Consider the following 72,089-nt stretch of genomic DNA (forward strand, 5'->3'; position numbering starts at 1 on the left):
GAGCGGAAGGACATACGGTCGACTGTGTATAAAAACTGGGCGTGGCTTCAACCGATTTCGGCCTTTTTCACAGAAAACAGTTACCGTCCTAGAATCTAAGCCGCTACTAAATTTCACAAGGATTGGTAAATTTTTGTTCGACTTATGGCATTAAATGTATCCTAGACAAATCAAATGAAAAAGGGCGGAGCCACGCCGGTTTTGAAATTTTCTTTTATTTTTGTATTTTGTTGTACCATATCATTACTGGAGTTATATGTTGACATAATTTACTTATATACTGTAAAGATATTAAATTTTTTGTAAAAATTTCACTTAAAAAAAAATTTTTTTAAAAGTGAGCGTGGTCGTTCTCCGATTTTGCCAATATTTATTAAGCATACATATAGTAATAGGAGTAACGTTCCTGCCAAATCTCATCATGATATCCTCAACGACTGCCAAATTACAGCTGGCAAAACTTCTAAATTACCTTCTTTTAAAACTGGGAAGTGCCACGCCCATTGGCCAAAATTTTACTTATTTTCTATTCTGCGTCATAAGCTCAAATCACCTACCAAGTTACATCGCTTTATCCCTTTTTGGTAATGAATTATCGCAATTTTCGATTTTTCGAAATTTTCGATATCGAAAAAGTGGGCGTGGTTATAGTCCGATATCGTTCATTTTAAATAGCGATTTGAGAAGAGCGCTCAGGAATCTACATACCAAATTTCGTCCAGATATCTCAAAATTTACTCAAGTTATCGTGTTAACGGACAGACGGACGGACGGACATGGCTTAATCAAATTTTTTTCGATACTGATGATTTTGATATATGGAAGTCTGTATCTATCTCGATTCCTTTATACCTGTACAACCAACCGTTATCCAATCAAAGTTAATATACTCTGTGAGCTCTGCTCAACTGAGTATAAATATAACATTAAATTTTTTATATTGCCTTTTATTCTAATTTATTTTACTTCTTATTTTATTTTATTATATATTTTCTTATTTCAAATTGGTTTATTATTATTTAACTGCAACTTGACTGAATCGGAAAATTTCACATTATATATTAAACGAAACAAAAAAACGTCCCAAAAACGTTTTTGATTTTAGGTCAAAACAGCAACCAGCATCATAGCGTGCATAGTCAGTATATTACCCACTATCTATATATTAATACGCTAACAAAATTTCCATACAATCAATTGACAGGCTGTTTCGCATACTTAGCATACGTAATATCATATAAAAGTTATATGAATCGATTCGTTTTGATCAGCCGCAGTTCATAGGCCCATTTTTGGTAACAAATATTACTCTATTTGTTTATAATTAATAGAAAAAGTTTTTTGTAAATTCGAACAAGTCATACAAATATCGTAAGTCATTTTCGTGCACAAGCGCGCCATCTTTGGGAACAAATATCTAAGTGTTCTAATGCGAATTTCAAAGACCTAAACCTTTATGCACAAGCGCAAGTTACAAAAATATAACATTACATTTTTTATATTGCCTTTTATGCTAATTTATTTTAGTTCTTATTTTATTTTATTATATATACTCTTATTTCAAATTGGTTTGTTATTATTTAAATACAACTTGACTGAATCGGAAAATTTCTCGTTGTATATTAAACGAAACAAAAAAACGTCCCAAAAACGTTTTTGATTTTAGGTCAAAACGGCAACCTGCATCATAGCGGCCTTATTGCATAGGCGGTATATTACCCACTATCTATATATTAATTCGCTAACAAAATTTCCACACAAACAATTGACAGTCGGTTTCGTATAGTTAGCATACGTAAAATCATATAAAAGTGAATTCATACCACATATAGATCAGCCGCAGTGCATAGGCCTGTTTTTGTTAACAAATATTACTCTATTTGTTTATAATTAATAGAAAAAGTTTTTTGTCAATCCAACAATCTCTCCAAATATGGATATTTACTTTCTTGCACAAAAGCGCGCCATCTTTGGACAAATTATGTAAGTGCTCTAAGAGACAAACCTACATAAGCGTTCGCGCTACACGGTGAAATATTAAAACATGGTTTCCCATTGTTGCCACTTACCTATAATAGCCTCTACCGAAATCCTAAAAAATTTTTCCAAAATAATTTGTAGCGTACCAAAAAGCTTAAATATAATTTATTTTTGACCGGCCCATTTTTTGTGGCAAATTTCACTTACACGTAAATACATAAGTCTTTATTTAACAGATTCTTTGTTTTTTATTTTAGTTGTTTTCAAAAAAACATGAAATCGCAAATAATGAGTTAACTCTTGTTGAAACTAACTAATTTATTTATAAAAATTAATGGCAAATTTGCCCTAAAATGTTTTTGAATTTGCAGATTTAATCCTCATTGCAGATAAAGTACGTCTTATACTGAACAAAAAAAAAGTTACAAAAATATAACATAAACTTTTTTATATTGCCTTTTATGCTTATTTATTTTAGTTCTTATTTTATTTTATTATATATTATCTTATTTCAAATTGTTTTGTTATTATTTAAATGCAACTTAACTGAATCGGAAAATTTCACGTTGTATATTAAACGAAACAAAAAAACATCCCAAAAACGTTTTTGATTTTAGGTCAAAGCGGTTACAGGCATCATAGAGGCCGTATTGCATAGGCAGTATATTACCCACTATCTATATATTAATACGCTAATCTATATATTAATACGCTAACAAAATTTCCATACAAACAATTGACAGGCGGTTTCGCATAATTGGCATACGTAAAATCATATAAAAGTGTATGAATCGATTCGAATAGATCAGCCGCAGTGCATAGGCCTATTTTTGTTAACAAATATTACTCTATTTGTTTATAATTAATAGAAAAACTTTTTCGTAAATCCAACAATCTCTCCAAATATGGATATTTACTTCCTTGCACAAAAGCGCGCCATCTTTGGACAAATTATGTAAGTGTTCTAAGACATAAACCTACATAAGCGTACGCGCTACACGGTGAAAGATTAAAACATGGTTTCCCCTTGTTGCCACTTACCTATAATAGCTACCAAAATCCTAAAAAATTGTTCCAAAATAATTTGTAGCGTACCAAAAAGCTTAAATAGAATTTATTTTTGACCGGCCCATTTTTGTGGCAAATTTCACTTACACGTAAATACATAAGTCTTTATTTAACAGATTCTTTGTTTTTATTTTAGTTGTTTTCAAAAAAACATGAAATCGCAGTTAATGAGTTAACTTTTGTTGAAACTAACTAATTTATTTATAACAATTAATGGCAATTTTTTTTTTTTAACTCGGACGTTGTGGCAGCGCACTGGCCCTCAAGTGGCCCGATGAAACCAGGCTAATCCTGTTTTTTTTTTTAAGTCATACATACTTTTTTTTGTTTTTATTTTTTTTTTGGTTTTTTTTATTTTTTTTTTATTTCTATTTTTTTTTTTTGTATCCTAATTATTATTTATGTGTTACTTATAATTTTTTTGTTTCCGAGTCTTTGAGAGGCAGTGGCTTCTTAAGCGCCGAGATCTAAAACCGCTCAGCTACAGAGAAACTCATCAGCTGAGAAATATAGATTCACAAAATACAATAGACTAAAAGTATAAATATAATTTTTTAATTATTAAGAGAAGATAGAACCGTCTTTTTTATGGCAAAGAGCGTGTCCGAAACATCAATTATTCTCGAGTGAGAGTTATAACCTTCACACAAACATCGAAAAGGTTCGTGTAGTTGGAAATTGCTTCTGCATTGTTTAAGAATATATGTTTATAATGCCTTGAAACTCGGCATGGAACATTCAAGTTTACTTCGTTCAATAGAAATGGGCTTGAAATCGATCCATTTAAAAGTCTAACCATAAATAGTACACCTAGCATTTCTCTACGACTTGCAAGGGTAGGAAGATTTATTAGTTTTAATCGATTAGTGTAAGGAGGAAGATTATACGGAGAGTCCCATTGAATATTTCTAAAAGCGAAAAGTAAAAACTGTTTTTGAATTGATTCTAGTCTATCCACATGAACTTGATAACGCGGATTCCAAATAATCGATCCATATTCTAATATAGGCCTCACCAATGATTTAAAAAGGGTTTTTGTAACGTAAGGATCACAAAACTCCTTTGCCCAAATGCTAAAACTCCACTCGCTTTATTTACTGTGGCATTAATATGAGGGTTGAAACTAAGTTTGCAATTCATTGTAACTCCCAAGACGACAAAAACATCAACGCTTTCCAGAGTTTGGCCATTAATTGTGTAGGAAGCTGGCTGTATGTTCCCACGTGGAAAACACATGGATTTACATTTTTCTATGTTGAGAGGCATAAAATTCGCATTCTTCCAGTAACTAAACGATTTAAATTCGCCTGGAATACAGAACGTTCTTCAACCGACGCGTATGACTTAAAAAGTTTTACGTCGTCGGCATACATTAAAATTTTAGAATATTTTATAGTTGTGGAAACATCGTTTATAAAGATCAAAAACAGAATAGGACCGAGATGGCTGCCCTGAGGCACACCGGAGGGAACATCGATGACATTCGAACAAATTTTTTTAAAAATGACTCTTTGAGTTCTACCGCAAAGATAGGAGGAGATCCAGCGAGTTAGGCCAGGTTGAAAACCAAGCAATTCGAGTTTATAAACAAGTAATGAGTGGCGTACTTTGTCGAATGCTTCGCTGAAATCAGTGTATATAACGTCGGTATGATGATTGTTTCTAAACCCATTAAAGACGTGAGTTGTAAATTCAAGCAAATTGGTTGTGGTTGATTTGGCTCTACAAAAGCCTTGCTGAGAACTATCTATCAATGTAGAAATCGAAAATGTAAGGTGATTAGTAACGATTGCTTCGAAAAGCTTAGGGATAGCGGAGAGCTTTGCTATTCCACGATAGCTTTCAATAGACGACTTGCTTCCTTTTTTATGGAGTGGGATAAGAAAACATTTCTTCCAAGCCGTCGGGAAAATGCCATTTTTTAAAGAGAGGTTAAACAGATCAGTAATGGTCTGGTAAATGTATTCCGCACATTTTTTAAGAAAACATGTTGGGATCAATTCGGGACCGTATTTGAAGGATTCTTTTAGGGTCTTTAAATGTAGTAGAACATCTTCAGGAAGCAAATGTGGGGCATATATTGAGTTACTAGAATGGAGCTCATACGGATAATTTGTAGGTGATGAATCAACCACAGCAGAGTAATTAGAGTGAAAGAATTGAGCGAAGAAGTTTGCAATCTCTTGATCGTCGCTGGAAATGCAGAAGGAAATCCGTTAGTTCTGCGTTTAGAATTTACGAAATCATAAAAAGACTTCGGGTGGCAAATAATGTTTCTTTTAATTTTACATATGTAAGCTTTATAAAACTTTTTATTAAGTTCAAAATACTTGTTGGATATTAATACCAAATTGCATACAATATGAACACCGTGTAATATACTATCCGAACACTTCCTATTGATTGACATTTGCTAATATGTGTGTAATATGTATATGTGAAGAAGAATAATAAAAATCTCCCCATTTTGTATACAACCAAACCAACGTGTACATTGCAGTGGCGACGAGGAAAAAACGAAAAAAGAAATAAAGCTAAAATTGGACTTAAAATGTTATTTAAACTAAGAAAACGGGAGAAAAACCAATTCAAGTGTTTGAAATATGACTGGAGGTGCAGCAATGACGGCAACCACCACCAAAATGATTTATACTCCGAATATCGTGGAGTTTTTGGTAGCAGACAATTGGCGAATATGGCGGGAAAGGTTGGAGTTGCACTTGTTAGAAATTGAGTGCACGAAAGAAGCGGGGAAGATTTCGACCCTACTGAGAAATATTAGCGGGGAAGTATACGGAATTTTGCATAGCGTTTGCAGCCCGAAGCTTCCCAGCGAACAAACGTACGAGGAGTTGTGCACAATTTTGGAGCGCCATTTTACTCCTCCCGTCATTTTATTTCATGAAAGACGTAAATTTTACGCCGCAAGAAGAGCCGACACCGAAACGGTAGCAGCATGGTACGCACAAGTTAAAAAATTGGCGTTGCAATGCAAATTCGGGGCTGCCCTAGAAAAAATCATTCTAGATAAATTTTTCGTTGAGCTGCCAGAAAAAATTTTCGAGAAATTTTCGAAGAGGACGAAGAGATAACGATAGAAAAGGCGCTAAGGAAGGCGTTGGTTATGGAGTCGAAGGTTACTCAGCAATTAGCTGTAAAAAATGAGGTTAATTTTGGAAGTCACAAGTGCAAAATTCCCGTAACTACAACAACAACAACGACAGCAGCAGCAACAGTCCAGGCAGGCGTAGCGGAAAAAGAACCGGTGCGAATTCCAGCAGCAAAAACAACAAAGTTGGAAGTATGAAGAAGACACCATGTGCGCATTGTGGTTGGAAAAATCACCAATCAAGCAAATGCAGGTATCATAATAGCGTGTGCCACTCCTGCAACAAGGTGGGCCATTTGGCGAATATATGCCAGGTTAATAAAAATAACGTACAATTTGTAAATTTAAAAGAAGATTATGATACTTTCGACTCTGTTTTTAATATTTCACATATAGATCGGAGAGAAGGTGGTAACCAGTACGAAGTTGCAATCGAAGTAGGTGGTTATCGGCTTGTCGTCCTGTGCGATACGGGTGCGCTGTGTTCCTTGATGTCAATCAAAATTTTTGATAAATTTTTCGATCGCAAATGGCTGCGGAAATGTTCAACCTCATACGCGGGATACGGTGGTGAATTGGTCGATATTATCGGTGAGTTTCTTACTACAGTTCGTTATAGAGAGCGTAGTGTAAACGGAAAATTTATAGTGACCAACACAAATCGACTGCGTAGTTTTGGTTTTGAGTTGAAAGTGCGTAGTTCGGTTACCGAGCCTAATAACGTTAATTATGTAGAGCTGTATAATAGAGTTTTGGACTAGTTGAAAAGCGAATATGCTGAAGTTTTCAGTCGCGACTTGGGCATGTGTAATTTAACCGTAGTCAAGTTACAAGTGGAAAGAGGGTGCAACCCGGTATTTGGCAAGGCTAGAACAGTTCCACTGGCTTGGCGTGAGTCCATTGAAAAGCAATTAGCAGATTTAGTCGGAAAGGGTGTTTTGATACCACTTGATAGTGCCGATTGGGGTACGCCGTTGGTCCCCATATTAAAGCAGAACGGTCAAATAAGAATTTGTGGGGATTACAAAACTACCGTAAACCGTTTCCTTAAAGATTTCAAGTACCCATTACCCCGGATAGACCAAATTTTTGCGTCAATGCAGGGTGGGAAACTTTTTACTAAGCTAGATATGTCTAATGCGTACAATCAGCTAGTCCTGGATGAAGAGTCACAAAAGATTTGTACTTGGAGCACGCATAAAGGTATTTTTAAGATGACGCGGTTGCCGTTTGGCATAAAAACCGCGGCGGCCATTTTTCAGAAAACTATAGAGGGTCTGTTAAGAGGTATTCCGAATGTGCTTTGTTACCTCGACGATATTACCGTTACCGGTAAAGACTTCGCAGAACATGTTCTGACTCTTAAACGCGTATTGGGGAAACTTCAGGCGGCAGGATTGCGAATAAATGTTGACAAATGCGAGTTTTTTTAAAGTAAAATTTCATATTTAGGTTTCGATATTGACGCGGACGGTTTAAAAGAACATAAAGAACGCGTGCAATGCGTTCTCGACGCCCCGAAACCTAATTCGGTGCCTCAATTACGCGCTTTTATTGGTTTAGTGAACTACCATTCAAGGTTTATACCCAATTTCACACAGAAGATGGTTCCGCTATATAAGCTTTTACAGAAAAACGTTCCCTTTACTTGGAACAAGAAGTGTCAAGAAGCGTACGATACGCTAAAGACAGAGATCGGGTCAGATAAAGTGCTGGTACATTTTAATCCTAAGTTGCCAATTATTTTGACCACAGATGCCTGTTACACCGCGGTAGCAGGCGTGTTATCGCACGTATATGACAGCGGAGTGAGGAGACCCATAGCTTTTATTTCACGGGCTTTAAACAGGGCTAAACTACAGTGCTATGGAAAAGGAAGCCCTAGCTATTGTTTTTAGTGTGACCAAGTTAAGACAATACTTGTTGGGAGTATCATTTACGTTGGAAACAGACCATAGACCGTTGCTTACATTGTTTGGCGAGAATAAGGGTATTCAGTCCATAGCTGCGGCCAGAATACAGCGCTGGGCGTTGATATTATCAGGATTTGACTATCAAATTAAATACGTCAAGGGGTCTATTAATTACTCAGATAATTTATCGCGAATTTCGCAAACGAGTGTTTCAGCGGTGTCATCAAGGTCGACTTTTATTAATTATTGTAGTTCAGCGGAGTTAAATTACAAACAGGTAGCAATTGAAACACGGCGAGACCCGGTGCTGTCAAAAGTGATGCAAAGTGTTCAAGAGGGTACGGTTTCAGGTTTAAAAGGCAAAGAGTTTGAGGCATTTCGGACAAAAGGGATATAGCTAAGTGTTGAGGCAGGGTTCGTTTTATGGGGTTGCAGGACGGTAATACCAAAAAAGTTGCAGAAGCAAATTCTGGAATCCTTTCATCAATCACACCTTGGCATCGTAAAGACGAAAGCGTTGGTTCGCTCGTATATATGGTGGCCGCGTATAGATAATGACGTGGAGGCTCTTATAAAGTCTTGCCAATCGTGTCAATCAGTCCTGTCCAGTCCTGAAAAAAGTAGTTTGATGCCCTGGGCGGCAGCGGAGTCGGCATGGCAGCGTATACACGTGGATTTTGCGGGACTAATGCGAGGCTTTCAGCTGTTAATAATAGTAGATTCCTTTTCGAAATGGGTGGAGGTTTTTAAAACAAAAGAAATGACTAGTGCTTTCACAATCAGTAAATTGCGCGAAGTGTTTTGTAGGTTTGGTTTGGTGGACACGCTAGTTAGCGATAACGGAACGCAGTTTACGTCATTGGAGTTTAAAACCTTCATGAGTAAAAACTACATTAAACATGTGCTAACGGCACCTGGCCACCCAGCCACTAATGGGCAAGCGGAGAACTTCGTAAAAACGTTAAAAAAATCTTTAGTAGCAAGTTTTGCAGGCAAAGCTAACTTTAGCCTTGATGATGTATTGAACAGGTTTCTGTTCGACTATAGGATTTCTAAACATTGTAAAACAAATGAGTCCCCCGCAAAATTGATGTTAGGAAGGGAGCTAAAATCGAGATTTAGCGCTCTCAAACCACCATTGGTAAGAGACGTCATAAAAACGAACCAACAAACCGCTGTTAACAACTGTAGAGGTAAACGCGATACCACGTTCACCGTAGGCCAGAAAGTAATAGTGAGAAATTACTCGAATCCTAACAAGGATGGTTGGTCACCAGGCACCGTACAGAAAAAGTTAGGTCCGCGTAATTACATAGTAATGCTAGCGAATGGAAACCGCTCAATAAAACGACACCTCGACCAGATCCGCAATGCCGACCTCGTGTGTGGGGAAGAGGCTTCTCGCAACGAACCGGGTGTTGAATTACCGGCTAGCCCTGCTCAAGTTAAGTCGGGCAGCATGGAGGACCATGGCGAACCCGTATCAAGTGACCTCAAGAGGAGGTGGAAAATGAAGCTAGGCAAATGCCTATAAGAAGTAGCAAGCAGAAAGCCATAGAGGCAATGCGAAAAAAATAACAAAATTATATTCTTTATTGTATTCATTAACGTAACATTCAATCTGGTATAGTTGAAATGGATATCTAATACTTTTATTTTTCATTCACTTAAAATACTAAGTATATAAAGATATACATAAGTATATATATACAATTTTAAAAATTTCATGAATTCCAAAATGTAATGTATAATAAGTAGGTATACAAAGCTTAAGAAAGGGGTTGTTGGATATTAATACCAAATTGCATACAATATGAACACCGTGTAATATACTATCCGAACACTTCCTATTGATTGACATTTGCTAATATGTGTGTAATATGTATATGTGAAGAAGAATAATAAAAATCTCCCCATTTTGTCTACAACCAAAACAACGTGTACATTGCAATACTTATGACAGAAAATAGCGTATTGTGCATAAAGAGAATGTAAACCGGCTCTCTTATATAATTTGGATAAACGTGATTTCTTATTTTTTAAAGCTTTTAAATCTTTGGTAAACCAGGCTTGCACTGGTTCAATGTACGAGCATTTGCGTTTGGGCACATGTTTTTCAAATAAAGTATAAATGGTTTTATTAAAATGTAAAAGCTTTTCCTCTACATCCTCTTTATATCGAGGCCAAGTTATCTCAGAAAGCTCTTTATTTAAATTGTTGAAATTAGTTTTGGAAAAATCAAAGCATCTGGTAGAGACACATGTTTTGTTAGTGCAGCCGACTTCGTTGCTTATGATTTCGTAAGTTATCTCAAGAGAAGGATGGTAAGCGTCTTCTGGCAAAACAAGAGATTCACACCGATTTATAGAGAATTTAGATATGTCGTCAACAAATGCTAAGTCTAAGAATTTTCCATACTTATTTGAAAAGAAGTTGATCTGATTAAGGCAAAGATCAGTAATTCCATCCAAAAAGTCATTGTTATGCAACTTGGATGATACGGGGACAATATTGTGATCAACGGTATTCCAAGATATATGTGGCAGGTTAAAGTCGCCTAAAACAATCATTGAGTCCGTGGACTTTATCATCGAATTGACTGATTGTAACAGTGAAATATGGAGCATATACACTGATAGATCAGAATACGGTGGAATATAGCAAACGGCTAAGTAAATATGACCCCGGTCTATAATCGCGCACTCGATGGAATCAACTTCGGCTAAATTAACATCTTCAGATGGAATTGAAGAATGTAAAGCTAGCAAGACACCACCTCCGGTCCTATTTAAGCGATCATTTCTATAGGTCTGATACTCACCACAAAAAATTTCGGAATTTAAAACATTGGGTTTCAGTCATGTTTCGGTAAAAGCAATAATATTATAGTTACAGTGAATGGTTTTCAAATATAAGTCAGTTAATTTAGTACTTAAGCCTCTAACGTTTTGATAGTAAATGCTTAAGCAATATATTAAATTAAGTTTTTTGGATCGGAACTTTGAGGAGGAATTTTTGCTACATTTTGAGTAATCTCAATAGTCTTATGCATAAATTCGCGAACAAAAGCCCCTGGCGGCCAAAATGCGCTATCCAAAAGTTTATCAAAATCTTCTGAGTAGACATCAATTCTAAATGAAGAAATGTTCCTTTCGTAATTAAATTTAAATTTTCTTAAAGTCATGCCGTCAGCCTTAATTTTCGAAGTGACATAAGACTTGAAATCCTCAACGGAAGTGTCTTTGTCAAAGCGAGATACAAAAATCGATTTTTTGAGCGGGACTACAACCAGCTTCTTAGTCGGTGCTACTGAATAAGAAGTCACAGATTGAGAAGTTACAGTTTCAGAAGTTACAGTTTGAGGCTCTAAGGTTTTTTCCGCGGCCTTAGAAGTGGATTGCGGATTAGGGGAAGCCAAGTCTATGAGCTCCACTTGCGGAAGATTAATGTTCTGAGCAGGATTAAGATTCAAAGCATTAGGTGAGTCTTCAGAATGTTTTTGATTATTATCGCGGTTGTCTTTATTTCTATTTAAACAATGCGGTAACTCATCCAAACACTTGAATGATTTGAACAAGCTATCGTATTGATTGAACTTTTCCGTGATTATGGAAAACTCTTTAGAAATATCAGAAAACGCATTTCGTGTTTGTCTAAACAGTTTAAATAGGTCAACCTCAGTTGATCTGCATTTAATGCATGACCAACGTACTCCCTACTCCCCATCATTGAAAGTGTCAACAACTCTAGCCGTCAGTCCCGCGCACTTTCCATGGGCGAGCCCATCGCAAAGCCAGCAAGAGACAAAACGTTCGGATTCGCTTTTTACCTGACAGTTTTTAAAAATGCAAGTCATTTTTTATAGAAAGGTGAAAAGAAACTAGTATAAGAATATAGAAATGGTAGAGATATGTTTGTAAATTACAAAGAAAAAACAGTTTAAATAGCACTGAGAATGAGAAAGGTTATATATAAAGCAACTCTGAAAGTTTGGGAGCTTAGCGGTATCTAGCAGTTTTAGAGTCACGGCATTAATGAGGTGACTTGGAGCTAGATCATACTTTTTACATTAAAGTAAAAACTTAAGTTGATTTGTTTGTTTTGCCAACTTTTGTTTCTGTTTACTGTAGTACTTAAGAGTTGTGCAAGTGTGTTCCCCGCATTTATATTTCATGTGATTATAGTAGTGCTTCATTTTGTATCCGGTTTCGTTGTTATTATGATTGAAATATAAACAAAATTTTTTGTGTATGCTGTGTTCTATCAGCAGGCCTTCCGAAAAAAATGTTAAACTTTTTGTAGCCGGTCAATGTAGTGCAAGTCAAAAGACTACACTAGTACAACCCGACGTTTCGCTAATCATCTTAGCATCCTCAGGGGTGAACTGCATTTATTTCAATTATTTTTCCAATTTCAATCAACAACAACATTATAACATGTAAAAGAAAAAATCATAATTTGGAATTAAATATATATAAACCTTACTAATTAATATCACAATTATATATCGAGCACTTACAATTTTTGTATATGTTAATATATCTATCTTTCATATTGCATTAAACGTCGTCCTCAATCAATTTTAATTAATTTATTTAAAAAATTATAAAAATTATGTTGATACCCGTTTGTTTGGGTACACTTGTCAAATATGGTTGTTTAGTTGGAATTTGATCCATGTATGTTTGTTTGTATGTAAGTTGTTTCATATGCATAACAGATAAGCAGAAGAAATGTCATATGTGTCTTATTTTGTGTTTGCTGTTCTGTTTCTGTTTTGTAGTATCCCTAAACTCTCTATTGTGAATCTAACCCTTTCGCGTTTCTCTTTGTCTAAAATTTTCGCGTTGTGGAGATCAGCTGTATGACCGGTTGCTGTGGTATATTGCGATAATGCCGTGCTATTTTTGCTTTCCCTCATATCCGTGTCGTGTTCTTTTAGACGAGCGCCTACTGCACGTTTTGTTTACCTATTTATATTTTATTGCATGTTTGGTTATCATCTCCTTTACATGCTATATCGTACACAATGTTATTTTGTTTTGTAGTTGGAATTGGGCCTACTGCACGTTTTGTGTACCTATTTATATTTTATTGCATGTTTGGTTATCATCTCCTTTACATGCTATATCGTACACAATGTTATTTTGTTTTGTAGTTGGAATTGGGCTTTTTGTTTTCGTGAAAATAGTAGACAAAGTTTGGTTAGATTTGTAGGCGAAGCATATATTGTTGTTGGTTTTTGGTATACTTTTTTCTATGTTGTTTGTTAACATAGGAATGTAGGTTACGCTGCAATACTGTTTTGGTTGGACATTGATTAATTTCGTATTTTATTTGCGTTTTCTTTTGTTCAATTAAATTTTGTATGAGACCTTATGGGTAATTATTTTTTCTCATATAATTACTATTCAAATATAGGGTTAACACAAAAAAGGTCAATACAAAAAGTTTAAATTAAATTATTTTAGTTCTTTTATAAATTGTACTACGCCCCGAAGAACACCACAATAAACGATCGAAATGTCGGCAATTAAATAATAAAGGCGGTTTTCTAATTATTTCGACTGAAAACCCGAATATAGAAATTTATCAAGAAATTTACGTTTTCTTTTCATCATCAACAAAAAGGTGGTCGATAATTTGCAAATCTTTGCCAGATTTAAAATTAAAAGCTTTCAGTGTCACGAGAAGGGCTATCCGAATCGATGCAGTTAAGCCCTTAAGGTACCAAACTCAGAGAAAAAATCGTTCTGAAACGAACGAAAAAACTTCAAAATTAAGAAAATTCGTTGACAAAAGTCTGTTAAGTACGTTGTTTCTTAACTCGTGACCGACGGGCTTGTTTTAAGAACAGTTTTTCCAAGCACACCGTTCGCATTTTGTGACCACTTTGGCATTGATGTGTGAACCTTCTGTGCTCATTTCAAGCACTACTTGGGCTTGATTTAAGATTTTTCGTTCCCACGCTTCGAGAACGACTTGTGGTCGATTTAACATTTTTCGGTCTCAATTCAAGAATGGTTTGTGCTTGATATTTGTGGGGAGTGGGGAAGGTAATTCTTTTAAGTAGTACCCATTTATATATTTTTTTATTAATAAATAATTTTTTTGTCATTAATAAAAAATATTAATAACAAAAAAAATTATTATTAAAATTCCAAACTATTAGAAAAAATGCATAATATGCATTTCCTCATATATTATTGTTCTTATATAATGATGCAATCTGAATATATATTTAAAACATTGGATAACAAGATTTAGAATTACCTGTGCATATGTGAATGGAACTCAGCGAAAAATAAGAGTTAAAAAAATAGAATTTAAAACAATTGTTTTGAAAAACTTCAGTGTTTGGCGGTGATCGAACTCCAGCCACACGATTATAACCGCAACATCGTAGCCACTCGGCCACTTCAACTGCTTGGAAGCTTGTGCCAAATGTTGTATTTAACATTGTAGTGCACACGAATTATACCGTTTCTTTTTTCTTGAACTTAATTTAAGAACATTGTTCTTAATTTAGGAACACTGTTCTCATTCACAGAACATTTGGTCATATTTTAAGACCAGCCGTTCAGTTTTCAAGAAAATGGTTGTCAGTTCAAAAACAAGGTTGTTGTTTTGAGAACAGGCCGTTCGTTTATAAAGAACAAAAAAGTAAGAACATGAAAAGCTTGAATTGAGTCCAGTGGTGCTGGATTTTAGAACGGCGTTTTTCTCTGAGTGCACCTCGAACAAATATTTGGCGCCTTGCTGGAAATATCTGGTAATTCTTCGGAATGGGATTGCAAAATTTCTCATAAAGCTCATTCGCTTGCTCTTAATATTCAAAAGAAAAAAGATAGATTTATTTGCTCGGAAGTAATTTGGTTCCAAATTTTAAACGAAGTTAATGCTTTGAGTAAAATGACGCAGAATCCCACAATGAATAATCAAATCTGCTCAAATCTTATAATTAAATTGATTGCTAAGTTCACAGAATATCGCACGGATGAACACTTTCAAATTGTTCTAGCAAAAGAAAGAACTCAATATTGAAACAGATTTTCCACCATTCGCCCAAGAAAAAAACCAACTCAATTTTAATATGAGCAGAAGGATGAAGTAATCATGGACCACAAAATTAAATATAAAGTAGGGGTGTTTTTTAGAATCTTAAATCAAGCATTAACTTCTGTAAAGAAAAGATTCGAGTAGTTACAAACGTTTACTGACGTATTTGGCTTTTTTAACGATAATTTATTTAATTACTCCAATGATGAGCTAATGAAACACTGTAAAGATTTAAATCTCAAGATAAAGGATGACTCAATTGGTGATTCAGACATTGACGGTGTTGATATCTTTAAGGAAATTATTGCATTAAAGATACATTTTGTACAAAATCAGTCTAGTGATCCACAAATCATATTGCAATATCTTTTTTCGAATAACTTAATTTCAACATTTCCGAACACAGCAATAGCGCTAAGAATATTACTTACATTGCCGGTTTCAGTTGCATCTGGTGAAAGATCCTTTCCAAAATTAAAAATTATAAAAAATTATTTAAGATCAACAGTGCTCCAACAGAGACTTAATAATTAGCCATAGTTTCAATTGAACACGAAATTTTAGACAGCTTGGATACAAGAAAGTATATAGAAGATTTTGCAATTATAAAGGCAAGAAGAGTTAAGTTTTTGTAATATGTATACATATATATGTATATATTGCTTTAAGTTTTACATTTTAGTAAACAAATATTATTAAACGCCGTTTTCACCATCTCCGGTTAGCGCTGACTAACAGTTTATTTACCAGAAATCGTCCGGTTATCTGTCAAATAAACTGCCAGTTAGCGTTAACCGGAGATGGTGAAAACGGCCCTAAGACCCCAATCAAAATAATTGTTTTAAATCTATTTATTAAGATTTATTTTCTTTTATATTCTATGATTGTATCTTAAAAAACCATCCTGTGCTCTTCACATTCCAAATTCCCATGTCGCTCCTAAAAATTTAAAGTGTGATTTCTATTCAAACTCTTTTCTGAATAATAAACAAAACTTTAAAACAGTACTGAAAGTTTTACTTTTCAGAAAAAAAAAATTTAATTGGGTACACTTTTTTAGTTTTGATAGTTTCTTTTGATAACATTCATGATAAATTGAATAATTTTGATGTAAGTTTTTGGGTAAAGTACAAATAAAAACGCAATTTTGTAACAATTCGGATTAATTGAGTTTTGTATTTAATTGCAGATGCCACAAATAAGCGCAAATCCTGGTTGCTGTGGTGCCCTAAGCTAAAGACCGGCAAGTAGAGAACGAGGTACTCTTTTGGTGGTTTTCCTTTCTGCTGGTCAACATTTTTCAACTTTCTGATCTCGTTAACGGAGCACTAAGCAACTTCCGGAAGTTTCGGCTGTGTGTAACTGCCAATAGTTTAAAGCCTAGCGTGTGTTGAAGCTGGGCATAGCTAAAGGTAGTGTGACTGTTTCTTTGCAGCTCTCCTCGCCGCAGCTAACGCCAATGCTGTAAAAAGGGATCTCCTTTCTTTTTCATGCAGTTCAGCGGCCAGTGATTGTGGCAATGATTCTAAAGATTTATTTTCTTAAATGGTGCATCCCAACCACCTATGCTGCATTCAGCAGTGCCTGTTTGCCTAGTTAGCTACGGCCTGAAACGACCTCTTGCAGCTGCTGATGGTCTTAGACGAATTAATGTGGGAGTTAAGTGTCATAAGCGCTGGTAGAGTAAATGCCCAGATGTCCTATTATGTAACTCTGTTTATTATTTGATTTGAAAGCTTTCGAAACGCAGTTTTCTTCCAATAGAATTACAGGATAAGACCGCAGGAATTATGCATGGAAGATACTAGCCGAATTTGAAAGAAGGGCTGACAGCGAGAGCTGAAGTTGATGAGAAGACTTTAGCTCCAACACCGCGGTCCATATATCCATCTTAGGTTTTATTTCAGACGCGTTATGCCCACCATCGGAAAATGATGATAGCAACTCAGTATCAAATGTGAATAACAAGTAATTTACTACGGCCAAATTCTCTAAAAAAGCCCTTTGCTAAGGCTTTATCAATCATCTTGTCTCAAAAGGGAATGACAAGATTAAAAGTTGCAAGTAAAATCTTGTAGTTTTAGATTTCCTAAACGTGATTTGATGCTTCGCCGTGGTGTGATGGCAGCGTGCTCCGCCTACCACACCGATTGCCCACGGTTTACACCCCGGGCAAAGCAACATCAAATTTTAAGAAACAAGGTTTTTCAATTAGAAGAAAATTTTTCTAAGCGGGGTTGCCCCTCGGCAGTGTTTGGCAAGCACTCCGAGTGTATTTCTGCCATGAAAAGCTCTCAGTGAAAACTCATCTGCCTTGCAAATGCCGTTCGGAGTCGGCATAAAAAACAAGTAGCTCCCATCCAGCCAATTTGTAGGTAAAAATAAGAGGAGCACGACGCAAATTGGAAGAGTAGCCCGGCCTTAAATCTCTTCAGAGGTTATCGCGCCTTACATATATTTTCTTTATATTTATTTGATGCTTCACTGTATTCCATTAATAGCTCTATTTGTTACTCTCTCCATCCGAGTTAAAAATATTATTTGCCGTTATGCAAGTGTGCCTAAGCTTACTAGTTCACTGTTTAAAACTTAAAATTTGTACTTTATTTTAAGGTAATCCTTCACACTACTTTGCAATGTTTCAATTCCAAAGACGGATAAAGCGATTAAACTTGGTAAGTGGGTTGACCTTATGACGTACAATAGCAAATTAGTAAAATTTTGGACAATGGGGGTGGAACCGCCCACTTTTGAAAGAAGGTAATTTGAAAGTTTTGCAATTTTAAAAAACAAAATTTTTAAGTCAAATTATAACAAAAAATTGAATATATTTACAGTATATAAGTAAATTATGTCAACATTCAACTCCAGTAATGATATGGTGCAGCAAAATACAAAAATAAAGGAAAATTTCAAAATGGGCGTGGCTCCGCCCTTTTTCATTTAATTTTTCTAGAATACTTTTAATGCCATAAGTCGAACAAAAATGAACCAATCCTTGTGAAATTTGGTAGGGGCATAGATTCTATGACGATAACTGTTTTCTGTGAAAATGGGTGAAATCGCTTGAAGCCAAGCCTAGCTTTTATACTCGACCGTCTGTCCTTCCGCTCGGCCCTTAACACGATAACTTGAGCAAAAATCGATATATCTTTACTAAACTTAGTTCACGTACTTATCTGAACTTACTTTATCTTGGTATAAAAAGTGGCCGAAATCCGACTATGACCACGCCCACTTTTTCGATATCGAAAATTATGAAAAATGAAAAAAATGCCATAATTCTATACCAAATATGAAAAAAGGGATGAAATATTGTAGTTGGATTGGTTTATTGACGCAAAATACAACTTTAGAAAAAACTTTGTAAAATTGGTGTGACACCTTTCATATTAAGTAGAATAAAATGAAAAATTCTGCAGGGCGAAATCAAAGGCCCTTGGAATCCTATAGTACTAAGGCCCACTCCCTTTCAAAATACTCATTAACAGCTTTCGTTTGATTCCCATATCGTACAAACACATTCTAGAGTCACCCCTGGATCACCTTTATGGCGATATCTCGAAAAGGCGTCCACCTATAGAACTAAGTCCCACTCCCAGTAAAAATACTCATTAACACCTTTCATTTGATTCCCATATCGTACAAACACATTCTAGAGTCACCCCTGGTCCACATTTATGGCGATATCTCGAAAAGGCGTCCACCTATAGAACTAAGGCCCACTCTCTTTTAAAATACTTATTAACACCTTTCATTTGATACCCATATCGTACAAACACATTCTAGAGTCACCCCTGGTCCACCTTTATGATGATATCTCGAAAAGGCGTCCACCTATAGAACTAAGGCCCACTCTCTTTTAAAATACTCATTAACACCTTTCATTTGATACCCATATCGTACAAACACATTCTAGAGTCACCCCTGGTCCACCTTTATGACGATATCTCGAAAAGGCGTCCACCTATAGAACTAAGTCCCACTCCCAGTAAAAATACTCATTAACACCTTTCATTTGATTCCCATATCGTACAAACACATTCTAGAGTCACCCCTGGTCCACATTTATGGCGATATCTCGAAAAGGCGTCAACTTATAGAACTAAGGCCCACTCTCTTTTAAAATACTTATTAACACCTTTCATTTGATACCCATATCGTACAAACACATTCTAGAGTCACCCCTGGTCCACCTTTATGACGATATCTCGAAAAGGCGTCCACCTATAGAACAAGTCCCACTCCCAGTAAAAATACTCATTACCATCTTTCATTTGATTCCCATATCGTACAAACACATTCTAGAGTCACCCCTGGTCCACCTTTATGACGATATCTCGAAAAGGCGTCCACCTATAGAACTAAGGCCCACTCTCTTTTAAAATACTCATTAACACCTTTCATTTGATATACATATCGTACAAACACATTCTAGAGTCACCCCTGGTCCAACTTTATGACGATATCTCGAAAAGGCGTCCACTTATAGAACTAAGTCCCACTCCCAGTAAAAATACTCATTAACACCTTTCATTTGATTCCCATATCGTACAAACACATTCTAGAGTCACCCCTGGTCCACTTTTATGGCGATAACTCGATAAGGCGTCCACTTAGAGAACTAAGGCCCATTACCTTTTAAAATACTCATTAACGCCTTTCATTTGATTCCCATATCGTACAAGCACATTCTAGAGTCACCCCTGGCCCACCTTTATGGCGATATCCCGAAATGGCGTCCACCTATAGAACTAAGGCTCACTACCTTTTAAAATACTCATTAACGCCTTTCATTTGATTCCCATATCGTACAAGCACATTCTAGAGTCACCCCTGGTCCACCTTTATGGCGATATCCCGAAATGGCGTCCACCTAAAGAACTATGGCCCACTCCCCCCAGGGTTAACCTAGGTTAACTTTCCAACATGGTGATTTTCCCTTATTTTGTCTCCAAAGCACTCAGCTGAGTATGTAATGTTCGGTTACACCCGCACTTAGCCTTCCATACTTGTTTTATTTCGTTAGAATTTTCGGGTGAAGATTCAGTAAGTCCTTTAACCACATTTTCAGCATCTCGCAGTCCATAAGCATTTAAGCTCATTCTGTTAAAAAGCAAGCTCTGCGCAAGTATAAGTACTTACCAAATGTGTTACCCTCTTTCGTTTCGCTTTTCATGGCAGAAATACACCCAGAGCGCTTTCCAAACACTGCCGAGGGGCGACCCCCTTTGAAAAATTTTCTTCTAATTGAAAAACCTTATTTCTAAAATTTTGATGTTGCTTTGCCCGGGGTGTCAACCCTGGGAATACGGTGTCGTAGGCGGAGCACGCTACCATCACACCAAGGTGGTCGCCTCATTTGAGTTATATGCCATAATATTGATTTATTGTAGAAATTCAAATAATATTGTGGTTCGGCGTAGTCCAAACTTTGGCAGTGTATAAGAATGCACTAGCACAGGACTTTATTAAGTAAAGGGGCGAATTTAAACATAAATATATATATTTATTGTTTAACTTCACTCGTTTAATTAAATTGTTTTACGAAATAAAGATGTATAAAAATAAAATGAATTAATTGCGCGATGCTGGGCGGAAAAATGCTGATTAATTATGGCTGAGAGTGCGGTGAGTATTGCAGACACAGCTGAGCTGCACTTCTTGCGCTTGACCGCACTGGCCGGGTGTTGCCAGAAGGAGGGGGAGGACTTTGTCCGAAAATTGGATAATGTCTTCAACATGCTCCCCCCCCCCGCCCGACGCGTTGATGGGTTAAGGGCGGCATGAACCCTGTCCAAGGCCGCTCGTGCTTCGGCTACTAATTGCCGTATTTTTTCGTCTTTTTGCAGAGCTGATCGGCTTTGTTCCGCTCTCTGTCGGTTTTGCGCGGGCTCGTGTGATTGCCCTGTCTCGGCGTCGACTGTTATGGTCATGACGTCCCACATTGGTGGTCTGGCGTCTAGCCCTGTGTAATAATGTATGTTGGCCGAGGGAGCATTTTCGGCAGCTAGATTTTGAGGCATATACCCCGGTGCTATGCGACACTGCCAGACAGAGCTGGTAAAATGAAGCATTTTTTCAAACATATGAAATTTAAGTACGATGAGACCACTAACTATACCATCAATCAATACAGCAAAAACAACAAAAAACTTACGAAACAACGACAAAGATTAAAATTTCTACTCCGATATAAAGATTTCGGAATTACGCCTGCACACTTTAAGGGTAAGACAAACAAAATTGTTAATGGGTTTAAATTAGACCAAACAAGGAAAGAAATGGAGAAAATACAAAAACAATGTATATGGAAAATTTTAATCTGGAAATAAAGGAAGCAAATATTGAAATAAAAATTGCAAGTACAGATATTTGGCATATTAAGGGGCCTCAAAAAGAAATTAGAAGAACAAGATTTTAGTTCGGTTTTAGCTCAGTACAAAATTACAAAATCATGTAAAGAAAATGTTTGAAATGTTCGGCTTACGGACCAACGAGGACTGACTGGTAAACAAAACCAACATAATAGTACCCCCGAGATACTTTGGTTATTGTCAATGGGGAAAAAATTCGCACTGCCACTTTCTAGAAAAACGTTTTCACCCATACACCTGATCGCTGATATTGAACAAGGCATTCAAAAGATGGAAGATGAGAGAAAAAGACGCACTGAGATGCACTGTGGCTAGAAATAAATACGTACAAGAACAAACTCCATAACGCTCCGAAAGATAAACTTATATTAAAGTTTTTTGAGGATACTAAGAACTTTGTGAAACAACATAGAGACAATATAATAATCACAACCCCAGACAATGGAAACAAAACAGTATTAATGTACAAGGTAGACTATAAACACAAAATGGAACAACTACTAAACGACAAAAACACATAAAAAACAACAAGAATTGATCCTACGCAACAATTAGTACGAAAAAACAACAACAACATATATGAAATATACAAACAGAGAAACATATCTTTCAAATTTAAGAAGCAACTAACTTGCACTGCGGCTACAGCGCCAAGATTGTATGGAATATCTAAGATCCATAAAGAACAAACTCCACTTAGACCGATTTCATCTTCTGTAGGTGTATCATGCTACAAACTTTGAAAACACATTGGACAGATCTTAAAAAACATAATCTGTTGTACCCCAGTGTCAAAAATTCCCTCCAAGTAAAACACAACCTTCAAGAAGTTAACATAGCGGAAGATGAAATTCTAATATCGTTTGATGTGGTTTTCCCTTTTTACAAACATTCCCATACTATTAGCCATTCCCACAATAATGAGAAAATGAGAAACACTAAAACAAACGCACTACTTTAACAAATAAACAGTTTCAAACTTGCCTCGAATTCTGCTTGAGGGACAACAATTATTTTACATACAATGGCAAATTCTACCAACAAGTATACGGAATTCTATGGGAAACACCTTATCCCCTACAGCAGCAGAAACAGTGCTAGACAAAATACTTGACGACAGCATCACCGCGCTCAAATCCAAGGACATATATATCAAATACATAAATAAGTATGTAGACGATATATTTGCAATAACACTGGTCGACGGCCAAAAATTTACCAGAGATGCCGTTATGAAATTCCGTATGTAACACAAACCCCTGACTTCGAAAATCGAGTTCATTTTCGATTTTTGGTACCGTTTTTGAGATATTTGGAATTTACCGAAAAAAAAACCAAAAAGGATGGCTCCCTTTAATACGTATGTCTCACGAACGGGTCAAGCATTTGCGACGATAAAATTTGCTATAAATACATCATACATTCTTTTTTGCTCAACGGGACAGGTTTCGAGATATTTATTAGCTTATCATTTCAGATTTTTGTTTTTTTTATGAAAAAATATAAAAAAATTACTCTTTGCGAGGGCAGCATTCCAAAACCACAACTCTTTTTTCCAGATATTTTTTCTTTACGTAAAGCTCTGTTAATTAGAAAAAAGATAAGCTATCATTAAATGCAAAACTGCGTAACTTATAAGCGATCAAATAAAAATACCCAGGTTGCGCAATTTCAACGTATACCTCAAAACGTATGTATGGTATAAAGAAGAGTGAAATATCTAGCTATGCTCTGTTCCTATTTAGTTAAAAGTTCGATTTATGAATGAAATTACCCATATTTTTAACTTTTTTTTAAATATATTTATGTTTATACTATATTCTAACAATCTTTATCTTAATTTGATTTTACTATATAGTCGAAATAATTATGTGTTCTACTTTGACGCTTGTTCAGTTTAGGATCGGTTTTCTCTTATTAGAACCAGCAGTAATCACCAATAATTGCGACGTCCCAGAATCCTTGATATCGATTCTCAATTAGTTTCATTTGCTGATGAAACCTTTCGCCATGTTCGTCACTTTCGTCGCCAAGATTTGCCCGAAAAAAGCTCAAATGTGAGTGCAGAAAGTGAATTTTTAAAGATATATTTACGCCTGGAAATAAAATATTAGTTAGATAAACAAGTTATAGAATTTCGCGAAATTAATTTTAATAAGCCTTTAATATTTACCCATTTCCCCATAATTATTGATTAAGTCGTTCACTACCTGCTCGTAGTTAGGGCTTTTGTGTCTACCGGGAAAGAAGCAACGATCTTTTCAAAGGATTCCCACGCTGCTGCCTCAAACTGATGAATTGATTATTGTTGATCAACTTTTTTATTTGTGGTCCAACAAAAATACCTTCCTTTATCTTGGCTTGAGAAATATCTGGAAAAATTGTTTTCAAATAGTCGAATTCTTCGCCTTCTTTGTCCAAAGCCTTAACAAAGTTTTTAATGAGACCGAGCTTGATGTGTAAGGGTGGAAGTATGATTTTATCTCTCTTGACAAGAGGGGTGTATTTGATGTTATCCACACCAACGGTAAACTCGATTCGTTCCGGCCAATCCTTTCTGACGTAGTGGTCCTTACGAGCTCGGCTATCCCACTTGCAGAGGAAGCAGCACTTTGTAGACCGCATAGCATTGCAACGACTTTGAGATCAGAACATATTTTCCAATCGTGCTCTTCATATTGGATAAATTTGAGTAGTTTTTGCATTTCCTCGTAGGTTTCATTTGTATTTACTGCATGTGCGATCGGGATATAAGGCTGCTTGTTACAAATATGCAATAATACAGCCCTTCAAACTCAGTTTACTGCTGTCTATGAACAATCGCCACACTTTTGAATCATATGTTTGACCAAACTCTTTGAATAAACCAGGAATGTCGTTGCAGTAGCATAATACTGTCTTTCTTGGTATAGTGTTTGGAAAATGGTTTGGGACGAGTTCTACAATATATCACCTTAACATCGTATGACACAAATTTAAATTGTTGCATACGAGAAGTGTGGATCTCGGCCTTTTTCCTTGGATAGTTCCAAATCTCTTATCCAATCAATGCTTGTGACAGAATGTTTCTCTCGTTTCTCATGCGAAATTCAGTACAACTTGATCCCTCGCACTCAGATAATACTGTTGACAATGGAACTGGATCCTCAACTGCCGTTGAATGTAGTACTGGTAATGTCACTGTAGGTACGCTGGCATAGGTACTCTTCTTGATCTTCCAACGCAAGTACTTTTTTTGACAATATAACACTCTATTGAATGGCAAGTAGGTTCTCTCCATATCATTGGTGTATCAAATTTTATTTGTTGTCCTGATTCCGACTGAATCAATTCTACTCAACACGATGTACACAAAGTGTTCGGTGTCCATGGTTTTTTCAGCATTTTAAGGGCTCAATGCCAAAATACTTGGAGTATAAAGTTTTTGATATGATCTGAGAACACTCGTCGTCGCCTTAAGATAGTATATTGGCCACACATGAAACAAAACATATCTGGATCGTTATTACACTCAAATTCTCGCGTCCTTTTACTCATTTAATTTTTTTTTATAAATCACGGTTTTGAAATTTCAGTTATGAACTGTACTATCTCCGGTGAGCATGGCAGATGTTATGAAGTTTCAAGGCGCATTAACTCATATTTATACTCGGAACAAGAATAAAATTGAAAAAATCAAATCGTACCTAGACAGAAAGGTTCCTTTTTATACGAAGCCGGGAAAAGAAAATACTACCTGCTTTAGATGTAGGCTTGAAAAATTTTCTGTGTCTTATAATTTTGAAAATCTACCTGCATACTTACCCATAAGTGACGGAAATACATGTTTATAACTACATGCCTACAGCAGGTTTCGAACCCAACCACTCTTCTTTCGATGCAACCCGCTCTACCTACTATAAAACAATTCGAGTATTAAAAGTACTATTTGATTTATTTAAGGAAAAAGAATTATCATTGTTATGGTGTTATTCGTTTATCCGGATAATAATATCCATTTGCACTTTTTACCTTTAATATATGTATGTATAAATACATTGAAGTTGCGCAACCTGTGTATTTTTAATTGATCGCTTATAACTTACGTAGTTTTGCATCGATTTTCTTCGATGGTATCTTTTTTCTAATTAAACAGAGCTTTACGAAAAAAAGTTGTGGTTTTAGAATGCTGCCCCCGCAAAAAGTAATTTTTTTTATATATTTTTTCTTAAAAAAAAACAAAAATCTTAAATGATAAGCTAATATCTCGAAAACTATTTGGTAGAGCAAAAAACAATGTATCACGCATTTACAGCAAATTTTATCGTCTTTACGATTCTGTAAACTGTTTTGCAATTGCCTGAGCCGTTCGTGAGATATACGCAATTAAAAGGAGCCATCTTTTTGGTTTTTTCGAATAACGGTAAATTGCAAATATCTCAAAAACGATACCATAGAATCAAAAGTGAACTCCATTTTCGAAATTAGGGGGTGATTTTACATTCGAATTTCATAACGGCGTTTCTGGTAAAGAGAAAAAGTTGAAATTCGTGGTGCAGTGTAATTAAGACAAAGGACGTGGAAGAAATTTTAAAAACGTTTAACGCACAACGCCGAAAAATCCAATTCGCGGTAGAAAAAGAGAAAGAAACTGAATTGGCCTTCCTCAGGGGCGGTGCGAAGGTTCCGTGGGGGGGGGGGGGGGGGGGGGGGGGTGAATCCTACTGGTATGCCGACTGATCTCGAAAAATTGCCGAATCTTTTTTAGAGGTATAATTATGGATTAAAATTGAATTCAGGTGAGTGCGTATTCGAGGGTACTTAAGAATTTTAGCGTATTTGGAAAACTAAACGGCTTCTTACAACATATGTAGTTGTTCTATGTATATGCCAGTTTTTACGTATGAAAATCAACATACCGTGTAAACGCAAAATAAATTTTCTTTTGTACAAGTCAGGAAACTGCACATACGAAATAGAAACGTTTCTATTTTTACCTGACACATAATTAGAATATTGTGTTCTTTAATTTTTTGACTTAAATTTGTTTGTATTTACTTATTTATTGGGAGAAAGAAAGCAGGCAAACTGAACTGCTAAAATCGTTGGAAGTCATAAGACATTACGTGAGTGTAGAAAAAGTGGCAGGTCAGATGTACAAACCATATCATGTACGAAAGCCTTAAATAAACATGAAAAAAATTCTGACAAAATCGCAATATGTCACCGAATGATCTAAATATTACAGTGATTGTTTACTCTTTTTTTATTTTCGTTATATACAATGTTTTACAAAATTAATTACATACTAAAAAGATACAATTTTCACAAGAATCATAATAATTTTACAAAGACAAATTTTTCCCGAAAAATGGAAGAATTAAATTCAAATCTTGACTCTGCCATGTTTTAGTAAGGACCATTTTTGAACAACTTCAAAAAGGTCAATTTCATCTACTTTATCTTTTGACGAGAAGAGTAGCATCAACGAATTTAAACGATCATCTCCCATTGTTGTGCGCAAATGGTCGAAAACTATTTTCAATTTTTGATTTTTGGCGACCTTTAAATTTAACAATTATTTCTTCAAATTAGCTCTAGGTCAATAAATTAAACAAGTTGTTGTTGTTTTTGTTCCAATATATTTCGATCTCCACAACGGAGATCGTCATCGGGGAATGAGTTCAGATGATAGCTGGGCTCAAACTGGCTCTAGGTCAATAAATGAAACAAGTTGTTGTTGTTTTTGTTCCAATATATTTCGATCTCCAACGGAGATCATCATCGTGGAATGAGTTGAGATGTTAGGTGGGCAGCGTCTAATCAGTGCGAGAGGAGTTCGACACCAGCATCTCGCCCACCTAACATCTCAACTCATTCCACGATGACGATCTCCGTTGGAGATCGAAATATATTGGAACAAAAACAACAACAACTTGTTTCATTTATTGACCTAGAGCCAGTTTGAAGAAATAGTTGTTATTTTCAATTTACTGAAGGAACGTTCACACGATGCTGACGTGACAGGAGTAGTCAAAATATAACGAACCAGTTTATATGCTTGACATGAGTCAAAAAGAATTTGTAACTCACAAAGCAAACATTCGACATCTTCCTTGAAGAATCCAGGTTCCAATTGTACAATAGAGTTTATCAAATCAATCGTAAAATTTTTTTCTGTCTGCTGGAATTCTAAACATTTTCTGAATGGGTTTGAACGTTGACAAACTTTCTTGTAACTTTTCTTGGATACAACTTGTAAATCTTGAAGGACAATTTTAAATTCTTTTCCATAAAATGTTTCAAAATGGAAAATTGTAGCAGATTCCGTATTTTCATCAAATTTTTTGGGCACACGTCGCGTTCTGTGATGCTTTGAAAAGTCGTTTTCGGGGCTTATCTGCCACCTTCGAGCAAAGGAAACCGAACTCGCAATTAGATCGTTAATTTGAATATCACCGCTCATTTGCTGCAATGACGCTGATGTGCTTTGAATCAATAATAATGCATCGATGATGTTAAATCTTCAGCTTCCAAACTTTCTGTCAAATTTTAAACTTTGAACATTACATTTTTGCAAAAAAATAAAGAGCTTATAAAATCGAAATCCAAAATTTTATTTAACAAGCCTGAAGCTAGCGTACGTGAATTGCTGTCAAAATTTTCGGAATCTTTCTTTATAATTTCAAGAGCATGAATGATGCCTTCGAAAGAAACCCATACAGCTTTGACTGTTTCGAGCAGTCCACCGTGTTTTTGACAAATTCTTCAAGGCAATGAATTTTCAATATTACGTAACCCTTCACGCAAACTGAAGAAACGTTTGGTACTTCCAGAAAAAAAACATACAAAGCTTGTAAAACATTGAAAAATTCTTTAATCAAACAGCTTACATTGCATAATGCTTCAACAAATATATTGATTCTATGAGCATGACATGGAATATAGGTAACACGTTTTTCACATTTTTCCGATAATTTTTGCTGCGTGCCTTTAAACTTTCCAGACATGTTTTTTGCAAAATCATACGATTGAAAAACAACGTTTTTTGTGGAAATTCCCATCGAATGAAGAGCTGTTACAATTTTTCCAGCTAACTCTTCTCCTGATTTTTTAGTCAGGACAATATCCATCTTCAAAAGCCGTTCAACAGGTACAATTCCTTCATTCGTTTGATGCTCATACCGAATACTGGCAGCTAATCGATCTTGATGTGACAGGTTTGGAGGAGTATCAGCCATGACAGAAAATATCCCCGCTTGGTTAACTTCGATGACGATGGCCTTTTCAATTTCATTCACTAATAAACCGATGAATTCATTTTGAGTCACGTTACTGAGGTAAGTTAAATGATGTGGTCTTTTGGAGGTTTCATCCAACCATTTTTTAACCAGTGGACAATGCCGGGAAATTAAATTAACAATCTGTTGAAAATGTCCATCATTGTTTACTGGTGAATCTTTGTGACCACGTAAAGCGAGGCCTTGCCTTCCGAGAGTCTTTGCAACATTGAATAAAACCCGCAAGACCCTTGAATGATACTCTTTTTCTTGTACTTCTTTAATTTTGTTGTCCCTGATGGATTTATCTATTAATATATCAACATGGACCCCTTCGTTGATAAAATTGGAATAATCACTTAGAGCTGCGTTGTGGGATTCGGAAGTTAGGTGCTGAAGTAGATTGCCTTTTTTATCTTGACCACGACTATTCATTTTATGCCACTGGCGGACTCCTACTGATACCCATTCTGAACTAGCATTACATCTCCCTGGCCCTTCAGGAAATAAAATGCAAGCAAAACAAAAAGCTGCATCTTTATGGGGACTATATTCCAAAAAATAAAATTCTTCATACCAAACTTGGATTAAATCCACGTTGTTTGTTAGTGGAAATACATATATGTATTTGTCGGATAAATGTCAAGTTTCGGTTGATATGGACCGAGAGAACTCAAATATTTACGTTCATTACTGGATGATATTTTATTTCGTCGACCGGGGTCATGATCGATTAGAACGTCGTTCCCAATAGTCAAATTGAAATTTGTAGACGACAGCTTTTCATTTTCCTTTTTTGCAAATATCAATAGCTCACCACTTTCTTTGTTGATGTTTGTTAAACAGTCGATCACATCGACGAACAGTGTTTTTAAATTCGGCTCTGCCTCGTTCTTTTCTCTATTAGAACGTCATTCTTTCATTCAAAATTCTTTAGGAATTCAGCAACCTTGCCGGAGAAATTGCAATTGATCTCTTCTTGTTCTGATAGTAATGTTGATGGGAGTTCTGGTGTTACTTGTGGCGACATTGATGATTGTAAATGTAGCAAATCTGGGGACGGTAGTGATGGCGGTATTGATGAGGATGATACAGGTGGAGACATCGCTCGATGGATATTAGTCTGCAGCGAGGGAACTGGAGATATAACGGTTGAGCGTTCAGTGAATTGAAATGCACCTTTTGAATGTGATTCTGAGGTAACTTCTTCTGTATCAAAATGAATGGGAGCAGCATTCTTCGCTTTTGGTGATGGAGTTGAAGAATGTATAAAACAACGTTACCTGTCGTTATCGTTTAGAAGCCTCAAATGGATTTATTTTAGCTCCAACATGTTTGACTCTGACGTATTGACCATTATGTTTGTATTTTTCACGCGATTTGTAGTCATCGTCAAATAGACTTCCGCATTCTTCGCATTCCACTTTTATTCTCTTTCGCGGTGGTTGCTTGGACATTTTAATAAAATCTCCAAAAAAAAATATATATATATATAGAAAAGGTCCAACCAATTTTTCTCACTTTTCAATTTAATGTGAGACACTTCGACCAATGTGCAGGGGTACTCCAAATGAAATCAACCAGGGCTAAACCCCAACTCTTCTTTATTGTTTCTCGGAGTTTTATGTAAACAAAATAGACTTTCATATATTATTAGAAGCGATAAAACGTCTTCTTTTCAGTGACATCAAACTCTTTTTCATACAGTAACCTAAAATAAAGTTATGGGCCAATATATGCCTTCACCGATGGAAAAGGGATTTTTGGCCCCTAAATCCAGTTTTCGGGGGTTTATTGGAAATTCTGAGTATGCAGTTTTTGTATGTCGGACTAGACCTACAATGTGAGGTATGTCTCGCAAACATTACTTTTTTAGTGTCACACAGTGTTATTGATTTGGTTTTGTCTTGTTACTAGCACTATCGAATTTGGAGCTTTTTTAAATTTTAAGCCTTTTTAGGTCACTTACCATCAAATACCCACGAATTTTATTTTGGAATATAATAGTATGTTTTATTCTCTTTTTTTTTGAAACTTAGGAAAAGTTATTAGCATTCATAAAAAAGACTAAATTGAGAAAAAAAAACCTAAAATATCAACTTTAAAGGGTGAAAAAACATATTTTAAGAACACCTACGTTACTTTCAATGCTATATTAGGCATCTTGGTGAAATTTCACATCAGAGCTGTAAGCTTGATAACTTTAACTTAAACAAAAACTTCACAATGGGCTTTTTACTGAAAAGTACCTTGCGCCATTGAATTTAGAAAAAAATAGATCGGCTGAAAACACAAAATTTTAAAAAATTTATAAAAATGGAACTAAAGTGAATTTGATAAAACTAAAAAATACGGGTTGTTATATTTGTCCATAGATGCTGTAAAATTTCATGCAAATCGGAAGAGGTGGGGTGTAAAATGTGAATCCAAATGTGATTTCATTTGGAGTGTCCTGCATTTAACATTCGAAAGTGTATTTCAGCGCATCATATTGAGACAGACAGTACTGAGTCGGACATAATCGAAAAGCTTATGTATGAAGTTCGAATAATTGTGTATTTCATATTAGTCAAATATTCAAAAAATCATATTTTCGAAAACAATCGTAAAAAAAATACAGTCGAAAAAAGTTATTTCGAACCCTAACCGCCATTTCGGTGTAACCATCAAAGTTATAAAAATCCCTTTTTGACAGATATTGGTAATTCTGTTTGTTTTAAACTACCTCACAAAATTTCACAACCGAAATAAGTTTCTTTACAAAGATAACCACAAGCAATTTTGATATGACATTTTGCATCAAATTTTTTAAAAAATGTAATCTTAAAAGCATGCCACTGCATTTTCGATTTTTTTTTGTGCAAGCTTGTTTTCTTTCAATTATAGCTCATGTTATACACGCTTCAAGAAGATATAAATTAACATTTCTGAACTGAACTGAAAATATATACTAAACAAATTTTATCGAAAAATGTTAGTAACAATTTTATAAAAGAAGAAAAGATTCAATTTCTTTAATAAATTTTTATTTTAAATGAAGATGTACGGCATCCATAAATTGACATTATATTAAAAATTATTAAAGAAATTTTCGCGCACCATAACAAGATAAGTATCTATTTAAAAGAAAAGAACCGAGTTTTCATTTGAGAATAAAAAAAAAATTATTAAAAATGTTAAACTTAAAAAAATTTAAGTAGTTTTTTTTGCAAAATTTTCAATGACATTTTTCTAATTTCTTTTTCAAATATTATCTTCAGGAAGAACGCATAAAATACTTTTGATATCGTTTTTGCTTTTCTTTTTAGAACGTCGATTATATGACAAGAAATTGAAAATTCAAACGCCTTTATCTCGGTAACTATCCAATATTTAACCCCGTCCTTTAGTGAAATTAACACCATTATATACATAGTTAACCACTCTCACCAAATTTCATTCAATTCCATACTTTGCCCCATATATGTAAATGTGGAGATTCTTACCTTCTCGCCACTATATCACTGTATTCCACTGTAATGCAAACTAAAACTATTTGAATTTGTTGGTTACCGTCGTAACGGCGCGAAAGGGTTGCGCAATCGATCAATCAGCTATGTAATTATTCCAACGTAAATAAGCGTAGCTGGTTATTGAATGTAAAGTTCGACAAACAGGTGTCGCCGCTATTACCATCTACAGTCGACACGCTAATATTATCCTACATAAATAATATACGAAATGTTCTATTTGTCAGGACGCATGAATTACCTGAACTTTTCAAGAATCCATTCTAGTTACGTTGCTAATGGCTGAAATTTAGTCATATTTCTTGTGTGTATTTGCTATCAAGTTCAGCTTTGAATCGTCATCTCGAAAAAACTATATCTTCCAAATTGCCGAATGAAAATTGTACAACACAACCTGTAGAACAACTAAGTATGGTGAATGAATATATTCTGATGATAATCTCAATTTTTTACAAGTTTTGAGATAAGAAATTTAGTCAAATTCCAATTTTTTTAAAATTGCCGAAATTTAGTTACTAATGGTCGAAATTTCGTCATCGCATATTCAAAAATGCCGACTTCAAAATAACTGAGATAAGAAATTTAGTATAATTCCGATTATTTTCAAATTTTTCAGGAATTTAGTTGCTAATGGTCGAAATATCCTTATCGCGCATTCAAAATGCCGACTTCTAAAAATCTGAGATAAGAAATTTGGTCAAACTCAAATTTTTTTTCAAATTTGCCGGAATTTAGTTGCTAATGGTCGAAATTTCGTCATCGCACATTCAAAAATGCCGACTTCAAAAAAACACACCCCCTACCTCACACCGCCCTTGACCTTCCAAGATATAACAAAATCGGATAAAAAGTTAAAAACGAATTGGTATGCAAAAACTGCATCATCATCGCGGATGATTAACTATCATTCCAATCAACCATGGATACAAAAAAGAAACACGGCAATCAACTTTACAAAGAAAGTACGCGACTTAAGTGATCAGCAGTTCATAACTGAAAATAACCAAAAAATTTAAAATATTTTATACAAAAATGTCTACCCTAATAAATTAATAGACACATGGCTGGCAACAACAAAAACAATCAGCACTAACAATGTAACCAACAATGCAAATTTGAATAATGAAAACAATAAGAGAATATATACAGGTGTAACATACATACCAGGACTAACGGACAACAAATCAATGGAAAATTGTCTGCGAAACAACAACATAGCATTAGCACATAAACCAAACCAAAACACTAAATAAAAAACAAAAGGTAAAATTAACAAGGAACAACAACACGATGTAGTCTACGAAATAAAATGCAACGGAAAGGAAGGAGAAATGTGCGAAGAAGTTTACATTGGTACAACGAAATGATGATTGGGCATCCGAATGAGTGAGCATAAATCAGATGCAAAAAATTTGAAAACGACTACTGCTATTGCTGAGCACCTAACAATTAAAGGTCATACAGCAGACTTCAATAATGTTAAGATTTTAGATATAGAGAGGAAAGAGAGGACGCGACTAACACTCGAAGGGTTACGCATACAACAAAAAATATAGAAGACGGTAAACTTCAAAGAAGACGTAGATAATATAAACAGCGCATACACAACTGCCATTAAATGCAATGGGCGAGGCAATGGACGCAGTCAAAAATTTTAGTCTTGCTAATGTATATATGAGTGGCTCAGTGCCATCCTTGCCTAAGCCTCAATTTAGTCATTTCCTAATAATTAGTGACAAAGTTAATAGGTAATTAAAAATTAAACAGCCTTTTTAGGCAGGCTTGAAACATTTAATTAAACTGCAAATACATTCCTTGAATACTACAAATTAACTTAAGAAAATAAATATTTTATTGTCTCATCATGACTTTGGTACAAACGTGTAGGCACTTTTGCCGCTTACTAAGCAAATAGTACGTGATGGTTAGGCATCCTTGAAGTGATGAGAAAAATTGCTATTCGTCATTTTCTTCAATTTCTGATTCTTCATTTTGCTCAACAACCCCTACATTAAGTGATTGGTAAAAGTCGTGATGCTCTGGAGGCACAAATTTCAAAAGATCTATCAAATCCTTTTTCTTCTCTTTAGTTATAGCGCGTCCATTTGGAAACAGGGTCGGTAATTGAGATGGAAAATAAAGCGAAGGGCGACCCCTACCAAATTTTTTTTTCAGATCTAGTGTACTGAAAAGTATATAATTTTCAACATAATTTTACTTATAAAACATTTTCTTTGGCTCTCCTTATCGCAACTGAATCCATTTAATTTTAAGCCATTCGAACTTCTCTTTTTTAGCTGAAACCTTCCTATGTGTAATAGATTCTTCCAAAGTTTTTGTACTAAAAAAACAAATCTTTCGTCATCTTATGAACATTAAATTTAGGACTTTTTTCTTAGCGGAATCAAGTACATTTAACCAATCATCGGGATGGAAAATATGGGGATGGTGCTTTTTCTCCCTTTCTATTATTCCAAAATCTTGGTCGCATGTTGAAAAACTGTGCCCCGGTACAAAAAGTTCATGTAAATTTTTTCAATTTTCGAATGTTGTAGAACATAAGAAAAAGCCAAAACCACTTTAATATTTCGGTTTTGGCCCCCGCAACTGTCACTATAAAGAGTGATTTTATGTGGTACAAAAAAAAGAAGCGATTTCTTGTGCGTCTCTTGATGCAATATGTTCATCCCAAACGTGCTCGTGTCCAACATTATTTACTTCATCATGTATGCATAGGTTATACACCCAGAGTTGACGTTTGTAGTATACAACTCCGGTAGTAAAAACTGGAGTAGGTAATGTATTTTGTAGGTCGAAAACGAGTACGTGCTTTGTATTATTGCTAGATGTGGCTGCAACGCCATCTCATTTTTTCATATCCCGGATGACATCTACTTGTCGTAAATCAATGTAATGTTGCACTTTGGAAGTCTGCTTTTCAGCTTCTGTCTGCAAAGTATTTATTTTAATCTTGAATTCGTCGCATGTTTGACAAGTGTCTTTCTGCGGTTGGTGAAAATGTAGGATAAATTTTGTATTAAAAATGTGTCGGAAAATAAATAAGGAAACTGTATGGTGCTTATTGTCAATGGACCAATTTTTATACATATCATACATCATTGTCATGGTTAGGTCTGGATTTAAATATTTTCTGTTACTATATCGCCTGCAATAATGACTATCGTACGATGGAGCTTGTTGTATAAAATCGCAAACCCTTTGTTCATCTGCCAAGCTAGTTTTATTATGTGGAGTATGTTTTCCTCTTAAGTCACCTCTCGGCGTACCAGATTGCTGCTTTCTCTTCAATGCATTAGTAATGGTTCCGTCGCATACAGCCAGTGTCCCTTTAAAGAATTTTTTGCAAAAAATTTTGTCTTCCCTTGTTCATCTCGAAGCCTGTAGATTCTTGTTTGAACCCTACGACTCTTTTCATTTTTGGTATATTTTCTTTTAATATCTGTAACCTCAATTTGACCGGCAAGGAAAGAGTGTTTCATGGGCCCATCCATACTGTAAAATCCCTTAAAAATATCTCTTCTTCGGTCTTCAGAAATCTGTTGAGAACAGTGAAGTACACATCCACATTCTGATAAGTCACACCATTTTTGTGGAATGAGTAGTCCTTTTGTAGATAGATATTCTTCACCACGTGCACGCTTTAGTTTTCTAATATATTTTTTATGTTTGTGAGGCTGCCTGACTCTCTGCTCGTCATTCTCTCCCAGAAACGGTATAATATAGAGACATTGCATGGACGAAAAATCATGTGAGGCAAGCTTCACAAAATTCTAGTAGGTCACATTCACCACTTACCACAGCAGAATTTGTTAAACTACCACTGTCTGTATTTGATATTTAACAATTATTTGTTCACTTTTTATTCAGCTAATGTGTTCAGAATTCACATTTTTACTCTCCAAAACCCCAATCAGTGTATTTCTGTGCTTAAATTGTGTTAAAAGTTGTGCTAAAGTTTTTGGTGTGGTGAAAGTGACCTACACCGAAGTTGGCGCATGCAATATCTTTATATTAAAAAATTTTTGTCTCTCCCGACCGGCTTTCACCTAAAAATTGTACGCCTTAAAATAATAATATCATACAAAGTAACCCTCACAATCTGTATTATGCGAAAAAACATTATTTCAAGAATGAGAATAATAATATTTATTTATAGAGAGGTGGGGACATACCTGAGACCTCATCTGAAGGTAAGTAGTCTTTGTCTTTATCACTATCGTCACCTGAAAAGTCGGATAACGCAAACAGCATGTCGCTCGCGGCCGCCATGTTTTGATGGTTACGCAGAAATGGCCTAAATAACTTTTGACAAATTGAGATTGCCAAAAGTGCCCATAGATGTCAGCCTTGTCTCGTTCAAAAATTAGGGATGTGCTACTTTGGCACGGATAGTTTGGATTATCTCTAAGTAGTATATCATAATAACTCCAAATATGAAATTTCGAAGGTTAGGCAAGAATGGCACTGATCCACTCATATGTTGATGAATGAATGTTTTTGTTAATAACTGTCGAATGTAAAAAGTAAACTTTTTATGTTAAAGGTAAACATTTGTTACGTCTAAAGACAAAATTGTAGTTCAAATGTTATTGCATTATGTTAAATGTAAGTGAATACTTGGAAAATTTGTTAATGCTTGAGGTTAATTATTAATAACTTTTTAATGTTTGTTTTTTTCGTTTATGGTTTATTAGAAGAAATCAGACTCCCTGATGAAGATGTTATAAAAAAAAACATCGAAATGCGTAGGAGAATAAGAAAAAAAAATTGTTTGTCTTTTTATTTATCGGCCAAAAAGCTCCCTTTGGAAAAACTAATAAAAATAACAATAATTATCTTTAATAATTTGGGAAAAATTTAAACATTATGATATCAGGACGGGCAAGGCGACAGCTGTTTCTATTATACCTTGTAAATCTCTTCAAAGCCTTTTCTCCCGGGAGTGGAATTTGAATCCGAACTCCTACGATGCACAGTGGTGCCTCTGCCGTTAAAGCATGGCAAAAATCAAAAAAATCATGAAAGCGTTCGCTAAATCTAATACATGTTTCTAATAGAGAATTTTCCTGAGATCAAGAATATACAACTTCACAGAAAATTATAGTTCTCCAGGTAGAGCCGCTCAAAGTTGACCAATTTTCAACATTGGGGAAAATTTTAAATTTTTCTTCTTTTTCGTTGTATTTAAAGTGGTTTTGTGAGTAAATAGGGCGGCCGGTTGTCGTTTTCTTGTATAGCTATTAAAGATAATTCATTTCCAAGCAAATTTGCAGCTAGCCCCTCATCACCATGGCTTCAAAAAACTCCATAGCACTATCACCGCGCTAAATGCCATTAGCACCCAGATAAATTGCGGTTTAAATCAACACCCCCACCATAGAACAGTACTCGTAGCGCTAGACCTATCAAAAGCTTTTGATACGGTCAACCATGGCTCGTTACTGCAAGACCTTGAAGGGTCTACCCTTCCCCATGTCTTAAAAGGTGGACTGCAAATTATCTGGGTGGTCGGCAGGCATCGGTGCAATTTAGAAACGAAACATCAAAACCAAGGAGAATTAAACAAGGGTTGCCACAGGGTGGTGTCCTATCCCCACTTTTGTTTAATTTCTACATATCTAAGCTACCTTCACCACCGGAAGGAGTCACAATCGTTTCCTACGCCGATGACTGCACAATAATGGCCACAGGCCCAGGCCCAGAGATCGATGCGCTATGCAATAAAATAAACGGCTACCTCCCTGATCTCTGCAGCTTTTTCGCCTCGCGAAACCTGGCATTATCACCGACTAAATCTTCCCCGACCTTATTTACAACATGGACGTCCCAAATGTCGACCATTTTGAACATCCACGTCGATGGCACTACGCTACCGACTGTCCTACACCCCCAAAATCTTGGATGATCAGGATCTACATTTTGGTGAGCACGCAGCCGCAATTGTTCCGATAATTCAGAGCCGTAACAAAATCCTCAAATCCCTCGCATGCAGTACCTGGGGAAAAGATAAAGAAACGCTCATGACTACATACAAAGCAATTAGCTAACAGATTACGTGCTACGCGTCACCCATATGGTCGCCAAGCCTAAAAATCACCCACTGGAAGAAACTACAGGCCTGCTCTCAGAATCGCCACGGGCGGTCTTCTTATGTCCCCAGAACACCATCTGCATAACGAGGCGAGAATACTCCCCATCAGGGAGAGAAATGAGATGCTGACCAAACAGTTCCTGTTGAATACCCAGAAACCTGGGCATCCCAACAAACACCTGATTGATAAACCAGCACCACCTAGGGGCTTAATGAGTCATCTCCGTAAGCATTTTGAGGAAATACGGCACCTGAGAATCCAGCGGTATGAAGTGAAAAAACACAAGCAGGTCCTTGGTGAACTCTATAAACAGGCGTCGGACCTTTATGCCGGGAATTGCCCGGTGAATCCAGTACTTAAAGAAAATTATCCAAAACTCGCGGAAGAGGAACGCATACTCCCCAGGGAAACGCGTGTCACTCTTGCTCAACTTCGTTCTGGATACTGTAACAGGTTAAACTCTTACCTATCTAGAATCAAACCCAACATACAAAATGTATGCCCCGCTTGCAATGTGTCCCCACATGACACCAACCATCTCTTCAATTGTAATGTGGAACCAACGCCTCTAACACCCCTTTCCTTATGGTCCACCCCTGTTGAAACGGCAAGTTTCCTTGGACTCCCGTTAGAGGATATTAATGACAATTTGTGATCGGTCGCGGCTATTAGGTGGGGCGAACATTGCTACAACAACAACAACAGCAACAACATAGTTTAATTTAGGATTGAAACAAAAAAAAATTGTTTTTTTTTTTTTTTTGGAAAAGTTGGCGGATATACCTGTTTTTCGAAATGCCTATTTTTAAGCCCTTTTTAAAATTTTGATGGAAAAAATAAAAAAATTTTAAAATATGTGCTCTGTCAAATTAACAGTAGTTATTTGTGAAATATTCACTTGCCTAAATTCATAAAGTCTACCTATGTCCAGCTGCAACTTCACTTTTTACATCAAATAAAGTTAAACAACCTTGGGCATAAATACGCGTAAGGTCGTTTTTGTTATTGGAACTTGTTAAAAACATAGGTTTTTTCAGTTACGAATTGTATACCTGAAATTAATTTTAATAATTTGAGTAGGTATATAAAGCTATCCATTATGTACTGCACATTATCATTCGTCTTTTGGAGATTAAGGAACTAAGTATTCTGTTTACTTAAATAAAGTGAATAGTATTTTTAAATATAGTTCACAGTTAAATATTTAGTCAGATATACTCGAAGCTAATTCTAATATGTATCTAGAAAAATCGAAACTATTTGCGGTGTTTAAATCTACAAAGTCAAGACGGGACTTCGTTGAGGCTATTATGAGAGAATTAGCGATTGAAACTAACATTAAAGAAAAGGAAGGACTGGAAGAAAACATTGGTTTACAATACATTATGATAGAAAGAAAATGGAAGGACGTCTATCGTAACAATTCAAAATTTCTAAGTAAGCATGAAAACTGGCTAGCTGACAAAACTTTTTTGGACGAAGAAACGCCTAGCACGTCAACCAATCCAACTATAGGGAGACGAACAAAACCCATAGAAGAGTGTTCTACTACGCAAGGAAAAGGAAGCTGTCTGATACCACAAAAGATATGGCCACGACTGATCTTTCAGAAGCACTGGCTATTAAATATAAAAAAGACGAAGAAAACGTGAAGTCTCATATAACAGAAGCAGTTGCGGTAGCAAGTCCAGTACGATTGATGAGGATCAAAAACAGCACTCCCACACCACCAAATGGGCTACCTAGGAAATACACTCCCGAAGAAGCTTTGGCGCTGTTTATAGATCTCGGTTTAACGAAGAAAAATATATTATATTGCGAAGTTATTACTGCAACGTAAGGCGATATTTTACCTGGATACAAAAAAAATACTCAAGCCAAGAAAGAAGCAGTTCCTCTAAGTCCCAAAATAACCGAAGTATCAGCTGAAATTGAGCTACAAAACCTAATGGATCATACGCCTACATGAATCCTTCAAAGTTTTACTGAAGAAAAGTTGAAATCACTGCCAAAGGAGCTAGCCTTGATAACTAAGTGGGGCTGTGATGGATCATCAGGACAAAGCGCAAATAAACAAAGAATAAATGTAGGCGATGGCCCAATTACAGATAGTAATATGTTTATGGCTTCTATTGTTCCATTACGACTAAAATATGAAGCTTCAGAATATTGGAAAAATCCACGTCCACTATATTGTGCCGCCCGATATTATTTAAATACGAGAAGGAGTCTTCGGAACTCATAAAAGCTACAGTGAGTGATATAAAAAATCAAATAGCCAAATTAGAACCAACAATAATTGAAATTGAAGAGGGGAATGTTATTACAATAAAGCATGAATTTCTTCTAACAATGGTCAATGGAAAAGTTTTGAACTTAATAAGAAATACGAAATCTACAATGAAATGTCCAATTTGTAAGAAGAGCCAAAAGGACTTTGAAAATCTTGATGATTCAATAACTGACGAACTAAATTATGAGTATGGAATATCTCCTTTGCATGCTAGGATAAGGCGTATTGAATTTGTTTTGAAGCTGGCTTATACACTACCACAACAAGGAGAAGTTTTCGACGACAATACAACATGTAAGGAGAAACAAAACAGGAGAAAAAAAATAATTCAGGATGCATCCTGTAAAGAGATTGACCTTAGAGTTGACGGTCCAAAGTATGGATACAGAAATACAAATGATGGTAACTCCTCAGGAAGATTTTTTGAAAACGATGAAGTGACTGCTTGCATAACAGGAGTTGACAGAGATATTGTGAAAAGATTGGGAGTAATTTTAAATATTTTAAACTGCCATGAACCAGTTAATGGACCCAAATTTGGAGAATATGCATCTAAAACTTCAGAGATGATGCATCAAAAGTATGCTGACAAGAAACTTACACCAACGGTACATCAAATTTTAGCATATGGAAAAGATTTAAAAAAGTACAAGTGCTTACCATTAGGAGAATTTTCTGAAGAAGCTCAAGAATCTAAGAACAAGGACTACAAAAGATATAGATGTATGAACACCTGCAAAGTATCACGAGTTAGACAAAGCAAATACCTTTTCAACATGTTAGCTATCTCTTCTGATCCAGTCATATCATCTATGAGGTATGTAAGAACACAAAAAGATCTTACAGATGCGTATAGCTCAGAAATTGTTGCTTTGTTAGATATATGTTCCAGTGACGATGACTATGTTAAGATAAAATAAGTTTCTCATTTCTTATCACAACAATGAAAAACAGATTTACTAATCAATTTTGTTACTTTATTGAAAAATAAGATATCTATGTACAAGTTAATTTTTTATTTCAAATAAAAGAATTAATTAATTTAGTAATGTATAAATATATACTTTTCGTTATTGCATTTCTATAAAGTTTACCAAATTTATTTTAAAGCTTAGGCATTTCGCCTTTAAACGAGTATTAAATTTTTATAGAAATCAATACGTCTATCGAGTTTGGTACAAATTGGTAAAGCGGTCACTAAGATCAAACTTTTTAGCATAAATGGGCATTGCCACTCCCCTTTTCCAAAATTCGTTGGCTGTTTAATCTTGAGCTCAAATAAAATTTCTTTGAACCGCTTTCAATAACTTTTAGTTATTAATAAAATACATATTTGGTTTGTAAATTAAAAAAAAAAAAAACATGTAAAATTTTACGATGAATTTTGAAGCACCTTGTTATTGTGGCGCCAAAAACGGAAATTTGAGTTTTATACGAGTATTGCCGTTTAAAAGAAACAATACGTCTATCGATTTTGGTAGTTATTGATTACGTGACTACTTACAACTTTTTATCATAAGTGGTAAGTGCCACTCTATCTAATCAAAATCATTAGTTTATCTTATTTAATGCTTAAATACGTCATTATTAAAAAAAATCTCATATTATTTTATTTTTTACTAAAAACATTTTGTATGTATTTAATTAGCGAGCTTTGCTCATATTGCTTTATACAATGTTTTTTGTAATTGATATTAGAGAAAAATTGTAAGTTTACAAACGGCGTTGGTTACTAGGACATGTTTCTGAATTTCACTTCTTCATCAGCTAGCTTTTCGGGAGCTGAGCATTGAACTCGAATATCCAACATTCATATCTGTGCAAGCCTTTAGCTGCTAAGCCATATGAATGTCCCGTTGTTCGCTGTACAATTGGTCTCTAAGAGTTGCCTTTTTTTGTTTATATTCCTTTTGATCACCATGTAGGCACATACACTCTGTGTGTAGTTTATTCCTCATGGTGTGGATATGATTTTTAGGCGCGCTTTTGAAAGCTTAGTAACATTTGTTCGGATTTTTACAGTATTTGTTTTTAATACTTCCGCTGTTACTATTATATCACTATGATCATATGTATTTAATTAGCGAGCTTTGCTCATATTGCTTTATACAAGGGTTTTTGTAATTGATATTAGAGAAAAATTGTAAGTTTACAAACGGCGATGGTTACTAGGACATGTTTCTGAATTTCACTTCTTTATCAGCTAGCTTTTCGGGAGCTGAGCGTTGAACTCGAATCTCCAACATACATATCAGTGCAAGCCTTTAGCTGCTAAGCCATATGAATGTCCCGTTGTTCGCTGTACAATTGGTCTCTAAGAGTTGCCTTTTTATACTCAGTTGAGCAGAGCTCACAGAGTATATTAACTTTGATTGGATAACGGTTGGTTGTACAGGTATAAAGGAATCGAGATAGATATAGACTTCCATATATCAAAATTATCAGTATCGAAAAAAAATTTGATTGAGCCATGTCCGTCCGTCCGTCCGTCCGTCTGTCCGTTAACACGATAACTTGAGTAAATTTTGAGGTATTTTGATGAAATTTGGTATGTAGATTCCTGGGCACTCATCTCAGATCGCTATTTAAAATGAACGATATCGGAATATAACCACGCCCATTTTTTCGATATCAAAAATTTCGAAAAACAGAAAAAATGCGATAATTCATTGCCAAAGGCGGATAAAGCGATGAAACTTGGTAGGTGGGTTGACGATATGACGCAGAATAGAAAATTAGTAAGATTTTGGACAATGGGCGTGGCACCGCCCACTTTTACAAGAAGGTAATTTAAAAGTTTTGCAAGCTGTAATTTGGCAGGCGTTGAAGATATCATGATGAAATTTGCAGGAACGTTACCACTATTACCATATATGTGCTAAATAAAAATTAGCAAAAATTGGATGAAGAACACGCCCACTTTTTAAAATTTTTTTTTTTTTTAATTCAAGTTTTAACAAAAAATTTAATATCTTTACTGTATATAAGTAAATTAAGTCAAAATTCAACTCCAGTAATGATATGATGCAACAAAATACAAAAATAAAAGAAAATTTCAAAATGGGCGTGGCTCCGCCCATTTTCATTTAGTTTGTCTAGAACACTTTTGATGCCATAAGTCGAACAAAAATTTACCAATCCTTCTTAAATTTGGTAGGGGCATAGATTCTATGACGGTAACTGTTTTCTGTGAAAATGGGCGAAATCGGTGGAAGACACGCCCAGTTTTTATACACAGTCGACCGTATGTCCTTCCGCTCGGCCATTAACACGATAACTTGAGCAAAAATCGATATATCTTTACTAAACTTAGTCCACGTACTTATCTGAACTCACTTTATCTTGTTATAAAAAAAGGCCGAAATCCGACTATGACCACGCCCACTTTTTCGATATCGAAAATTACTAAAAATGAAAAGATGCCATCATAATATACCAAATACGAAAAAAGGGATGAAACATGGTAATTGGATTGGTCTATTGACGCAAAATATAACTTTGGAAAAAACTTTGTAAAATGGGTGTGACACCTACCATATTAAGTAGAAGAAAATGAAAAAGTTCTACAAGGCGAAATCAACAGCGTTTGGAATCTTGGCAGGAATATTGTAAGTGGTATTGCATATATAAATAAATAAATTAGAGTACCCGAAAGATGATTTCTGGATCACTTGGTCCAAATTTTGGTCGATATCGCGAAAACGCCTTCACATATACATCTAAGGGCCACTCGCTTTTAAAACCCTCATTAATACCTTTAATTTGATATCCATATCGTACAAACACATTCTAGAGTCACCCCTGGCCCACCCTAATGGCGATATCTCGAAAAGGCGTCCACTTATAGCCCCTAATGTTAAATGTAAGTGAATACTTGGAAAATATGTTAATGCTTGAGGTTAATTATTAATAACTTTTTAATGTTTGTTTTTTTCGTTTATCATTTATTAGAATAAATCAGACTCCCTGATGAAGATGTTATAAAAAAACATCGAAATGCGTAGGAGAATAAGAAAAAAAAATGTTTGTCTTTTTATTTATCGGCCGAAAAGATTTGGAGTAATTTTAAATATTTTAAACTGCCATGAACCAGTTAATGGACCCAAATTTGGAGAATATGCATCTAAAACTTCAGAGATGCTGCATCAAAAGTATGCTGAGAAGAAACTTACACCAACGGTACATCAAATTTTAGCACATGGAAAAGATTTAAAAAAGTACCAGTGCTTACCATTAGGAGAATTGTCTGAAGAAGCTCAAGAATCTAAGAACAAGGACTATAAAAGATATAGATGAATGAACACCTGCAAAGTATCACGAGTTAGACAAAGCAAATACATTTTCAACATGTTAGCTATCTCTTCTGATCCAGTCATATCATGTATGAGGTATGTAAGAACACAAAAAGATCTTACAGATGCGTATAGCTCAGAAATTGTTGCTTTGTTAGATATATGTTCCAGTGACGATGACTATGTTAAGATAAAATAAGTTTCTCATTTCTTATCACAACAATGAAAAACAGATTTACTAATCAATTTTTTACTTTATTGAAAAATAAGATATCTATGTACAAGTTAATTTTTATTTCAAATAAAAGAATTAATTAATTTAGTAATGTATAAATATATACTTTTCGTTATTGCATTTCTCTAAAGTTTACCAAATTTATTTTAAAGCTTAGGCATTTCGCCTTTAAACGAGTATTAAATTTTTATAGAAATCAATACGTCTATCGAGTTTGGTACAAATTGGTAAAGCGGTCACTAAGATCAAACTTTTTAGCATAAATGGGCAGTGCCACTCCCCTTTTCCAAAATTCGTTGGCTATTTAATCTTGAGCTCAAATAAAATTTCACTGAACCGCTTTCAATAACTTTTAGTTATTAATAAAATACACATTTGGTTTGTAAATTAAAGAAAAAAATGTAAAATTTTACGATGAATTTTGAAGCACCTTTTTATTGTGGCACCAAAAACGGAAATTTGAATTTTATAAGAGTATTGCCGTTTAAAAGAAACAATACGTCTATCGATTTTGGTAGTTATTGATTACGTGACTACTTAGATACAACTTTTTATCGTAAGTGGGAAGTGCCACGCTATCTTATCAAAATCATTAGTTTATCTTATCTAATGCTTAAATACGTCATTATAAGACAAATCTCATATTATTTTTTTTATTTTTTACTAAAAACATTTTGTATGTATTTAATTAGCGAGCTTTGCTCATATTGCTTTATACAATGGTTTTTGTAATTGATATTAGAGAAGAATTGTAAGTTTACAAACGGCGATGGTTACTAGGACATGTTTCTGAATTTCACTTCTTCATCAGCTAGCTTTTCGGGAGCTGAGCGTTGAACTCGAATCTCCAAGATTCATATCAGTGCAAGCCTTTAGCTGCTAAGCCATATGAATGTCCTGTTGTTCGCTGCACAATTTGTCTGTAAGAGTTCCTTTTTTTTTTTTGTTTATATTCCTTTTGATCACCATGTAGGCACATACACTCTGTATGTAGTTTATTCCTAGTGGTGTGGATATGATTTTTAGGCGCGCTTTTGAAAGCTTAGTAATTTTTTGTTCGGATTTTTAAAGTATATGTTTTTAATACTTCCGCTATTACTATTATATCAATATGATCATATGTATTTAATTAGCGAGCTTTGCTCATATTGCTTTATACAATGGTTTTTGTAATTGATATTAGAGAAAAATTGTAAGTTTACTAGGACATGTTTCTGAATTTCACTTCCTCATCAGCTAGCTTTTCGGGAGCTGAGCGTTGAACTCGAATCTCCAAGATTCGAGTCAGTGCAAGCCTTTAGCTGCTAAGCCATATGAATGTCCCGCTGTTCGCTGTACAATTGGTCTCTAAGAGTTGCCTTTTTTTGTTTATATTCCTTTTGATCACCATGTAGGCACATACACTCTGTATGTAGTTTATTCCTCATGGTGTGGATATGATTTTTAGGCGCGCTTTTGAAAGCTTAGTAACATTTGTTCGGATTTTTACAGTATTTGTTTTTAATACTTCCGCTGTTACTATTATATCACTATGATCTTATGTATTTAATTAGCGAGCTTTGCTCATATTGCTTTATAGAATGGTTTTTGTAATTGATATTAGAGAAAAATTGTAAGTTTACAAACGGCGATGGTTACCAGGACATGTTTCTGAATTTCACTTCTTCATCAGCTAGCTTTTCGGGAGCTGAGCGTTGAACTCGAATCTCCAACATTCATATCAGTGCAAGCCTTTAGCTGCTAAGCCATATGAATGCCCCGTTGTTCGCTGTACAATTTGTCTCTAAGAGTTGCTTTTTTTTGTTTATATTCCTTTTGATCACTATGTAGGCACATACACTCTGTATGTAGTTTATTCCTAGTGGTGTGGATATGATTTTTAGGCGGGCTTTTGAAAGCTTAGTAACATTTGTTCGGATTTTTACAGTATTTGTTTTTAATACTTCCGCTGTTACTATTATATCAATGTGATCATATGTATTTAATTAGCGAGCTTTGCTCCTATTGCTTTATACAATGGTTTTTGTAATTGATATAAGAGAAAAATTGTAAGTTTACTAGGACATGTTTCTGAATTTCACTTCTTCATCAGCTAGCTTTTCGGGAGCTGAGCGGTAAACTCGAATCTCCAACATTCATATCCGTTCAAGCCTTTAGCTGATAAGCCATATGAATGTCCCGTTGTTCGCTGTACAATTGGTGTCTAAGAGTTGCCTTTTTATACTCAGTTGAGCAGAGCTCACAGAGTATATTAACTTTGATTGGATAACGGTTGGTTGTACAGGTATAAAGGAATCGAGATAAATATAGATTTCCATATATCAAAATCATCAGTATCGAAAAAAAATTTGATTGAGCCATGTCCGTCCGTCCGTCCGTCTGTCCGTTAACACGATAACTTGAGTAAATTTTGAGGTATCTTGATGAAATTTGGTATGTAGATTCCTGGGCACTCACCTCAGATCGCTGTTTAAAATGAACGATATCGGAATATAACCACGCCAAACGGAAAAAATGCGATAATTTATTGCCAAAGGCGGATAAAGCGATGAAACTTGGTAGATGGGTTGACGTAATGACGCAGAATAGAAAATTAGTAAGATTTTTGACAATGGGCGTGGCACCGCCCAATTTTACAAGAAGGTAATTTAAAAGTTTTGCAAGCTGTAATTTGGCAGTCGTTGAAGATATCATGATGAAATTTGGCAGGAACGTTACCACTATTACTATATATGTGCTAAATAAAAATCAGCAAAATTGGATGAAGAACACGCCCACTTTTTAAAAAAAATTTTTTAATTCAAATTTTAATAAAAAATTTAATATCTTTACTGTATATAAGTAAATTAAGTCAAAATTCAACTTCAGTAATGATATGATGCAACAAAATACAAAAATAAAAGAAAATTTCAAAATGGGCGTGGCTCCGCCCATTTTCATTTAGTTAGTCTAGAATACTTTTAATGCCATAAGTCGAACAAAAATTTACCAATCCTTCTTAAATTTGGTAGGGGCATAGACTCTATGACGGTAACTGTTTTCTGTGAAAATGGGCGAAATCGGTGGAAGCCACGCCCAGTTTTTATACACAATCCACCGTCTGGCCTTCCGCTCGGCCCTTAACACAATAACTTGAGCAAAAACTGATATATCTTTACTATACTTAGTCCACGTACTTATCTGAATTCACTTTATCTTGGTATAAAAAATGGCCGAAATCCGACCATAACCACGCGCACTTTATTGATATCGAAAATTACGCAAAATGAAAAAAAAATCCCATAATTCTATACCAAATACGAAAAAAGGGATGAAACATGGTAATTGGATTGATTTATTGACGCAAAATATAACTTTGGAAAAAACTTTGTAAAATGGGTGTGACACCTACCATATTAAGTAGAAGAAAATGAAAAAGTTCTACAAGGCCAAATCAACAGCATTTGGAATCTTGGCAGGAATACTGTTAGTGGTATTGCATATATAAATAAATTAGCAGTACCCGACAGATGATTTTCTGGATCACCTGGTCCACATTTTGGTCGATATCGCGAAAACGCCTTCACATATACATCTAAGGGCCACTTGCTTTTAAAACCCTCATTAATACCTTTAATTTGATATCCATATCGCACAAACACATTCTAGAGTCACCCCTGGTCCACCCTAATGGCGATATCTCGAAAAGGCTTCCACCTATAGACCTAATGCCCACTCCCTCTTAAAATGCTCAGTAACACCTTTCGTTATTTACCCATATCGTTCAAACATTCTAGAGTCACCCCTGGCCTACCCTAATGGCGTCCACCTATTGCCCACTCCATCTTAAAATGCTCAGTAAGACCTTTCGTTTGATACCCATATCGTACAAATATTCTAGAGTCACCCCTGGCCCACCCTAATGGCGATATCTCGAAAAGGCGTCCACCTATAGACCTAATGCCCACTCCCTTTTAAAATGCTCAGTAAGACCTTTCGTTTGATACCCATATCGTACAAATATTCTAGAGTTACCCCTGGCCCACCCTAATGGCGATATCTCGAAAAGGCGTCCACCTATAGACCTAATGCCCACTCCCTTTTAAAATGCTCAGTAAGACCTTTCGTTTGATACCCATATCGTACAAATATTCTAGAGTCACCCCTGGCCCACCCTAATGGCGATATCTCGAAAAGGCGTGCACCTATAGACCTAATGCCCACTCCCTCTTAAAATGCTCAGTAACACCTTTCGCTTGATACCCATATCGTACAAACATTCTAGAGTCAAACCTGGCCCACCCTAATGGCGACATCTCGAAAAGGCGTCGACCTATAGACCTAATGCCCACTCCCTCTTAAAATGCTCAGTAACAACTTTCATTTGATTCCCATATCGTACAAACACATTCTAGAGTCACCCCTGGTCCACCTTTATGGCGATATCTCGAAACGGCGTCCACCTATGGAACTAAGGATAACTCCCTTTGAAACTACTCATTAACACCTTCCATTTGATACCCATATCGTACAAACACATTCTAGAGTCACCCTTGGCCCACCTTAATGGCGATATCTCGAAAAGACGTCCACCGATACCCATATCGTACAAACAAATTCTAGAGTCAGCCCTGGTCCACCTTTATGGCGATATCCCTAAATGGCGTCCATCCATAGAACTATGGCCTACTCTCTCTTAAAATACTCTTTAATACCTTCCATTTGATACACATGTCATACAACCATATTCCAGGCTTACCCTAGGTTCATTTTCCTTCATGGTGATTTTCCTTATTTTGTCTCCATAGCTCTCAACTGAGTATGTAATGTTCGGTTACACCCGAACTTAGTCTTCCTTACTTGTTTTGTTTATATTCCTTTTGATCACCATGTAGGCACATACACTCTGTATGTAGTTTATTCGTAATGGTGTGGATATGATTTTTAGGCGCGCTTTTGAAAGCTTAGTAACATTTGTTCGGATTTTTACAGTATTTGTTTTTAATACTTCCGCTGTTACTATTATATCAATATGATCATATGTATTTAATTAGCGAGCTTTGCTCATATTGCTTTATACAATGGTTTTTGTAATTAATATTAGAGAAAAATTGTAAGTTTACAAACGGCGATGGTTACTAGGACATGTTTCCGAGAATTCAGAGCCGTAACAAAATCCTCAAATCCCTCGCTGGCAGTACCTGGGGAAAAGATAAAGAAACGCTCATGACTACATACAAAGCAATTAGCCAGCCGATTACGTGCTACGCGTCACCCATATGGTCGTCAAGCCTAAAAATTGCCCACTGGAAGAAGCTACAGGCCTGCCAAAATACTGCTCTCAGAATTGCCACGGGCTGTCGTCTTATGTCGCCAGAACACCATCTGCATAATGAAGCGAGAATACTCCCCATCAGGGAGAGAAATGAGATGCTGACCAAACAGTTCCTGTTGAATACCCAGAAACCTGAGCATCCCAACAGACATCTGATTGATGAACCAGCACCGCCTAGGGACTTAAGGAGTCATTTCCGTAAGCATTTTGAGGAAATATGGCACCTGAGAACCCAGCCGTATGAAGCGAAAAAACACAAGCAGGTCCTTGGTGAACTCCATATAAAGGCGTCGGACATTTATGCCGGGAATTGCCTGGTGAATCGAGTACTTAAATAAAAGTATCCACATATCGCGGAAGAGGAACGCATACTCTCCAGGGAAACGCGTGTCACTCTTGCTCAACTTCGTTCTGGATACTGTAACAGGTTAAACTATTAGCTATCCAGAATCAACCCCGACATACAAAAAGTATGCCCCGCTTGCAATGTGTCCCCACATGACACTAACCATCTCTTTAATTGTAATGTGGAACCAACGCCCCTAACACCCCTTTCCTTATGGTCCACCCCTGTAGAAACGGCAAGTTTCCTTGGACTCCCGTTAGAGAATATTGATGACAATTTTTGATCGGTCGCGGCTGTTAGGTGGGGCGAAGCATTGCTACAACAACAACAACAAGAGCTCAAGGCCAGAACAGTAATTTTTTTCTAATGATAATTATTGTAATTTTTTTTATATTTCTATAATTAAAAAATTGTGTTTTGTTTTTGTAATAGCAAGTAGAAAATTTTTCAGACAACCTGCCATAGCTACGCAGATAGATCCATTTCGAAGGGAGCTAAGCCTTCATCATCAGTACGCTTTAGGCACGCTGCGCTAACCATTTAGCTATACAGAGGTGGTTTGGTTGACTAATAAATTGATATTTCTATTCATTCTTACAAACTATATTTATTCAGCGTTGCGCCGTCTGCTGCAAATCACTGATAATGCTGGATTTGTTTATTGTCAATTACTTTGTTTGACATTCCCAAGTCCTCATGGTTTATTAACAATTGTTTTTGTTTTTATCGGCATATTGATAAATGATTCAAGGTTCGGTTCGTACTCAAGGCCAGAACAATAATTTTTTCTAATGATAATTATTGTAATTTTTTTTAAATTTTTCTATAATTGAAAAATTGAATTTTGTTTTTGGAATAGTAAGTAGAAAATTTTTCAGATAACCTGCCATAACTGCACAGAGAGCCATTTCGAAGAGTGCTAAGCCTTCATCATAAGTACGCTTTAGGCCCGCTGCGCTAACCATTTAGCTATACAGCGGTAGTTTGTTTGACTGATAATTTGCTACTTCTATTCAATCTTACCAACTATATTTATTCAGCGTTGCGCCATCTGTTGCAAATCACTGATAATGCTGGATTTGTTTATTGTCAATTACTTTGTTTGACATTTCCACGTGCTCATAGTTTATTAACGATTCGAGCTCAAGGCCAGAACAATAATTTTTTTCTAATGATAATTATTGTTGTATGAGTTTAAGCGGGGATTACCCTTATTGTATGAAAACATTTATTTGAAGCAATTTTTAATTTGCAATTTATTTAATAATTTGGGAAAAATTTAGACAACGTGACATCAGGACGGACAAGGCGACAGCTGGTTCGATTATACCTTTAAATGTATGGTTTCATCAACTAAGGCATGACGTGGCTGAATGCGTTTGTAACACTTCAACCATCGTAGGAGTGCGGGTTCAAATCCCACTCCCGGGAGAAAAGGCTTTGAAGAGATTTACAAGGTATAATCGAAACAGCTGGAGCCTTGTCCGTCCTGATTTCACGTTGTTTAAATTTTTCCCGAATTATCAAATAAATTATAAATTAAAAATTGCTTCAAATAAACGTTTTCATACATTTAAAGCAATAAAGGTAATCCCCACTTAAACTCATACAAATAGACAACATTGGTTAATTCGTTGTAGTTCTATAAATAGAATAAAAGCAACAACAACAAGTTTCTTTGAAAAAACCGCCTTTCCAACGCATAACTTTACCACATGATGACATACGAAGTATGTCCAGTGCATAAAGAAAAAATCCAAAGAAGGCAATTGGGATAAAGTTTACAACAACTAAGGTATGACGTGGCTGAATGTGTTTGTAACACTTCAACCATCGCACAGTGGCGCCTTTTGAGTTCTTTCTTTGCAAAAATGATAACTTTTGAAATAATGAATATATTTTAAAAATTTAAAATGCAAATGAACGCTAATTATTAGAAGTTTTATTGCGTGAATCTCAAATATACAGGGTGCTTCAAAAAAATTCGTCAAACTCGAATATTTTTAGAAAAATGCAAAAACAAAATGTTTTTATAATCGATATTAGAGAAAAATTGTAAGTTTACAAGCGGCGATTGTTACTAGGACATGTTTCTGAATTTCACTTCTTCATCAGCTAGCTTTTCGGGAACTCAGCGTTGAACTCGAATCTCCAACATTCATATCAGTGCAAGCCTTTAGCTGCTAAGCCATATGAATGTCCCTTTGTTCGCTGTACAATTGGTCTCTAAGAGTTGGCTTTTTTTTTGTTTATATTCCTTTTGATCACCATGTAGGCACATACACTCTGTATGTAGTTTATTCCTAATGGTGTGGATATAATTTTTAGGCGCGCTTTTGAAAGCTTAGTAACATTTGTTCGGATTTTTACGGTATTTGTTTTTAATACTTCCGCTGTTACTATTATATCAATATGATCATATGTTTTTAATTAGCGAGCTTTGCTCATATTGCTTTATACAATGGTTTTTGTAATTGATATTAGAGAAAAATTGTAAGTTTACAAACGGCGATGGTTAATAGGACGTGTTTCTGGATACTTTTCTTTAAGTACTCGATTCACCGGGCAATTCCCGGCATAAATTTCCGACGCCTTTATATGGAGTTCACCAAGGACCTGCTTGTGTTTTTTCGCTTCAAACGGCTGGGTTCTCAGGTGCCGTATTTCCTCAAAATGCTTACGGAGATGACTCCTTAAGCCATTAGGCGGTGCTGGTTCATCAATCAGATGTCTGTTGGGATGCTCAGGTTTCTGGGTATTCAACAGGAACTGTTTGGTCAGCATCTCATTTCTCTCACTGATGGGGAGTATTCTCGCTTCATTATGTAGATGGTGTTCTGGCGACATAAGAAGACAGCCCGTGGCAATTCTGAGAGCAGTATTTTGGCAGGCCTGTAGCTTCTTCCAGTGGGCAATTTTTAGGCTTGGCGACCATATGGGTGACGCGTAGCACGTAATCAGCTGGCTAATTGCTTTGTATGTAGTGTTGCGCGTTTCTTTATCTTTTCCCCAGGTACTGCCAGCGAGGGATTTGAGGATTTTGTTATGGCTCTGAATTCTCGGAACAATTGCGGCTGCGTGCTCGCCAAAATGTAGATCCTGATCAAACGTCACACGTGTAGGACAGTCGGTAGCGTAGAGCTATCGACGTGGATCTTCAAAATGGTCGACATTTGGGACGTCCATGTTCTAAATAAGGTCGCGGAAGATTTAGTCGGTGATAATGCCAGGTTTCGCGAGGCGAAAAAACTGGAGATATCAGGGAGGTAGCCGTTTATTTTATTGCATAGCTCATCGATCTTTGGGCCTGGGCCTGTGGCCATTATTGTGCAGTCATCGGCGCAGGAAACTATTGTGACTCCTTTCGGTGTTGAAGGTAGCTTAGATATGTACAAATTAAACAAAAGTGGGGATAGGACACCACCCTGTGGTACCCCTTGTTTAATTCTCCTTGGTTTGGATGTTTCGTTTCTAAATTGCACCGATGCCTGCCGACCACACAGATAATTTGCGGTCCACTTTTTTAAGACATGGGGGAAGGGTAGACCCTTCCACGTCTTGCAGTAACGAGCCGTGGTTGACCGTAATAAAAGCTTTGATAGGTCTAGCGCTACGAGTACTGTTCTATGGTGGGGGAATTGATTTAAACCGCAATTTATCTGGGTGATAATGGCATTTAGCGCGGTGGCAGTGTTTTGGAGTTTTCTGAAGCCAGTTTGATGAGAGGCTAGCTGCAAATTTGCTTGGAAATAAGGGAGCAAAATGGCTTCAAGCGTATTTGCTACTGGCGATAGAAGAGATATCAGACGATACGACTCTCCTATGTTAGCTGGGTTCCCAGGCTTTAGTAGCGGGACCACCTTGGCCATTTTCCATTTCTCGGGTATGACAAAGGTGGAAAAAGACAGATTGAAGACATGTGCTAAATATTTGAAACCCTCTTTCCCTAGTCTTTTAAGCATCGTCATCGCTATTCCGTCTGGGCCCACTACTTTGGGTGGTTTAGCGCGACCAATGGCGTCCTCAACCTCTTTAGCAGTGATGGTGATTGGTGACGCGCTGAATTTGTGTTTATTTGCGTGTCTATTGGCTCTCCGTCTATCTTTGTCGACCGTAGGATGCATTACATATTGTCGGCAGAAAGCGCTCGTGCATTTTTTCGCATCCGACAGCACTTTGTGCTTAGTCGGATTCGATAGGGACTTTACGGTGGACCAAAGTTTACCCACACAGGTAGAGAGGTTACAACCCCTTAGGTGCTCCTCCCATTTCGCACGCTTGGGTTCGTCCACAAGCAATCTGATGCGTTGGTTTATATCCATTATTTGGGGGTCGCCTGGATCAAGCTGCCTTATAAGGTCATGTTCTCTCGGCAGGTTTGCGGCCTCCGCCGGGAAGTGGGCCGAATTTCGGGAATTCTCCCGGGGGGAATGAAACGTGCCGAGGCGGATTCAATGACCTTACGGAAGGCACGCTCCCCTTGGTGGGCATCAGTCGGGATAGATAAGGCAGCAAAGCGGTTGTCTGTAAAAGATTTATATTCTTCCCACTTTCCTTTTTTGAAGTTTATGAAAGTGCGTTTTTCGGTGACGATGAAGTCGGCGGTACGCTCGAGCGAAATAAGTATAGGCAGGTGGTCGGATGCCAATGTTACCATCGGCTGCCAGTTGACGCAATTTACGAGTTCTGCGCTCACGATTGAGATATCTGGCGAACTGCGACAGCTTCCTACCATACGTGTGGGGGCATCTCCATTTATTGTGCAGAACGTCGTTTCTTCTATTTGATCCGCCAACATCTCACCCCTACTGTCCGGCCGCAAGTTTGAGTGCCATAGATCGTGATGGGCATTGAAATCGCCTAAGATAATGCGATTGTTGCCAGTGAGTAAGGCTCTGATATTAGGGCGGTATCCACTGGTGCAACAGGTGGCAGGAGGGATGTAGATGTTGATGATTTCTAGGTTTGCATCGCCTGACCGGGCAGATAGGCCTTGACGTTCTAAGACATTGTCCCTGCGGTCGGTGCCAGGATCAAATATATAATATTGCACAGAGTGGTGTATGAAAACGCGAGGCCGCCTCCATTTCCGCTCTCGCGATCCTTCCTGTGGACATTATACCCAGAGCAGGTCTGCAATGCAGATCTTGCTGTGAGTTTAGTCAGTCTCTTGAATCTCAGCAATGCGGATGTTGTGCCGCTTCATGAAATCGACTATCTCCGTAATCTTCCCAGTTAGTCCATTAGAATTTAACTGCAGAATTCTCAAGTGCATAAGGGGAGACGCCACCACTCTGGGGATAAGTGACGGGTGACTACGCCTGGGTTGTGGAACGCAATTGCTGTTGTGGCCCTGGGACTGGGCGTCCTTGGGCAAGCATTGGGGTACCCGGATGATTTGCGTTTGCGACCTGGCAACATGGGGCTGTAACGTAGCGTTACAATAACGTAACCCCCTGTATTTCCTTATTCACTTAAACGTAAACCTCCCTGTATTTATTTTTTTATAGCATATCCAACAACCACTTGTACTTATTCTTTTATAACATAGTCAACAACAACTGATAGCAAACCAATGAAAATCACAATAATGGTGTGTTGACTTCTTAACCAGTTTGCGGCACCACCCATATAAACATCGAATTTGCATTTTTGCAAATCAGTCCTCGCAGGTGAGCCAGGGGAGTGGTTATCTTTTTAAAGACAAAATAACCACTTCGGCTAGCTTGCTGAGTGGAAGGGGCGCTGTCATGGCGCGGGTCACCCTCCACCAGGGCTGGACGGCGCTAATGGTGTCTTCGGACTACTTTTCCCTCCGCCGCCCACCTTGGTGCTTGAGCGATCCGCCGCCTCAATGACCCAAACCACCCCTCCCCTTCAGCTCTGGTTTAATAGGCAGGCCGGAGAGGTGGGACCGCTCCTACTAGTTAGCTAGGGTGAAGAGGGTGCGGCCGTGGCGCGAGTGACCCCTTGCTGCACCAGGACGACGAGAGTGGTGCCTTCGGGCTACTTTTCCTTCCGTCGCCCTGGTCCGGTAAGGAATGACCCGCTGCCCGAACGACCGCACGACCCCTCTCCATAGCTCTGGTTTCAGCCGTGAGCCGATGTGTGCGCACAGGGGCTACCGCTGTGCCGTTAAGGTGCACTTCCCCTCCGCCCACGGGTCGACCCACGGTGCCCCGGCTGGTACAAATCCGCCCCCCTTACGCACATTCTACTAGTGTGCAAGTAGGGTGGCAGGGGTGTCCAGCGGTGAAACCAGCACTAACGAGTCCTGGCAGTCTCTTCGCTACCGATCAATCCCATCCCGCCGATACCGTCAACCGACCGGCCCGGAACGAGCCGCCCCTGTCCAGGTAAACAACATCGCCAGCTTACTTCCCCTCTCTCCCTGGCCCTGGTAGGCGCTCCGTAGCCTACTGCCGCTGCCGTAGCATCGGCGCCCCTCTGGTGCCGCCGCTGCTTCCATCCCGCCTTGCTGGTGCCGCCGCTGCCTCACTAGCCGTTCGCCGTTCGCGATCCTACCGCCGTTAAGCAGCTGCATCCGTCACGCCGCTGCTACGACGACCGTTGGCCGTCTGCCATCCTACCGCCGTTAAGCCGCTGCTACGACGACCGTTGGTCGTTCGCCGTCCTACCGCCGTTAAGCTGCTGCATCTGTCACGCCGCTGCTACGAAGACCGTTGGCCGTCTGCCACCCTACCGCCGTTAAGCCGAGGAATCCTTCCCGCCGCTGCTACACTAGCCACTGGCCGCTTGCCATCCTACCGCCGTTAAGCCGCTGCTTCTATCCCGCCGCTGCTTCCGTACCGCCTTACGAGTCCGCCTGTCACCGTTCAACCGCCCTACCGAACCTCCTCTACTCCAACGACCGTTAGCCGCCGCTCCGCCCCCTCGCCATCTTGCGATGGAAGGCTGATGCCCGCCTAATATCTCCCGCCGTGTGTGCGTGTGTTCGTAACACATAAATATCGTGTATTTATTCAGTAGGGGTTTGTGGGACCTTTACTCGACTCTGGATTGACTGAGCGTTACCCCAGCTTTAGACAAAACCCACCTCATAAATGGCGCCCGAGCAGGGACCCTCCTCCGCAGATGACCGTGGAAAAAGGACTACAACCACCACCAACACTGCCGGGCGGGTTCAACGAACACACAGCTAGAAACAACACACACACCGGTTCCGGAAGGCACGCAGCTGAACACCGACTCGCTCAATTGGATCTACCTACTGAGGAGGGAGAGGCTGATCGAGGAGTGTAAGGAACACCGAATCGACGTGGAAGGCCAAACCGTAGCCGAGCTGCGTCGCGCACTGAGTACTTACGTGCGAGCGAAACGCGCCAGAAATTCCAGAGAAGACCTGCTGAAAGAGCTGGAACGAGAAGTGAACGAGGAAGAGGGGAAGTCCGCTATGCTACCTCAGCCAACAACAAAGCCGATCCCTTCAACCCAGATCCACAGCCCACAGCCGCACGGCGGAAAGAGAGAGAACTCATCACTGAAACGAGACGAAATTCGCGAGGTCGGAAGGGTCGTTGGATGAGGGACTTAGAGGTCTCGAGTTGGGGCAGGTTTCAATTCGAAATAAGAGGGTAGTAAACTCTTCGAAAGTATATTTATGATCGGACGCGATCTTTTTAAAGTGGGTCATAAAACTTTTTACCCCCGCTTCCCACAGACCTGCCATGTGAGGAGCGCTTGGCGGTATAAAATGCCATTCTGAAGTGTGATGGCTGTATTTATTCAATGTTCCGTCCCTTGCTTCACGCAGAAATGCCTTAAACTCGGATCGTAACGATCGCGAAGCTCCAACAAAGTTAGTACCATTGTCGGAGTAAACGTTTTTTGGACAGCCTCGCCTGGATACAGTTAGGGCGAAGGCAGCTAGGAAGGACCCGGTACTAAGGTCGTTTGTCGCTTCTAGTGGGATGGCTTTCGTCGAAAAGCAGAAAAACAGGCAAACGTATCCTTTTGAAATTCGGCATCCCCTCCCTCGGTAGGATTTTATATCGAATGGTCCCGCGAAATCTGCCCCAGTGTTAGTGAAGGCCATAGTAAAGCTGGTGCGCTCTTTCGGAAGAATCCCCATAAGTTGCGTTTTTGTCCGCTTCCTGTAAATAGTACAGACCTTGCAGTTGTGGATAACCGACCATATCATGACTTTAACGCGTGGGATCCAGTACTGAGTGCCGATGTGACGTAGCATCAGCTGGTTCCCTCCATGCAGGGTGGTCTCGTGAGAGGATTGAACTATAAGTCTGGATAACCTGCAAGTATAAGGAAGAATAATGGGATGACTTTCGTTCTGGGACATGTCTTTGGATGCCCCAGTCCGCCCCCCCCCCCCCAGTTCGAATGATGCCTTCTTCATCTATATATGGGTTCAGGGGTAAAATCTCACTCTTCCCATTTATTAGTTTTCCTGACTTCAAATTTACGTACTCTTCTTGATAATGTTGCCTCTGGCATATTGTTATCAATCTTCGTGTTGTTTTTTCTATTTCGTCAGGAGCTATCGAATGAGAATCCCTTTTAAAGGAGGCTTTAGTTGTTGGGTGCGTATTCTGAAAAACCGAAGAATATAGGATATAACCCGCAAAGCCCTTGGTAAATCGGAAAACCTACCCAGAATATCAAAGTTATTTTTGACCGAAGTTGTATGAACTTTCACCCTCTTTTCCTCCATATTCGTATTGTAATCTTCTTCTTGTGTTGGCCAATTTTCGTTGTCTTCTTGTAACCAAGAAGGTCCCTGCCACCACAAAGAATTTTCGATTAGATCCGAAACGAGGAGGCCTCTGCTCGCCAAATCTGCAGGGTTTGACGCGGAGTCTACGTGCCGCCATACTTTGTCTCCAACTTTGTCGATGATTTTCGTTATTCGATGTGCCACAAACGTTGACAACGAACATGGTGGCTTTCGGATCCATGCCAGTACTATCGTCGAATCTGTCCAAAGAGTTACTTTAATATTTGAAAGTTGCATATTTTCTATGGCCGACTCTATGATTTCTGCAAGTAGGACTGCGCCGCAGAGTTCCAGTCGTGGAAATGATATAGTTTTGACCGGGGCTACTCTCTTCTTGGCCATCAGTAAGTTGGTGAGGACTTGATCCTTCGTTTGTACCCTCAGGAAGGCAGTGGCGGCATATGCTTTTTCCGAAGCATCGCTGAATCCATGTATTTCGACATTGTCCTTCAATGTGTAGTAAACCCATCGCGGTATGCGTATATCGTTGATCTTTTTTTAGTCCATCATGAATGAGTGCCACCGATGTAGAGTAGTTTCAGACACATCTTCGTCCCAGCCTGTGCCTTCCAACCAAATTTTTTGCATTATTATTTTGGCTACAATTACGACTGGTGCCAGCCAGCCAAGAGGATCGAAAAGTTTTGCGATCGCAGAAAGTATTGACCTTTTTATTACGGCATGGTTATTGTCAAAGGGTTTCGCTGTGAAGTAGAAGTAGTCGAAATGGGCGTTCCACCTGATACCGAGTGCTTTTACCATGCTGGTGTCTTCAAACTCAAGAAAATCCTCGCTAATAGGTGTTGCTTCGGTATACCCTGTAGAATTTTCTTGCAGTTGGACGTCCATTTTCCCAATGGGAAACCTGCCGATTGCAATGCCGATGATATTTCTTCCCTTGCCTTGATTGCAATTTCGATGCTGTGTCCACCGGCGAGTACGTCATCAACGTACATGCAATTTCGCAGGATGTCCGCTACCATTGGATGCGATGTCTCCACGTCATCAGCTAGTTGGTGCAGCGTCCGAATCGCAAGATACGGAGCACAATTAACCCCAAAGGTTACCGTTTTCAATTCATAAATGTTAACTGGATTTTTGGGGCATTTGCGAAATATGATTCGCTGATATTTTGTTTGGTCTTCATTGACCCATATTTGGCGATATATTTTTTCTATGTCGCTGTTAAATACGTATTTGAACAGCCGCCAACGTAGTATAAGGATTGTCAGGTCGGATTGAAGAATCGGACCTGGATATAAGGCATCATTTAGACTTTTGCCATTTGTGGTAGGGCATGGTGCATTAAATACGACTCTGACTTTTGTCGTTGTACTTCCCTCCTTTATAACAGCATGGTGAGGTAGGAAGTAACAGTAATTTGAGTCAGGCGAAATATTGCCTATTTGTTTCATGTGCCCTAAGGTTTCATATTCGGATACAACTCTATTGTATTCCGTTTGAAGGACTGGGTTTTTCGCAAGTCGTGTCTCGTTACCATAGAATTGAGAACACACACTTCTTAATGAGGGGCCTAAGTTAAACTCTTTCCTAAAGGGTAAATAGACTACGTATTTGCCATCGTTGTTCCGAACTCTTGTGGATTTTTATAGCTCCTCGCAGTAAGTGTCATCGTTATTGATGCCCCTCTTCTTTGGAATTTCCTCTATCTCCCAGAAAGCCGCCAGTTGTTTGTCTAAAGTGACCTCGTTGAAATATGAAACTAGGGTTTTATTTGTATCAACCTCATCTGTCCGGCCTGTCAAAATCCAGCCGAACACCGTTTCCTGTGCTATTAATGTGTTTAGGACATCTTTCCTAATGCCGCCTAACATAATTTGGGGGTATATGTCTCCGCCCAGAATTAGATCGACTGGCTCATTGACAAAGAATCGTTTGTCAGCCAGTACTAAATCTGGGAATGCTTGCCTAGTCATTGCGTTTATTTGGCAAGTTGGAAGATTCCCTGTCAATTGTGGTAAAACCAGCATGATCGTATTGATCTTGATTAATGGGTCGGTTGGTGACCGCAGTTGTATGTTGCACGCTTCTTTTACTTGTGCAGACATTGTATTATTGATGCCCGAAACTTGGGCATGCAGGTGTTTGGATGGCAGGTTAATTCTGCGCTTTAGTTTCTCGGTAATGAATGAACATTCAGATCCCGAGTCTATTAGGGCTCTAGCCGAATAGTCAACAGCATTAAAATGAATATTAACCTGAGCTGTCCCTAGTAATACCCCTTTATTTGTATTTGCGAAACATGAGTTCATATTATTAATCGGAGCATTTTCCCTTTCAGCATTGCGTCGTATTTGAGCTTCCCGTGAGGTAGATGCTCCGATAGTATCTGAAGTATTGGTTGGTTTTGGCTGATTCGAAATATGAAGCAGCGTATGATGTCTTAAATGACATGTGGCACAGTTGATTTGACTGGTGCACTTTGTTACCGAATGGCCAGCAGAAAGGCAGTTTATACATCCACGGCTGCTCTTAATTTGTTCAAACCGTTTATTGGGTGTTAAACGTAAGAACTTTTCACACTTTGAAATTCGACGTGCAGGACTTTTGCACATCTTACACGTAGGTTTGGCTATACTTGCACTTGCCTGATAGGACCCTAATTATTTAGCAGATGTATCTGTTGTCGAACGAGATAATTGTGGCTTTGAGGTTTTGGAAACTGTATCCTCTCTCAGATCAGTCACGGTTTCTAGGGTTTGGAAACGATTGGATAAGAATCTATCCATATCAGCCCATTTTGAAATTTCCGTTTTATTTTAAATTGTTTGTTCCCAGAGTGCCAGTGTGGTTTCTGGCAGTTTTGTGGAACATATATATGTTATAATTGCATCCCAGTTTGATATGTCTATATGATGATATTGGAGCGCCGAGATGCAATTATTTGTTTCACGTTGCAGTTTCTTTATAGAGCTACCGCATTCACTCTCAACTGCTTTCAAACTAAAAAGAATTTTTAATTGGGCGTTTACTAAGATACGTTTATTTTCGTATATATCACAAAGATTTTTCCACGCTGTTTCGAAACGGTCTTTCGTTAAAGGACATCGCCCAACTATCTCTTTGGCCTCACCTTAGTTTTTTGATTTAAATATATAATTTTTCTACTGCTTCGAGGTTTTTGTTACGTATATATATATAGCAGTGAACATGTCTCTAAATGAAGGCCAAGAAAGGTAATCTCCTTTGAAAACGTCCGTATCACACGGTGGCAGGCGCACGCGATATTCCCTGTCTCCTGAGCTTTCTTCTTTCTATTCAGCTTTCTCAAGTTTTTCCGAAAGTTCAGCCATCGCTGCCTGGCACTAGAGAAAGCTGAAGTATGCAATTTTGTGCTTCTTTTTGATGGCCGACAGCTCTTTTGCCTCCAGTTCTGAGGAGCTCAAGAGTTCTTCATATGTCTGCTTCGCCTTCTCCCATAGCGATTTCAACTCCTCCTTTTGGACTAGGAGGGTGTGTTTTGTACGCTCTGAAGGGGACATATCATGATAGTCATTTTCAAACTCAGTCACTGCCTCTGCTTGGCGTATATAGGTATCCATTATATTAAATGAAAATTTATTGGAATATTAATTAATTAATTGCCTTTGCGAGAGTACTGATTGAAAATGAACTGGAATGAAGGAATGTATTCGAGAGAGATTTCTCGGTGAAGTGGCCTCGAAGCTTGCAAGAAAGCTAGTAGTTTGAGGGAATGTCCAAATGCGTGGTGGCAACGGCGCGCACCCACGTATTTGATAAAGAATGTGCTAATGCAGCTGTGTTAACGAATTGTGTAAGCCAATAAGTAATGGCTAGTGAAAAAGTGGTGTTAGTGAAACAATATATGAACGCTCGTTATGGACTTTTAGAGAGCCTAACCAAGGACTGTATTAAGACTTTAAAGTGATTAGTGTCTTTATATCACCAAAAATAGATCAGTCAAAACTGATTTGTGTATTGCCGCAAGTGAAAAATAAAAATAATTCAATTTTAAAAAATTTAACAAGAAATAAGCCTTTGGGCCACCCAAACAACAACAACAATATATGTGTATGTAACTAAGTGCACTTTGTACTATAGAACCAAACTAAATTGCAAACGTGTTGCCCGTGTAAATAAGTGCAAGTGATTCGTATGTGAGAAAAAATTTTATTTAATTAAATGTGCGCCTAAATTAAATTTACAGGTTTCTGAATAAGTAACCTTAACAAATGAAGTTTTTGTGCTGTGGATTAAATGAATTTTTTCAGATAAATCCTGCAAAGGTGAAAATAGAAAAGTGGCGCAAAGCGGTGTTTGAGGTTATGTTAACCTTTTAGAACAGTGTTGTGCTACCTTGAGCTGTGTCCGGAAAATATTACCGCTGGTGGGGGATTGTTCCGGATAGTCACAAGGCGTGTTGCACAAACTTTAAATAACTGCGTTAAGCGCCTTTTCCTATTTTTGCACAAAATAAGATTTCTCACTTCGCTAAAAAAAATCACTTGCACTATTCCATATAAAGAATCACTTTGTAATTTGTTATTTTTATTTGAGAATTTATTAAATGTGAAATTAAAGGAAAACCCTACCTAGCACGGAATATTTTTAAACCACGTACCTTTTATCAAAGTGTTGATCCGGAGTAATCGAATGTGATTTAAATATTGTTGTTGGATGTTTACAAGGTACCACCAAAAGTGTATCAGTTGTTGTATATTGGCTGTTGTTGTTGTCTTCAATATAAATACGCTGGTATCACCACGAAGGTTGTATCACCATGAAAAATTGCTGATATTTGACGTTGAAATTAATGGTTTTTCCTGTGTATTATCACTTCCTTGCTTTAATGCCTAGAGAGTTGAGTGGACTGTAATTATGTGACTGGTTCTCTTTACCGGCGCGGTAAGGACCATGAACAAATGCGTGGTGGCAACGGCGCGCACCCACGTATTTGTTAAAGAATGGTTAAGGCGAAAAAAGGGAAGAAAATAAAAACACCAAAAAAAGTTTCGTATTAATAAAAAAAGGAATTCACAGTGTTTTTTTTTTATTCAATGTATATAGATACAACAAGTGTTAAGGAAGATTTTAACAAATGTTATGAAAGGTGAAAATATTAAATATATTTTAGGAAATTATTAAATATATTTTTGGAAATTGACAACTTACGTGAACGTGCGATTACGTGTACCTTTGCTGGCTGCTGGATCAAAAGAGGACGAGACTCTTTTGTAATGATCGGTGGCGAATAAGCCAGCGTGCTAGTATTACTCATATTTTGGAAAAATTATCGCATGCGATAACAGAATCAAAGTTCAACCCGTTGATGGCGCTGTTGTCTTGTGCCTAATAAAAAGTTAGTATACAAAAAGCTAAAAATTTGTTTACATCTTCCATATCGTGATAGATCGCATCTGTCACAATGAGAAGCTTAACTTCCGGCCTCTGAAAGGTATAAAAGGGCTCATGTGCCTACAGTTAGCCTCTTTTTCTGAACATCTCTACCTCCTGTGTACAAGCGAGTCACCGAAGGGGTGAAATAAATAGCAGCAGATCACCAGCGGAAAAAAATTTCCGAATTCTATTCTGGAAGGTAGGTTTTTAAACTTATTAAAAAGTGAAGTAGTTTTTTTTTTTATTCGAATTTGTGTTATTTAGGTCTGTGTCAAAACCGTAGGTCAAAGTACCAAGTGATTGGCATTCTTCACCCGCGTCCATTACACGGCCACGCCTAATAGCTTAGAGAGTGGCCAGTGACAATAACACCATATACGTGCGAAGCACGATCTCCAGATTGCCATCCACCTCCAGCTTTGGTTGCCAGCGTCTGCATCGGCTCAGTTGGAACGTTGGCGCACTAGTGTGGAGGTGGACAGTTCCGTGGATAAACATGAACTACCGTGGAAGACCGAAATATAAGTCCGTTTGGCGGAATGACTCCCATTCGGTTGCTTTAGCTTCCAAGGAGCCACCTTCGCTAACAAAAACTTGCAACGCGCCACGAACGCGCATACCAGACGCGCATCTTGATCATCGCGGAAATTTAACAGCCCACAAAAAGAGGACAAAAGTCCATAAAGCAGGAAAGAGGCAATTGCCTATGTTATTATAAGTGTTTGTGCAGATGGCATAACCCACGAGGGAAATAGCCCATAATAATGTATATGTGAAGATAATTATAGAAGGTGAAGTTAGTAAAATCTACGTAATTGAAATAACCTATTTTTGGTTTTCGCTAATGAATTTAGAATTCTTAAACATTCGTAATTAAACCTTAAGTCAACAATCGTGGTCTCTTTAACGTAATTAGAAAAGTGTTGAAATTGATTATTTAAAGTAGCAATTAAATTCAAAATTACTAAACCTAGAATAGATATATGATAATTAAAACTTGAAAAGCTGGTATAGAAACAAAAAAAAAAAAGGAAGAGAAAACGTATAGCAGTCGTGGTTTGCTAGTGTGATCAGTTAGCAGAGGGAAAATTTTCAACAAAAAAAAAAAATTGATTTTTTTGAACGGTCTAATGTCAGTTTGTAGTTTTGTTTAAAATCCATGACGTCAGACTTGCAGCTGAAAAGCAAAAACACCTAATTGTTAGGATACAGTAATACGCCCAACTTACGCTAAAATAAAACACCAACAATAACAACAGTACAAGCTGTCCCGCACATTCATCGCTGGAAGGCCTTTCAACGAGGGATCGGCATCGATGGACATACACATAAACCCATGTAAGTCAATTGTACTTTTTTTTATATTTTCTTATTGTTCGACCTTCTTAATTTTTTTTTGATAAGCACAGTCAGATCGACATTAGTATGTACGTACATAGCAAGCAATAAACCTGCTCCCTATGACGACATACATGCCTACATATTTGTTGGTACCAATTTTGCATACCAATGTCGACTTGATAACAGTTGCTCCCATATTTGCCCATAAACGCAACAACAATTATCAATATGCCCTTAGAAATGCGCTAAAGAAAAAAAAAAGAAACCATAGATTTGTTTGTTTACAAATTGCTTCTGAAGGCGATCACACCCAACTGCGGTTAGCTAAATTTTCTGAGCTCCTAGCATTCGAGGCACAATTGGATTGCCTACACTAGATACATAGCTAACTAATTATTCCCACCTATCAAAACAGGTGCCATTGTATCTAAACGCCTTTTGGCGCATATTGTCCAAATAAAGATTGTAGTATATATTATAGAAAACTAAATATAGATATTTTTCTGATTGAAAATGAATAAATATGTAAACTGAATTTATAACATATAATTATGTGTTAAATGTAGTTTTCCTGGAGGCATAGGATGGCATAGGGAGGTAGGGAACTGTACATTCTTTGGGGATCTTCAGCAAATGCAGTTGTTAAGAAGATCCATGGCTGGGTCGGGTATAGAAAGCGCAGGTCGAATATCATCTTAGACCTCGCTGAATCCATCAGTACGATTAACAGTAGGGTGTCCCTTTTTTTTTCTCTTGGTATTTAGTTCCGCCCAGGTTACCATACCTAATTTCCCAGTTTGTTTTAATTTTTATTCTCCAGTCAGGAATCCTATAAAAATAAATTTATGTGAAGGCAGTTAAGGTAAGGCAAAACCCACCCCACGCCGAAAGAGCTAAGGCACTAGAGGATTCCGCCGGCCGCGACCCTTAAACTGTCCATAGGTTAATGATTCGTTCCTCATGTCGTCACCTAAGAACCACCTATAAATTCACCCACCTCTGTAGTGGATCATTACATAAAGTTTTGGCGCCCAACGTGAAGCAAACTAACGTGTGGTGATAACAAAATTAGCGCTGCTTTCTGGCGTTTGCGTTGCTTGGAACGCATCGGTACCTATTCCGTAAACCCACCTAGTGAAAAAACTTTCCAAGTACATTTTCCATAGTTAGTTGTCGCACATATCCGATTTGTTCTGAGAAGCTTCAATATAGTTTTGAAGTGTGTCATCCCTGCTGACGAAGTTAGATCAGTTTAAGTCTACTTCCGCAGAGGCTGATACTGCAGAGTCTAGGGAGTTAAGCGGCCTACGATGCTGGTTATTCTGATTGGATACCAAGCCGAGAAGCAGATTTAGCTGCTCTAGGACTCAATCGAATCCGAGCTAAGATAGTACTTTCCATCCACTGTCCCTAGATTAGTTCTCACACAAGCACAGCTCATTTGTCTTGGGATAAATCATAATTTTTTGGGTCAACTATTAAATACTGTTGTACACATTTCCAGAATATTGCATATTCGGCACTGCACGGATACCAGTACTGAATGTCCCTACATTATACTTTTTCTAGAATACCCTAAAGATTTTGATGAAACCAAGTATTGCACCGGATTGTTAGAGATCGTTTCTGCCAGATGTCGGGCCGAGTTATTGTCTGGAACGTGATCGTATGCTGCTTTGGCGTACCCATGCCGAATAATTTGAATCGGAGCTCGGCAGTAAACCCATTTATCATCCGTTTTCTTAGTATTAAATTACAAAAACTTAGTCCACCCTATAAATCATATCGTATTGATAGTTTTACCTACTTTTTTATGTCATCAGCCTATGCCAAAGCCAGGAAAATAAATTTTGTTTCTTCTATTGAAGTTATTTTGAGAATTTGAAGTTTTTTTGATAATGCCATTACAGCACAGTCCACCATCAGGGCCAGTTACAAATATAGTATGTGCCCTTTGTAAGCAGGAGATAAATAACACTCATCCTTGTTATATACTAGTCTGCGACCATATTTTTCATAAACCGTGTTTAGAAAGTTGGTTGGCAGAAAATAGTCAGTGATAACTGTGTGACCAAATTATTAACCAACCTGATATTAAAATAGTTGTTGGCAATTGCTCCCCTGGAGCTAAGTCTAAACGCACCGAACCTGTAACTGATCGAACCATTGTTACGCGAAGTCTTTCTAAGTTCAGGCAACCAACGCAAACTTCCAACCCTATCGAAACACAAGAGATGCGGGGTGCTGGAGCAAGTAGCGCACCGTCATCTGCTTTGGATGCTAGTCATAGCACCAACCAAACTGAGGGCCCGCCTATTACCGCAAGTAATAGAAGACGAGGTAGGCCGTCTCGAAACCGAAATAATCGTCAAGGCAACTAGATTGACCTTACAATTATTCAAGAAATGATCGAGCAAACTGTGACTAGAGTCATGACGAGTTTAAACGTTAGTTTATCTCAAAATGCTCAGCCTAGTTCAAGCCCATCAAATAACCCTGTTTTACCAATAACCTCGCGGGATACCACTGCTTCGACAGATTCGTCCACACGCATCAGAAAAACAGCTGACATAATGCAAAAGTGGAATTTACACTTTGATGGATCGCCTGAAGGTTTAGGAGTAGAAGAGTTTATATATCGGGTGAAATCTCTAACAGACGAAACCTTAGATAGTGACTTCACTGCCATGTGCAAGCACATGCATATATTGTTTGCTGGTAAAGCCAGAGATTGGTACTGGAGGTACCATAAGCAGGTGAACCGTATAGTTTGGTCAGATATTTGCGCTTCTCTTCGACAACAATATAGAGATTATCGCTCTGCTTTTATGAATAAGGAGATGATTAGGTCCCGTAAGCAAAAGCCTGGAGAATCATTCTCATCTTTTTATGACGCAGTGGCGGCACTTACTGACAAATCCAGCGTTCAAATGAATGAAGAAGAGGTAATGGAGATTTTGAAAAATAATTTACTCCCTGAAACTCGGGAAAAGTTATTGTACCAGCCGGTACACTCCGTTGGACACCTGCGTCGTTTGTTGCAAATGAGCGAAAACTTAACAAAGGAGCTCAGCTGTCGTGCCGACAGTGTAATCAAACAAAAACCCCTTGTTACTCGTCGTCAAATTCATGCCGTTGAGGAAGCTTGTTCGGAGTTAAAAGAAGACGTAACGATTGAAGGAAAAGTAGCCGCAATTCGCAGTAACCATTCAAAGGTCAAATGTTGGAATTGCCCAGAGTTAGGACACATTTGGGAAGATTGTTTGGCGGAACGCCGCATTTTTTGCTACGGTTGTGGCACTCCTAATGTCTACAAGCCCCAGTGTCCATCTTGTCTTCGAAAGGCGTCGGAAAACCGACAAGCGGGTACATCCAATACCAGCCGAATGGGCCCGAGAGCGTAAATAAGCCAATTCTGGCGGAAGAAAATAATTTCAAAAAATCTTTCGTAGATCCAGTTCCTCTTCATCGACGACCGTAAGAAGAGAGGCTTAAAAATTATTTAGAAGTTAAGAATCGTCTGTTTAATGACATTTCCCCTAATGCAAGTAAGCGTACGTTGCGCTTACGGAGGTTTTTTGAAAACGTTAAGAAAGACCAAAAATTATTAGTTTCGACCATTTTCAGCAATCAGCAGGATATGCGAAGTTAAGCAGAAGTTTCGTTTTTAAAATATAAAGAACTTGGTCTTTTAGACACTGGAGCAAATATAAGCTGCAACGGTTCAAACCTTGCGAAAGTAGATTTTTCAAATATCCCCGAATTCAGGCCGGAAGCGAAAACTGCCGATGGTGAGAAACAGCAAATTATAGGTGTACTTAATGTAATTATGGCCTATAAGTCTGTCAAGATGCCAATGAAACTTTACGTTATACCGTCCATAAAGCAGAAACTTATTTTAGGCCTTGACTTTTGGAGAACCTTTGCCCTTGCACCTAATATAATAAGTTCCCTGCACTTGCATATAGATTCAAAAACAGAAGAAAACCCAAATCTGTATCCTCTGAGTCAGCCAGAAATTCAGCAGCTAGAAGTAGTTAAAAACATGTTTCCAAACGCATCTAAAGGATTAGGCCGTACCTCCTTAATTCAACATCATATCGATGTAGGAAATGCCAAGCCGGTAAAACAGCGTTTCTATCCCGTTGGTCCAGCGGTAGAAAAGTTGCTTTATAATGAGATAGACCGAATGCTCGAGCTGGAGGTAATTGAACTATCCGTAAGTGCTTTGAGTTTTCCCATGCGTCTCGTAATTAAGCCTAATAAGGTTCGACTCTGTTTAGACGCTCGAAAGCTTAACGACGTTACAACCAAAGATGCCTATCCTTTACCTAGCATTGATGAAATATTTTCAAGACTATCGAAAGCTAATATAATTACCAAACTTGACCTGAAAGATGCATATTGGCAAATTGAGCTTAGTCCTGAGTCAAAACCGTTGACTGCGTTTACAGTCCCAGGGCGACCGCTTTACCAGTTTAAGGTCATCCCGTTCGGCTTATGAAATGCGCCGTTTACAATGTGTCGTCTCATGGATGAAATAATTCCACCAGATCTTCGACATTGCGTTTTTGGTTACCTCGACGACTTATGCATTGTATCGGAAGACTTTTCGTCACACATTACGGTACTAGTTCGCTTGGCAGAACAATTTCGCAAAGCAAATTTGACTCTTAACATAGCTAAAAGCCAATTCTATGTCACAAGCATCAACTACCTAGGTTATATCATTGGTAGTGGGGGTATTCGTACTGACCCCGATAAAGTATCTTGTATTGTAAACTGGCCCACATCTAGAAACTTGAAGCAAGTTCGAGGCTTCCTTGGGGTTTGTGGATGACAAATCCCCTTGGAAGGTATGGGTTCCAGAAAGGCTACGTAACAATGCCTTAAAACAAGCCCATGACAGCCTTACGTCATCTCACGCGGGTGTACAAAAAACGATAGAAAAATTGCGCCGTTATCTTTTTTGGCCTGGTCTTGCTAAAGATGTACGCGAATACATTCGGCAGTGTGGGGTCTGTAAGGAGAGTAAAGCTCCGAACGTCACATTACGTCCTCCAATGGGTGCTCATAGTCCTACTGACCGACCTTTTCAAAGGATATATATTGATTTGCTGGGACCATACCCGCGAAGCAAAAATGGCAACATAGGACTACTGATTGTTCTTGATCATTTTAGCAAGTACCACTGGCTTCAACCGTTGAAGAAATTCACGTCAGCGGCAATACAAAAATTTCTGCTGGAAAATATTTTTCATAGTTTTGGGGTTCCCGAAACTATTGTAAGCGATAAATGGACCCAATTTAAAGTTAAAGAATTCAAGGCGTTTCTCACGGAATTGGGTATCCGTCACATGTACACGGTCCTATACTCACCGCAGAGTAATGCGGCTGAGCGCGTTAATCGGTCGTTGTTAACAGCGATTCGTTCGTACCTAAATAACGATCAAACGCAATGGGACGTGCATCTGTCCAGCATATCTTGTTGCTTGAGATCCGCCCTGCATCAGTCTCTAGGATCTTCCCCTTATAGAGCATTGTTTGGCCTGGATATGATCACACATGGATCCGACTATAAATTGTTAAAAGACTTATCCCTTCTTGAGGAGCCAATTTTACCTCTCGAACGGACAGATAACTTGGCGTTGTTGAGGAAAGACATCCAAGCTAACATACGCAAGGCATAAGATAGGAACGCCAAGCAATATAATTTGCGTTCCAAATCAGTGTCTTTTAAAGAAGGTCA

The sequence above is a fragment of the Eurosta solidaginis genome, unplaced genomic scaffold (assembly GCF_040869045.1).
Source record: "Eurosta solidaginis isolate ZX-2024a unplaced genomic scaffold, ASM4086904v1 ctg00001176.1, whole genome shotgun sequence".
NCBI classification, from domain to species: domain Eukaryota; kingdom Metazoa; phylum Arthropoda; class Insecta; order Diptera; family Tephritidae; genus Eurosta; species Eurosta solidaginis.